General features: G+C 46.6%; 2 protein-coding genes across 2 annotated transcripts; one reads left to right on the plus strand and one right to left on the minus strand.

The window, feature by feature from the left end:
• Window positions 1–4,089: 4,089 nt before the first annotated feature.
• Window positions 4,090–20,016, minus strand: MFAP3 (microfibril associated protein 3). Its single transcript, XM_069763526.1, has 3 exons — window positions 19,924–20,016; window positions 10,077–10,497; window positions 4,090–9,015 (listed from the first exon to the last, which is right to left on the minus strand). Exons 2-3 carry the CDS (start codon window positions 10,372–10,374, stop codon window positions 8,258–8,260), a joined length of 1,056 nt encoding a protein of 351 aa, XP_069619627.1. The 5' UTR covers window positions 10,375–10,497; window positions 19,924–20,016; the 3' UTR covers window positions 4,090–8,257.
• FAM114A2 (family with sequence similarity 114 member A2) lies at window positions 20,005–54,620 on the plus strand. Its single transcript, XM_069763525.1, has 14 exons — window positions 20,005–20,142; window positions 22,603–22,817; window positions 27,869–27,962; window positions 28,543–28,641; window positions 29,420–29,526; window positions 30,816–30,950; window positions 31,225–31,383; window positions 33,231–33,351; window positions 42,494–42,573; window positions 43,551–43,652; window positions 44,885–45,021; window positions 45,188–45,260; window positions 47,147–47,200; window positions 51,827–54,620. Exons 2-14 carry the CDS (start codon window positions 22,614–22,616, stop codon window positions 51,926–51,928), a joined length of 1,467 nt encoding a protein of 488 aa, XP_069619626.1. The 5' UTR covers window positions 20,005–20,142; window positions 22,603–22,613; the 3' UTR covers window positions 51,929–54,620.
• The last annotated feature ends 2,396 nt before the right edge of the window (window positions 54,621–57,016 follow it).

Below are 57,016 nucleotides of genomic sequence, written 5' to 3' on the forward strand. Positions count from 1 at the left end.
TGGTCTTAATAGGCTGCGGAGGGCTCAATAACCATGGACCTTACCAGCCTAATAATATCAGCCCCCAGCTTAGCCTTTGCTGGTTACGGTATTTAGAATAGGGGTCCCCCCTTAATAACCAGTAAAGCCTATGCAGACAGCTGTGGCACGATTCTAACGCATCGGGTATTCTAGAATATGTATGTATATAGCAGCCACATAGTATATAGCACAGGCCACGACATATTCTTGAATACCCGATGCGTTAAATCAGGCCACACAGTATTTAACAGTGGCCACGCAATATATAACATTGCCCACATAGTATATAACACTGGCCATGTAGTATAGAGCAGCGACGTAGTATATAACGCAGCCCACACAGCATACAACACTGCCCACGTAGTATATAGCTGCCATTAACCCCGTGTGAGCGCTGACTGGAGGGGAGTATGGAGCGGGCACTGGCTGCGGGGAGGAAGGAGCGGCCATTTTGCCGCCGGACTATGCCCGTCGCTGATTGGTTGTGGCAATAGTCGTGGGCGCTTTGCCACGACCAATCAGCGACTTGGATTTCCATGACAGACAGAGGCCGCGACCAATGAATATCCGTGACAGACAGAAAGACGGAAGTGACCCTTAGACAATTATATAGTAGATAAGGGGGGCCTCACTATTTTAAAAAAAGTTATTTAGGTTTAATAAGGCTAAACACCTTTTAACCCCTATCTGACCTCGGACGGGATAGTACGTCCGAGGTCAGATCCCCTGCTTTGATGCAGGGCTCCGGCGGTGAGCCCGCACCAAAGCCGGGACATGTCAGCTGTTTTGAACAGCTGACATGTGCCCGTAATAGGCGCGGGCAGAATCGCGATCTGCCCGCACCTATTAACTAGTTAAATGCCGCTGTCAAACGCAGACAGCGGCATTTAACTACCGCATCCGGCCGAGCGGCCGGAAATGACGTCATCGCCGACCCCCATCACATGATCGGAGGTCGGCGATGCGTCTCCATTGTAACCATAGAGGTCCTTGAGACCTCTATGGTTACTGATCACCGGTGGCTGTGAGCGCCACCCTGTGGTTGGCGCTCACAGCACACCTGCATTTCTGCTACATAGCAGCGATCAGCAGATCGCTGCTATGTAGCAGAGCCGATCGCGTTGTGCCTGCTTCTAGCCTCCCATGGAGGCTATTGAAGCATGGCAAAAGTAAAAAAAAAAAGTTGAAAAAAAATGTTAAAAAAATAAAAAAAATATAAAAGTTTAAATCACCCCCCTTTCGCCCCAATCAAAATAAATCAATAAAAAAAATATAAAATCTACGCATATTTGGTATCGCCGCGCTCAGAATCGCCCGATCTATCAACTAACAAAAAGCATTAACCTGATCGCTAAACAGCGTAGCGGGAAAAAAATTCAAAACGCCAGAATTACGTTTTTTTGGGCGCCGCGACATTGCATTAAAATGCAATAACGGGCGATCAAAAGAACGTATCTGCACCGAAATGCTATCATTTAAAAGGTCATCTCGGCACGAAAAAAATAAGCCCTCAACCGACGCCAGATCACGAAAAATGGAGACGCTACGAGTATCGAAAAATGGCGCAATTTTTTTTTTTTTTTTTTTTTTAGCAAAGTTTGGAATTTTTTTTCACTACTTAGATAAAAAATAACCTAGTCATGTTAGGTGTCTATGAACTCGTACTGACCTGGAGAATCATAATGTCAAGTCAGTTTTAGCATTTAGTGAACCTAGCAAAAAAGCCAAACAAAAAACAAGTGTGGGATTGCACTTTTTTTGCAATTTCACCGCACTTGAAATTTTTTTCCCGTTTTCTAGTACACGACATGCTAAAACCAATGATGTCGTTCAAAAGTACAACTCGTCCCGCAAAAAATAAGCCCTCACATGGCCAATTTGACAGAAAAATAAAAAAGTTATGGCTCTGGGAAGGAGGGGAGTGAAAAACGAACACGGAAAAACGAAAAATCCCAAGGTCATGAAGGGGTTAATGCCAAGAGTGTGCAAAGCAGTCATCAAAGCAAAAGGTGGCTACTTTGAAGAACCTAGAATATAAGACGTAATTTCAGTTGTTTCACACTTTTTTGTTAAGTATATAATTCCACATGTGTTAATTCATAGTTTTGATGCCTTCAGTGTGAATGTACAATTTTCATAGTAATGAAAATACAGAAAAATCTTTAAATGAGGTGTGTCCAAACTTTTGGTCTGTACTATATATATATATATATATATAAATATATATATATATATATTTTTTTTTCATGGTCGATTTCTGGAGAATCCCATTAATTGAAGGCATGTCTGATTTTTTTTACTCATATAAAGAATAGCACCTTGCCCCCTATAGCGGCTTCATGCCCCTTAAATAGTCAGCATGAATCAGAGGACTGCTCCAGTTGATTGACAGGTCCGTAAAAGTGATGAGCGAACGTGATCGGATAAGGGGCAAACCGATTCCCCGCATGTCTCCCGGATGTTCGATAGTCGCAACACGTGCAGGGATTACCAAACAAACGGCCAATCCCTGCATGTATTTTGGCTGGAGAGTAGGAATCTAGTGAGTTTCCCTTTAAGGAGTGACATTCATATATTTGGTTAAATATCTCCAATATTATTACTGCACATGAGCCCAGAGATGGAGAACACATTTTCTGCTGTGATCTTCTATGAAAACAATCAAATTGTTGGCTGTCATCATAGACGGATAATTGTCGTGTGTTATGGAGATTAAGTATAATAATATATTACCATAGGAATAGTGCCCTCTAGTGGGAGAACTGGAGAACAGACCCTACATCTGTGGAATAGACATGATGCAATTAACTTAAAGGGGTAATTATAGTCTGCAAAAATTATCTTGTTTCTACAAGACTAGGGAGTCCACCACTCCTTATGGGTCATTTGCAACAAAGCTGTTCCATCCAGCATGTCCACATGGATATTCCCTCTCTGAACCCTGCTTATACAAGTACTATACAGATGATCAGGTTTTTAAATACATCAGATATGGATTATATACATTAGGTAGAACTGCTCTATATGGGTATACCTTGACGATTGGTGGAGCAGCTTCGTATACATTTTTTTGCAAAAAAACGTATCAACTAAATACCCTGTTTTTTCCATCTTTTGACTAGCACTTGCTTATTACTGTTATTTTATTTACAACAGAGTATTTTTGACCTCACTGTGCTCTTTTGTGTCTTCAAGTTTCTTGGTGGTGTGTGAACAGGTTCCTACAGACTTGTTCAAAGTGCAAGTAGCCCATGTGTTTCTGGTTCAAAAATTATCCGCTGGATAGATGATAATTTTTATATTTGTGTCCCTACTTCCAGCCCCATAGACCTGGAGCGGGGCTGCAGGGTCCATACGTTACAAGTCGCTCCTATTCAACTCCCTATGGTCAGGGATGGCCTGCGAACATCTTTCATTTTGCAGACCTCTTCAGCACCAATGGAAACAAAGTCCATTTAACATGAGGAACAAAACACAGGCTAAACGTAAGACCTGCGACTCACAGTATGTAAAGATCGCCTAACCCACCAACATGCAGAGACCGGAGCAGCGGGAAAAAAGCCAGGGTTGGACTAGATAAGACTTGCTCTGTTTATAAGAGCATTTGGGGTCCACTTTTTTTTAAATGGAAAACCCCTTTAAGAGAGATCTGTGGTGGTCAGATGATCATTGATGTGACTCCACCTTTGCATCCATTTATTATCCTGCTCCAATGCACTTTTTTTTTTTTTAGTGGCAAAATTTAAAAAAATCTCCTAGTGTTCTGTATTCTATGCAGGTGTGCGTCTCCACGGTAACAGACTACAAACCATTCCTGTGTAGTCAGATCTGGCTCCTAACTCCTTATGTTTGCAGACAAAACTTAGTGGACACATGGAAGGAAGAGAACGACTACAAAGGATTGTTTTGTAGTCTGTTACCATGGAGATAGATTAATATATTCTTTAATTAATAATAATAATTATATTAATCTATTCATTTTGACTTATAAAAGTGATTCTTAGGTCATATGGAGAAGTAATCTACACAAGCCTTTACGACGCCTAAAGAAAGATGAAACATCCAAACATTTTTGTTTTCTTTTAATCATTTCATTTCTACATTTCCCAAAAAAAAAACAACAACACAAGAATGATTCGATCAGAGATAATACAAGATTAATCAGGAATGGTGCGATACAAGATTGTTGGTCATCGGAACAGAATACAAGACATACATAGAAAATACATAGTAATACTGGAAAAAAAGAAAATCGACTGATTTAAAAAAACAAAAAAAACAAACCCTATAGGTGTAATAATGTGATCAGATACGAGGCACAAGCCTGAAAAATATATGAAATGTTAGGTTTTCATTTTTGCTCACCACAGTGACAGAAGAGTTCCCATCACATTGAGCTCACTGAAGGATTTCCAGTTAACTCATTAAAGAAGACAGCCGATAAAAGCCAAACGGTATAACGTCATTAATACGAACCAATTGCAAAAATAATTTGTAGACCCCAATTCGTGCATTTAATGGCAAATATAAGGGGAAAGGACAATAAAAGAAAAATGGATATTCAGCATGCCCAATGCTTTGTCGTCATGGATAAGCAGCCGCCATGAGTCTGGCAGTGCATTTCTCCCCAAAAACAGATTGTGGTTCCACCGGTGACAGTAACAGTGACAATCTGGGTACAACACTGCGGAATATGTTGGTGCTCTATAGGCTATGATAAAGTACGGTAAGGAAATTCCCGGTAAATGATCCGATTGCATGGTGGGCTGAGCATTCATTTATATATATTTCCCCCAGAGACATAGTAAGACCTCAGGGGGAGACGGTGGTGTTATCATTTTTTTCCCCTTGTATAACCCGATGGATATATGTAGGAAGTAAATATACCATGACAACAGAACTTCAAGGAAAATTGAAATTTTTCATGGAAAAAAAAAAAATGGTGAAAGTTATTTTATATTTCAGGATTATAAACATTTTTCCCACATGATGCCAATCAATGTTATGTCAGGGAATATACCTCTCATTAGTAAGTACCAGGGTGGATTTGATTTAAATCACGATTTAAATCACTAGTCAGTAAGGCTTGATTTAAATCAGTGATTTAAATCAAAGTTTCTACCTAACTGAATTTGACTCCGCAGAGGTCCCAGCCTCTTCTTCACGGCAAAAATGTTACAACATGAACAGAGTTGAGAAAAAGACCTTAATCCTATTGTTCTACAAACCTATGAATACAGAATCAACCCCTTCAGATGACTCATCTTCGTCACCGCACTTCTCATGATGACTCATCTTCATCACCGCACTTCTCATGATGTTGCCTCATTCGCGCCACCAGGCCTTGCATCTCTTTGTTGCATCGTTTGCATTTTGCACGCATGCCTGCCTTACCGATAGGCGAAGGAGCTTCATTAAAATATTCCCAAACTGGGTCTCTTTTACGGCCTGCTGCCATTATAAGGAAAGAATGTAATAAACCTCAGATCGTACACACAAACAGATCCAGACTTGTCTGTCTGTGGCTATGCTGCAGTATTGTGCTCAAAGTTTCACTTTCATTTTCTTGTCTGCTTGCCCTTCCTCCTCCTCACACTTAGATTCACATTCTTCTTGTGTTGTGCAGATCTATTCCACTCCAAACAATCAGAAACATATTGTCTAACTTCTTGGACTTGGCACTGAAGGGGTTGATTCTGTATTCATAGGTTTGTAGAACAATAGGATTAAGGTCTTTTTCTCAACTCTGTTCATGTTGTAACATTTTTGCCGTGAAGAAGAGGCTGGGACCTCTGCGGAGTCAAATTCAGTTTTGAGAACTGCGTAAGTAAAGCGAGCGTCTGGGATAATATAGGAGAGAAACTGCCCACTAATCCTACAGAAACCTCTGGAAGAGCATGGCATTGTGAATGTTACACATATACAGCCTTTATTCTACTGAGTTAAACAACTCAGCTTTATCTCATGATGGAAGAACCTTTGGATGGTAAAATATTTTACTCAAAAAGCAGTTTATTGAAAAAAATCCGATTTTTTTGATTTTAAAAAAAAAAAACATTGATTTTTATCCACCCTGGTAAGTATGGTGTGCTTCTCAGCCATGGAATCATATACTATAAATTTTGGACTAGAAGACACACTTTTAAGCAAGGTAAAAAATCTTGCTAGAGTGTTTGCATTTTATAGTCTGGAGGAAGAGAGAACACGGACACAATAGCCTACCTGATCACTACGAGAACTATGCAGCGACGCAGATCTCTCTACCCGCCTAACGCTGATCAGTGAAGGGTGAAAGACGAAGCCACAAGGATCTACGCATCGCTAAAGCTGGACCGCTCTTTATGCAAAGACTCCTTATTTTTTAGGACTTCTGCCCTTCGTCCTGGCAACTTGATATAAGCGCCTGGGCCTGATCGTGACTAATGACCGCCCATTCTTATCTAATCAGTGGTGATGAGCCAACGTGCTCGGATAAGACGTTATCGGAGAATGCTAGCGTGCCAACTGACACGCCAAAGACAATGTTCGAGTCCCCGCGGCTGCATGTCTCACAGCTGTTCAACAGTCACAACAGAAGCAAGGATATTGTCTTACAAACATGCAATCCCTGCATGTGTTGCGGTTGTCGGAAGAGCCGCGGGGACTCAAACATATTATTCGCGCACACCGAAGACACTGCGTTAGCACCCGAGCATGCTCAGATAACACCTTACTGGGGTACATTCGTTCAGCACTACTAATCAGAGTAAGACCACGCATGGAGTTTATGACAATTTCTGTGTTTTTGTTAGTCCACCCCCACTTTTTGAGGATTGACCACAGGGATCTCAATGGGAATGATTGTTGGGAGAAGTTGATCTTGGAGGACATTTAGATCCAATCGTTTACTCATAGTTACATTACTGACTGTGACGACTGTGTAACCCGTGTCTACTATAAGGAGCCAGTAAAATTTGCAGGCAGCTTGTGATGTGCGTGGACATTGGATGTAACTCAATCCACAACACGATCAATAAACAAAAGTATTTGCAAACTTGAACTAAAGATTGAATGTATCTTCTATATTCAGGACCGCGCTGCTCCCCTGCTTCTTGCTTGCCAGGAGCGGTGCGCTCCTGATGATTGACAGTGTGCTCTCCCATGCTGCAATCAGAGGCAGCACCTTGCCTAGATCAGCCACTGCTGATAAGAACATAGTGGCAGCTGGTAACCGTGGCAATGAGAAGTACTATAGATAGACAGGAGTCCCTCCATTCTTCATAATGGGAGAGGAATTTAATAAGAGGTAAATCATTTTAACAAGCACTTTGCAATTTTACCCATTTCAGAAAATGGAGAAACCCCTTTACCCATTTCCGCTGTAACAGGGGTTGTCCAGCCTTATTCTCCCTCTTGGTCTAACATCCGGTATGGAGAGAAACTGCTGCACGGTGAACGGCAACCACCTGGCAAGTCCTATTAAGGGGGCGGTTTACAGAATAGATGACAAGTTTATGATTTTTAGGGGTCCTGGCTGCAGAGACACCCAACGATCCTGAGAATAGGGAGCCCAAAGATCCCTGTGCAAGTAGAGAGCATGTGCGACAACCAATCCTATAGCCATTGATGGTCACGCATGCTCAGTACTCCTCCATTCATACCTCTCTCTAGTGATCAGTGGGGATCCCAGAGGTCAAACCCCCAGAAATAATACATTTATCCTCTATCCTGTTAATAGGTAGTTACTCTTTCTCTTCAGTTATATGGTCTGGTGTGCGGCTGCTTCTCTCCATGGCCAATGTCAAGTTGGGCAGGTGGAAACTCCTTTAAAAAAAAAAAAAAAAAAAAATTATTAAAAATAGAGTTCTACTATATCCAGGTGAGCACAATAACTGAGAAACCTCATGCGCAGAAAAAAAAAAAAAAAAAAACTACCAGACATAGCCGCCCATTTACTTACAGGCTTAGAAAAAAAATGGCTGCCTTCTTCTACAAACAGGTGGGTTGTATCCGTAGCTCAATCCCATTCACTTGAATGGGGATGAGGTGCAATACTAGAAACAGCCTTCAGACAAGAGTGGCGCTGTTTTGGAGAACAATATATAGTCAACGCTACAAGTAGGGATACCCTACTATAATAAAATCTGTAATGACGCGGCTTGGCACAGCTCCTTAATATACTGGAAGGAATGAGGTGGGATGGAAACGTTCACACTATCTGTAACAGGTCTTCGGGTTCATCACGGAGCTCGGGTGGTCACGCGGTGGCTTCGGGTGGAGGGTCCTCATCCACTACAGTAATAACCTCCTCCAGGGCGACCGATTGAGCGCCCTCCTGGGAGTGGTTGGTGTTAATGCTCTGAGTCTCGCACTGGGGATGAACCGACACGTTGACGGCTATCTCCTGCCCTTGCACGGAACTGTCCTCAGAGTCACCCGCAGGAGATCCACTCCGGTTCATCCCTGGACTGATGGTGTAGATCCCACCTACGTGATCTTTTTCAACCTGGTCCGGGTCATCCAGCCGTACGGCTTCGAACATTTCTTCCATGAAAGCCCTGCAGTTGAAGATGAGCGGTGGCAAGGGGATACTTCTAGCCAGTTCCTCTATGTAACGTGCAAACTCCATGGTCTTGAACTGGGTCACCTTGGCCAGCTCCAAGGTTTTAGCCGAGGTGATGATTGGGATCCGTTTTGCGATCTCGAAGGCTTTCTGAAGCTTCTCGGCCCCTTCTGTACGGAAGAACTCGTTGATGGCTTTCTCGGTCTTTCGGAGGTGGCTGCTCATCATGCAGAGTCGGGTGATGTTCAAGATGAGGGTGATGGTGAAGGTCACCAAGCAGACGATCACGTAATAAATGCCCATGTCTCCGGAGGTAAAAGTCACACGGAGGGTAACGGTATAATAGGACGTGGTGTTCCCAACCGGACACATACACGTGTACCTCCCTCGGTCAGCAAATGTGACGCTGGTGATATTAAGTGCTCCGGTGGAGGAGATCAACCATTTCCCCCCTGCAAGAAACAGAAAATCAGAAAACAAAAAGTTAAAAAGTCAGAAAATATTAATTAACTTAACTAAAATATCATAACTGAGGGGAAATAAAAACACAAACGATTATTCCCACTTTCATAAATCCTAAACTCTTGTTCCTTGGCCATAATGTTAACTAAGAGTCTGTGGTCTCCGGAGGACCCGTGGTCTCCGGAGGACCCGTGGTCTCCGGAGGACCCGTGGTCTCCGGAGGACCCGTGGTCTCCGGAGGACCCGTGGTCTCCGGAGGACCCGTGGTCTCCGGAGGACCCGTGGTCTCCGGAGGACCCGTGGTCTCCGGAGGACCCGTGGTCTCCGGAGGACCCGTGGTCTCCGGAGGACCCGTGGTCTCCGGAGGACCCGTGGTCTCCGGAGGACCCGTGGTCTCTGGAGGACCCGTGGTCTCCGGCATTGCACAGGCAGTCATTGATTTGAATAGGCCCTGTGCAATACTTGGTATCCCCTGTGGGGGCACTACAGGGAAACTACACACTTACTGCCAGGTTCTCCGACAGATCCCAGCTGATCGCTAAGGGTTCCAAAATATGGAAATATGCTTTCACCTTGAAGGGTAACTCTTGGAAATAACTGCAGATAGGAGGAGTTATGTCCTGTACTGCAGACCCCTGTGTGACTCCCGTAGGTATCAGCAGAGGGTCTCCTCATGTTCACGTTACTCATTAAAATCTGGGTTCAAAATTCATTCAAAAGATAAAAATTTCAGGGACGATTCATCAGTTTGTGAACGAAACTTGGCATGAGACTGTTTAAAAAGTCTTGCACAAAAACTTCGAGATTTTTGGAGTTTTTTTTACACCAGCTTCACCAACTTTTTCAAAAGTGGGCAGAGCACAGCTAAAGATGGGGCTGAGCGGGCCCTGACAAAATTTAGATTCATTTTGACCCTGGCACACAACAGCCCAAGGATAGAATTGGTGCATCTTCCTCCAGACCGAGACTGGAGTATAAAATGCCAGGCTTGATGAATCAGCCCTCAGTTTTTGCCACCAGCTGAGGCAACCTCTCGCCACGGCCATCTTACCTCCTTCCACCTCTCCCAGATGATGCCCTTTGGAATTAAACCACACCACGTCCCCATTCTGACTGGCATTGAGGTTGCACTCTATCACGGTGCTGCTGCCCTCTTTGGCGATCTGGTCTCGGTGGGCAGGAGCGTTGGCGGAGATCTGCAACTGGGCATGTACGGAGGCATTGTGGAGGCTCAGCTGGTGAGTGGTGTTGGGTAAGGTTTGGGCATTGGAAAGCAATCCTGCCTGGATGCTGCAGAGGATAAGGAAGAAGAGGGGCAGAGAAGAGAGAAAAGACTTGGGCCGTTCCATCTGATCATACAGCTGTATACTCCGGGGTAAGAGGTCCGGACATGGGAGACTCCAGCAGATCGGTCATCGGTGGCTACAAGCTGCAGCCTGGTCTCCACCACCTTCCCGTAGCAGAGATCATGCCTAAAAGAGACAAAACAAGACCGGTTTTTCTGTGACCTCAGGGGAGACACTGTACAGGGCACCGTACACACGTAGCTACAGCAAAAAAAAAAACAGGTTCAGCCTCATTCCACCCAACAGCCCACACTCAGCGCTCCCATTGTTATTCTCTGCAACCTGCTCAAATACCTCTCGAAATATAGAAATGAGAACGATCATTGCAAAAATGACAGGCTATAAGAGGATTACACCTAAAGACAATGTCTTCTTAAAGGGAGCGATTCCACTTCTCCCAACAAAAAGTGAAAGGGAATCTATCAGTAGGATCAACCCCCCTGAGCCTTCTATATAGGCATGTAGATCATAGGAAGCTGAATAAAATGATACCTTGATATCTGCGATCCGATGTCTTATTCCAGAGAAGTCCATGTTTTTCCTAATATGTAATAGGTAAGGACACCTGTAATGATTGCCATGTACCGGTACTAGAAAGCTCAGTGCATAAGAGCACCATTGGAGACACTGATCAGCTGACTAAGCGCTTCTGCCCAAGAAGGAAGACTGCCTACACTGTGCAGCTGAGCAGGTAAAAACAACTGCCCAGCTAGATAAGAGCTCCGGCACCACAGAGCTAAGTGGGCAAGAGCACTAGATGAGACAATGATTAGCTGAAGATTCTTGCCGAAATAGCCGAGGTCATGCAAGTAATGCAAGACAGTTGTAAAGACATTATACAGCTGGGTAACAGCACCTACATCGTGCAGCTGAGTAGGTAAGAGCACCTGTCTGATACAGGAGAGTTGTGGATATACTGTGTAGAAGGCAAGAGCACGTGTAATGTAGGACACGTGTAAAGACATTGGGCAGTGCGTAAAAGCACATAATGCAGGACACTGGTAAAGACACTGTACAGCTGGGTAAGAGCAACTTCACTGTGCTGCTGAGTAGGTAAGAGCACCTGTAACGCAGGACACTTGTGAAGACACTGTGCGGTAGGTAAGAGCACCTGTAACACAGGACACTTGTGAAGACACTGTGCGGTAGGTAAGAGCACCTGTAACACAGGACACTTGTGAAGACACTGTGCGGTAGGTAAGAGCACCTGTAACGCAGGACACTTGTGGAGACACTGTGCGGTAGGTGAGAGCACCTGTAACACAGGACACTTGTGGAGACACTGTGCGGTAGGTGAGAGCACCTGTAACACAGGACACTTGTGGAGACACTGTGCGGTAGGTAAGAGCACCTGTAACACAGGACACTTGTGGAGACACTGTGCGGTAGGTAAGAGCACCTGTAACGCAGGACACTTGTGGAGACACTGTGCGGTAGGTAAGAGCACCTGTAACACAGGACACTTGTGGAGACACTGTGCGTTAGGTAAGAGCACCTGTAACACAGGACACTTGTGGAGACACTGTGCGGTAGGTAAGAGCACCTGTAACGCAGGACACTTGTGGAGACACTGTGCGGTAGGTAAGAGCACCTGTAACGCAGGACACTTGTGGAGACACTGTGCGGTAGGTAAGAGCACCTGTAACGCAGGACACTTGTGGAGACACTGTGCGGTAGGTAAGAGCACCTGTAACGCAGGACACTTGTGGAGACACTGTGCGGTAGGTAAGAGCACCTGTAACGCAGGACACTTGTGGAGACACTGTGCGGTAGGTAAGAGCACCTGTAACACAGGACACTTGTGGAGACACTGTGCGGTAGGTAAGAGCACCTGTAACGCAGGACACTTGTGGAGACACTGCGGTAGGTAAGAGCACCTGTAACGCAGGACACTTGTGGAGACACTGTGCGGTAGGTAAGAGCACCTGTAACGCAGGACACTTGTGGAGACACTGTGCGGTAGGTAAGAGCACCTGTAACGCAGGACACTTGTGGAGACACTGCGGTAGGTAAGAGCACCTGTAACGCAGGACACTTGTGGAGACACTGTGCGGTAGGTAAGAGCACCTGTAACACAGGACACTTGTGGAGACACTGTGCGGTAGGTAAGAGCACCTGTAACACAGGACACTTGTGGAGACACTGTGCGGTAGGTGAGAGCACCTGTAACACAGGACACTTGTGGAGACACTGTGCGGTAGGTGAGAGCACCTGTAACACAGGACACTTGTGGAGACACTGTGCGGTAGGTAAGAGCACCTGTAACACAGGACACTTGTGGAGACACTGTGCGGTAGGTAAGAGCACCTGTAACACAGGACACTTGTGGAGACACTGTGCGGTAGGTAAGAGCACCTGTAACGCAGGACACTTGTGGAGACACTGTGCGGTAGGTAAGAGCACCTGTAACGCAGGACACTTGTGGAGACACTGTGCGGTAGGTAAGAGCACCTGTAACGCAGGACACTTGTGGAGACACTGTGCGGTAGGTAAGAGCACCTGTAACACAGGACACTTGTGGAGACACTGTGCGGTAGGTAAGAGCACCTGTAACGCAGGACACTTGTGGAGACACTGTGCGGTAGGTAAGAGCACCTGTAACGCAGGACACTTGTGGAGACACTGTGCGGTAGGTAAGAGCACCTGTAACACAGGACACTTGTGGAGACACTGTGCGGTAGGTAAGAGCACCTGTAACACAGGACACTTGTGGAGACACTGTGCGGTAGGTAAGAGCACCTGTAACACAGGACACTTGTGGAGACACTGTGCGGTAGGTAAGAGCACCTGTAACACAGGACACTTGTGGAGACACTGTGCGGTAGGTAAGAGCACCTGTAACGCAGGACACTTGTGGAGACACTGTGCGGTAGGTAAGAGCACCTGTAACGCAGGACACTTGTGGAGACACTGTGCGGTAGGTAAGAGCACCTGTAACACAGGACACTTGTGGAGACACTGTGCGGTAGGTAAGAGCACCTGTAACACAGGACACTTGTGGAGACACTGTGCGGTAGGTAAGAGCACCTGTAACGCAGGACACTTGTGGAGACACTGTGCGGTAGGTAAGAGCACCTGTAACACAGGACACCTGTGGAGACACTGTGCGGTAGGTAAGAGCACCTGTAACACAGGACACTTGTAGAGACACTGTGCGGTAGGTAAGAGCACCTGTAACACAGGACACTTGTGGAGACACTGTGCGGTAGGTAAGAGCACCTGTAACGCAGGACACTTGTGGAGACACTGTGCGGTAGGTAAGAGCACCTGTAACACAGGACACTTGTGGAGACACTGTGCGGTAGGTAAGAGCACCTGTAACACAGGACACCTGTGGAGACACTGTGCGGTAGGTAAGGGCACCTGTAACACAGGACACTTGTGGAGACACTGTGCGGTAGGTGAGAGCACCTGTAACACAGGACACTTGTGGAGACACTGTGCGGTAGGTGAGAGCACCTGTAACACAGGACACCTGTGGAGACACTGTGCGGTAGGTAAGAGCACCTGTAACGCAGGACACTTGTGGAGACACTGTGCGGTAGGTAAGAGCACCTGTAACACAGGACACTTGTGGAGACACTGTGCGGTAGGTAAGAGCACCTGTAACACAGGACACTTGTGGAGACACTGTGCGGTAGGTAAGAGCACCTGTAACGCAGGACACTTGTGGAGACACTGTGCGGTAGGTAAGAGCACCTGTAACGCAGGACACTTGTGAAGACACTGTGCGGTAGGTAAGAGCACCTGTAACACAGGACACTTGTGAAGACACTGTGCGGTAGGTAAGAGCACCTGTAACACAGGACACTTGTGAAGACACTGTGCGGTAGGTAAGAGCACCTGTAACGCAGGACACTTGTGGAGACACTGTGCGGTAGGTGAGAGCACCTGTAACACAGGACACTTGTGGAGACACTGTGCGGTAGGTAAGAGCACCTGTAACACAGGACACTTGTGGAGACACTGTGCGGTAGGTAAGAGCACCTGTAACGCAGGACACTTGTGGAGACACTGTGCGGTAGGTAAGAGCACCTGTAACACAGGACACTTGTGGAGACACTGTGCGGTAGGTAAGAGCACCTGTAACATAGGACACTTGTGGAGACACTGTGCGGTAGGTAAGAGCACCTGTAACGCAGGACACTTGTGGAGACACTGTGCGGTAGGTAAGAGCACCTGTAACACAGGACACTTGTGGAGACACTGTGCGGTAGGTAAGAGCACCTGTAACGCAGGACACTTGTGGAGACACTGTGCGGTAGGTAAGAGCACCTGTAACGCAGGACACTTGTGGAGACACTGTGCGGTAGGTGAGAGCACCTGTAACACAGGACACTTGTGGAGACACTGTGCGGTAGGTGAGAGCACCTGTAACACAGGACACTTGTGGAGACACTGTGCGGTAGGTAAGAGCACCTGTAACACAGGACACTTGTGGAGACACTGTGCGGTAGGTAAGAGCACCTGTAACACAGGACACTTGTGGAGACACTGTGCGGTAGGTAAGAGCACCTGTAACGCAGGACACTTGTGGAGACACTGCGGTAGGTAAGAGCACCTGTAACGCAGGACACTTGTGGAGACACTGTGCGGTAGGTAAGAGCACCTGTAACGCAGGACACTTGTGGAGACACTGTGCGGTAGGTAAGAGCACCTGTAACGCAGGACACTTGTGGAGACACTGCGGTAGGTAAGAGCACCTGTAACGCAGGACACTTGTGGAGACACTGTGCGGTAGGTAAGAGCACCTGTAACGCAGGACACTTGTGGAGACACTGTGCGGTAGGTAAGAGCACCTGTAACACAGGACACTTGTGGAGACACTGTGCGGTAGGTAAGAGCACCTGTAACACAGGACACTTGTGGAGACACTGTGCGGTAGGTGAGAGCACCTGTAACACAGGACACTTGTGGAGACACTGTGCGGTAGGTGAGAGCACCTGTAACACAGGACACTTGTGGAGACACTGTGCGGTAGGTAAGAGCACCTGTAACACAGGACACTTGTGGAGACACTGTGCGGTAGGTAAGAGCACCTGTAACACAGGACACTTGTGGAGACACTGTGCGGTAGGTAAGAGCACCTGTAACGCAGGACACTTGTGGAGACACTGTGCGGTAGGTAAGAGCACCTGTAACGCAGGACACTTGTGGAGACACTGTGCGGTAGGTAAGAGCACCTGTAACGCAGGACACTTGTGGAGACACTGTGCGGTAGGTAAGAGCACCTGTAACACAGGACACTTGTGGAGACACTGTGCGGTAGGTAAGAGCACCTGTAACACAGGACACTTGTGGAGACACTGTGCGGTAGGTAAGAGCACCTGTAACGCAGGACACTTGTGGAGACACTGTGCGGTAGGTAAGAGCACCTGTAACGCAGGACACTTGTGAAGACACTGTGCGGTAGGTAAGAGCACCTGTAACACAGGACACTTGTGAAGACACTGTGCGGTAGGTAAGAGCACCTGTAACACAGGACACTTGTGAAGACACTGTGCGGTAGGTAAGAGCACCTGTAACGCAGGACACTTGTGGAGACACTGTGCGGTAGGTGAGAGCACCTGTAACACAGGACACTTGTGGAGACACTGTGCGGTAGGTAAGAGCACCTGTAACACAGGACACTTGTGGAGACACTGTGCGGTAGGTAAGAGCACCTGTAACGCAGGACACTTGTGGAGACACTGTGCGGTAGGTAAGAGCACCTGTAACACAGGACACTTGTGGAGACACTGTGCGGTAGGTAAGAGCACCTGTAACATAGGACACTTGTGGAGACACTGTGCGGTAGGTAAGAGCACCTGTAACGCAGGACACTTGTGGAGACACTGTGCGGTAGGTAAGAGCACCTGTAACACAGGACACTTGTGGAGACACTGTGCGGTAGGTAAGAGCACCTGTAACGCAGGACACTTGTGGAGACACTGTGCGGTAGGTAAGAGCACCTGTAACGCAGGACACTTGTGGAGACACTGTGCGGTAGGTGAGAGCACCTGTAACACAGGACACTTGTGGAGACACTGTGCGGTAGGTGAGAGCACCTGTAACACAGGACACTTGTGGAGACACTGTGCGGTAGGTAAGAGCACCTGTAACACAGGACACTTGTGGAGACACTGTGCGGTAGGTAAGAGCACCTGTAACACAGGACACTTGTGGAGACACTGTGCGGTAGGTAAGAGCACCTGTAACGCAGGACACTTGTGGAGACACTGCGGTAGGTAAGAGCACCTGTAACGCAGGACACTTGTGGAGACACTGTGCGGTAGGTAAGAGCACCTGTAACGCAGGACACTTGTGGAGACACTGTGCGGTAGGTAAGAGCACCTGTAACGCAGGACACTTGTGGAGACACTGCGGTAGGTAAGAGCACCTGTAACGCAGGACACTTGTGGAGACACTGTGCGGTAGGTAAGAGCACCTGTAACGCAGGACACTTGTGGAGACACTGTGCGGTAGGTAAGAGCACCTGTAACACAGGACACTTGTGGAGACACTGTGCGGTAGGTAAGAGCACCTGTAACACAGGACACTTGTGGAGACACTGTGCGGTAGGTGAGAGCACCTGTAACACAGGACACTTGTGGAGACACTGTGCGGTAGGTGAGAGCACCTGTAACACAGGACACTTGTGGAGACACTGTGCGGTAGGTAAGAGCACCTGTAACACAGGACACTTGTGGAGACACTGTGCGGTAGGTAAGAGCACCTGTAACACAGGACACTTGTGGAGACACTGTGCGGTAGGTAAGAGCACCTGTAACGCAGGACACTTGTGGAGACACTGTGCGGTAGGTAAGAGCACCTGTAACGCAGGACACTTGTGGAGACACTGTGCGGTAGGTAAGAGCACCTGTAACGCAGGACACTTGTGGAGACACTGTGCGGTAGGTAAGAGCACCTGTAACACAGGACACTTGTGGAGACACTGTGCGGTAGGTAAGAGCACCTGTAACGCAGGACACTTGTGGAGACACTGTGCGGTAGGTAAGAGCACCTGTAACGCAGGACACTTGTGGAGACACTGTGCGGTAGGTAAGAGCACCTGTAACACAGGACACTTGTGGAGACACTGTGCGGTAGGTAAGAGCACCTGTAACACAGGACACTTGTGGAGACACTGTGCGGTAGGTAAGAGCACCTGTAACACAGGACACTTGTGGAGACACTGTGCGGTAGGTAAGAGCACCTGTAACACAGGACACTTGTGGAGACACTGTGCGGTAGGTAAGAGCACCTGTAACGCAGGACACTTGTGGAGACACTGTGCGGTAGGTAAGAGCACCTGTAACGCAGGACACTTGTGGAGACACTGTGCGGTAGGTAAGAGCACCTGTAACACAGGACACTTGTGGAGACACTGTGCGGTAGGTAAGAGCACCTGTAACACAGGACACTTGTGGAGACACTGTGCGGTAGGTAAGAGCACCTGTAACGCAGGACACTTGTGGAGACACTGTGCGGTAGGTAAGAGCACCTGTAACACAGGACACCTGTGGAGACACTGTGCGGTAGGTAAGAGCACCTGTAACACAGGACACTTGTAGAGACACTGTGCGGTAGGTAAGAGCACCTGTAACACAGGACACTTGTGGAGACACTGTGCGGTAGGTAAGAGCACCTGTAACGCAGGACACTTGTGGAGACACTGTGCGGTAGGTAAGAGCACCTGTAACACAGGACACTTGTGGAGACACTGTGCGGTAGGTAAGAGCACCTGTAACACAGGACACCTGTGGAGACACTGTGCGGTAGGTAAGGGCACCTGTAACACAGGACACTTGTGGAGACACTGTGCGGTAGGTGAGAGCACCTGTAACACAGGACACTTGTGGAGACACTGTGCGGTAGGTAAGAGCACCTGTAACACAGGACACCTGTGGAGACACTGTGCGGTAGGTAAGGGCACCTGTAACACAGGACACTTGTGGAGACACTGTGCGGTAGGTAAGAGCACCTGTAACACAGGACACTTGTGGAGACACTGTGCGGTAGGTAAGAGCACCTGTAACACAGGACACTTGTGGAGACACTGTGCGGTAGGTAAGAGCACCTGTAACACAGGACACTTGTGGAGACACTGTGCGGTAGGTAAGAGCACCTGTAACACAGGACACTTGTGGAGACACTGTGCGGTAGGTGAGAGCACCTGTAACACAGGACACTTGTGGAGACACTGTGCGGTAGGTAAGAGCACCTGTAACACAGGACACTTGTGGAGACACTGTGCGGTAGGTAAGAGCACCTGTAACACAGGACACTTGTGGAGACACTGTGCGGTAGGTGAGAGCACCTGTAACGCAGGACACTTGTGGAGACACTGTGCGGTAGGTAAGAGCACCTGTAACACAGGACACTTGTGGAGACACTGTGCGGTAGGTAAGAGCACCTGTAACACAGGACACTTGTGGAGACACTGTGCGGTAGGTAAGAGCACCTGTAACACAGGACACTTGTGGAGACACTGTGCGGTAGGTAAGAGCACCTGTAACACAGGACACTTGTGGAGACACTGTGCGGTAGGTTAGGGCACCTGTAACACAGGACACTTGTGGAGACACTGTGCGGTAGGTAAGAGCACCTGTAACACAGGACACTTGTGGAGACACTGTGCGGTAGGTGAGAGCACCTGTAACGCAGGACACTTGTGGAGACACTGTGCGGTAGGTGAGAGCACCTGTAACGCAGGACACTTGTGGAGACACTGTGCGGTAGGTAAGAGCACCTGTAACACAGGACACTTGTGGAGACACTGTGCGGTAGGTGAGAGCACCTGTAACGCAGGACACTTGTGGAGACACTGTGCGGTAGGTAAGAGCACCTGTAACACAGGACACTTGTGGAGACACTGTGCGGTAGGTAAGAGCACCTGTAACGCAGGACACTTGTGGAGACACTGTGCGGTAGGTAAGAGCACCTGTAACGCAGGACACTTGTAGAGACACTGTGCGGTAGGTAAGAGCACCTGTAACACAGGACACTTGTGGAGACACTGTGCGGTAGGTAAGAGCACCTGTAACGCAGGACACTTGTGGAGACACTGTGCGGTAGGTAAGAGCACCTGTAACACAGGACACTTGTGGAGACACTGTGCGGTAGGTAAGAGCACCTGTAACACAGGACACTTGTGGAGACACTGTGCGGTAGGTAAGAGCACCTGTAACACAGGACACTTGTGGAGACACTGTGCGGTAGGTAAGAGCACCTGTAACACAGGACACTTGTGGAGACACTGTGCGGTAGGTAAGAGCACCGACAGCCCCGCTGTGTAGGTACAAGCACCTGTAATGTAGGGCACGTATCCAGCTAGATAACAGGTCTTGTTGGAGCTCAGTGGGTAAGAGCACCATATAGGACAATGATCAGATAAAGGTTCCTGCTCAGTAGGTAAGAGCATCCGCAGTGCATTCCAGTAATGGCAATATGCCCCTAGAGCTGAGTGGTAAGAGCTTACTATATGAGCGGGCACAGCAGGGTGCTGCAGACACACGGCTCTCTCCGCCGCCATCTCCCCTGACACAGTGGGTAAGTACACGGAGCGCCTACCGGTCATTCCTGACTCTACGTCCCGTCCTCCCCGCGGCGACATCTGCAGCAGGCTCCCTCCTCCGCCCAGCTGACGGCACCCGGAAGTCCTCGCTGCCTGCTGACAGATCACTTCCGGGTCCCCGCTGCTTCCTTGACCCCAGCGGTGTCAGTGTGACGTGGCGGGAGAGCTGCGGGCAGCGGTGACGTCACACGCAGGGACTCCGCTCCTCCACACAGGTAACGTCACTCACCGCTGCTCGGGGGGGGGGGGACTCACTACAAGGCCCAGCATGCCTGCCGCTAGTTATAGCCCTTACGGCTGGTCGTTGTCTCCAGCGCCTCAAAACAATTAGTGATGTTCAACTACAACTCCCAGCATGTCCTGCTGTTTACACAGTGACGGAAGTTGTTTGTTTCCCCACTTCTGAGAGTTTTCTGGGCGAATAATGGCGGCGTCTGTCAGGGCTGAGCTGTCAATCACTCTGTACACATGCAGGGAGTGGCTGTTAGGTGATCCCAGTGTGTGTACCGAGACATGGAGCCGCGGGGACCCGAGCACACCGAAGACAGTCGGTCACACCGAAGACACTCGGCCACACCGAAGACACTCGGTCACACCGAAGACACTCGGCCACACCGAAGACACTCGGCCACACCGAAGACACTCGGCCACACCGAAGACACTCGGCCACACCGAAGACACTCGGCCACACCGAAGACACTCGGTCACACCGAAGACACTCGGTCACACCGAAGACACTCGGCCACACCGAAGACACTCGGCCACACCGAAGACACTCGGCCACACCGAAGACACTCGGTCACACCGAAGACACTCGGCCACACCGAAGACACTCGGTCACACCGAAGCCACTCGGTCACACCGAAGACACTCGGCCACACCGAAGACACTCGGTCACACCGAAGACACTCGGCCACACCGAAGACACTCGGCCACACCGAAGACACTCGGTCACACCGAAGACACTCGGCCACACCGAAGACACTCGGCCACACCGAAGACACTCGGCCACACCGAAGACACTCGGCCACACCGAAGACACTCGGTCACACCGAAGACACTCGGCCACACCGAAGACACTCGGCCACACCGAAGACACTCGGCCACACCGAAGACACTCGGCCACACCGAAGACACTCGGTCACACCGAAGACACTCGGTCACACCGAAGACACTCGGCCACACCGAAGACACTCGGCCACACCGAAGACACTCGGCCACACCGAAGACACTCGGCCACACCGAAGACACTCGGCCACACCGAAGACACTCGGCCACACCGAAGACACTCGGTCACACCGAAGACACTCGGTCACACCGAAGACACTCGGCCACACCGAAGACACTCGGCCACACCGAAGACACTCGGCCACACCGAAGACACTCGGTCACACCGAAGCCACTCGGTCACACCGAAGCCACTCGGTCACACCGAAGCCACTCGGTCACACCGAAGACACTCGGCCACACCGAAGACACTCGGCCACACCGAAGACACTCGGCCACACCGAAGACACTCGGCCACACCGAAGACACTCGGCCACACCGAAGACACTCGGCCACACCGAAGACACTCGGCCACACCGAAGACACTCGGCCACACCGAAGACACTCGGCCACACCGAAGACACTCGGCCACACCGAAGACACTCGGCCACACCGAAGACACTCGGCCACACCGAAGACACTCGGCCACACCGAAGACACTCGGCCACACCGAAGACACTCGGCCACACCGAAGACACTCGGCCACACCGAAGACACTCGGCCACACCGAAGACACTCGGCCACACCGAAGACACTCGGCCACACCGAAGACACTCGGCCACACCGAAGACACTCGGCCACACCGAAGACACTCGGCCACACCGAAGACACTCGGCCACACCGAAGACACTCGGCCACACCGAAGACACTCGGCCACACCGAAGACACTCGGCCACACCGAAGACACTCGAGCACACCGAAGACACTCGGCCACACCGAAGACACTCGGCCAGCACCGAAGACAGTCGGCCAGCACCGAAGACAGTCGGCCAGCACCGAAGACAGTCGGTCAGCACCGAAGACAGTCGGTCAGCACCGAAGACAGTCGGTCAGCACCGAAGACAGTCGGTCAGCACCGAAGACAGTCGGTCAGCACCGAAGACAGTCGGTCAGCACCGAAGACAGTCGGTCAGCACCGAAGACAGTCGGTCAGCACCGAAGACAGTCGGTCAGCACCGAAGACAGTCGGTCAGCACCGAAGACAGTCGGTCAGCACCGAAGACACTCGGTCAGCACCGAAGACACTCGGTCAGCACCCGAGCATGCTCAGATAACACCTAATCCGAGCAAGTCCGCTCATCACTGATCATAACCTTGCAGGAGAAGGCTAGCACTGGTGGCCTTACATGCCCAGTGCTTACAAGCTCTTCTGTATAGAGCTGGTCGGGATCGTTGGCGCTTCGGATCCTGGTCGGTGTCAGTGGAGCTCTGCTCCTACGATGCTGCGGAGGTAAATCTCAATCACGTCGATCCATCATGAGATCTGGGGGTTTTGTAGACAGGTCGTCACCTTGATACTGGGGTGTGATGGCGGCATTTTACTTGCACCTTAGTAGCGGGATGAGTCGGTGACCACCGCTCTCTGAGTATTTCTTATATTTGGACGTACATTTCTGTTTCTATTCTAGATGTTTTAACAATGTCTGAAAAAGAGAGCAGTGAGTGCCCAGGGGGAATGGAGCAGGAGCAGGAAGAAAGCGCAGCTCCTACGGAAAGTGATAGCCCTGAGGAAGGACGAGCCGTCTCCGAACCGGTGGCCATAACTCGCAAACGTCCCGAGGCCAAATCTAACAGTGTGTCCGCCGAGGAGGACGAGGGGCAGACCCCCGACAAGCCGGAGCAGGTGAGGAGTGGGCAAGATGGCGCCGGTGTATGGCCACATTCACACTCCCTATTTTAGCATGATATTCTATGAGGCTTTTCAAATTTCCGATTTTTTTTTTTTTTTTTTTTTTTTTCCCAGGACCAAGTGGTCCACAGAAAATATCGGAGACGTATCTGATTTTGATCTGGGATCAGGAATCTAATTAATGGGTCCGTGATTAAATCTGACCGCACTCAGATGACATCCACATCAGCTGTCAGAATAGGGAAGGTGGAGGCTTTTTTTTTCCTAACAATTTCTCCACGTACGAGAAAATCTGATGACAGTCATAGCACAGTCTGATCTGATCAGAATAATTGGTCCGATTATCTCGTACTCGAAAAAATCGTTTTTCTGAATGAGGCCTAGGCTTTTTTTTTTTGCAGAAGTTAATTTTTTTTTTTTAAATAAACTGTGCTCACCTTCCCCGGGTTCAGCTATGAGTCTCTGCCGCTGCTCACACACGCACACACAGCACTCTTTCATGCATGCACACACATCTTTTCTAAATACACACACACTGCTCTTCTACATACACACAGCACTCCTTCATGCATGCACGCACAGCTCTTCTATATACACACAGCACTCTTTCATGCATGCACACACTGCTCTACTATATGCACACAGCACTCTTTCATGCATGCACACACAGCTCTTCATACACACAGCACTCATGCATGCACACTGCTCTGCTATATGCACACACAACACTCATTCATACAAGCACACACAGCTCATCTACATGCACACGCACAGCCACAGCTCTTCTGCATACACACAGCACTCTTTCATACATGCACACACTGCTCTGCTATATCCACACACTGCACTTCTTCATGCATGCACGCACAGCTCTTCTACATACACACAGCACTCTTTCATGCATGCACACACTGCTCTGCTATATGCACACACAGCACTCATTCATGCAAGCACACACAGCTCTTCTACATGCACACGCACAGCCACAGCTCTTCTGCATACACACAGCACTCTTTCATGCATGCACACACTGCTCTGCTATATGCACACACAGCACTCATTCATGCATGCACACACAGCTCATCTACATACACACAGCACTCTTTCATGCATGCACACACTGCTCTGCTATATCCACACACAGCACTCCTTCATGCATGCACACACATCTCTTCTACATACACACAGCACTCTTTCATGCATGCACACACATCTCTTCTACATACACACAGCACTCTTTCATGCATGCACACACTGCTCTGCTATATCCACACACAGCACTCCTTCATGCATGCACACACATCTCTTCTACATACACACAGCACTCTTTCATGCATGCACACACATCTCTTCTACATACACACAGCACTCTTTCATGCATGCACACACATCTCTTCTACATACACACAGCACTCTTTCATGCATGCACACACTGGTCTGCTATATCCACACACAGCACTCCTTCATGCATGCACACACATCTCTTCTACATACACACAGCACTCTTTCATGCATGCACACACTGGTCTGCTATATCCACACACAGCACTCTTTCATGCATGCACACACATCTCTTCTACATACACACAGCACTCTTTCATGCATGCACACACTGCTCTGCTATATCCACACACAGCACTCTTTCATGCATGCACACACATCTCTTCTACATACACACAGCACTCTTTCATGCATGCACACACTGCTCTGCTATATGCACACACAGCACTCATTCATGCATGCACACACATCTCTTCTACATACACACAGCACTCTTTCATGCATGAACACACAGCTCTGCTATATTTATACACACACATAGCTCCTCACGATGAACAACCTCTGTACAGGTCCCGGTAGCTTTCTTTCCTGCCCTTCCTACATCAGTTTTGGGCAGGAGGAGGAAGAGCATTGGTCTCAGTGATCAGTAAAGGCACTGTCAGCCTTCTCCTCCAGGAAGCTGGACGTTTAGACACACACACTTTTTGGTAAGGTTTTTTTTTTTTTTTTTTTTTTTTTGCTAAAAAGCTGTCTTATAGTCCAAAAAAATACGATAATCTTTTTTTTTTTTCTTTGCAAAACTCTTTATTTAAACTTGATGCTGATAATCATTTATTTAGAAAAAAATAGGCAACTGCAAAAAAAAAAAAGTCCTCATTTTTTTTGCTTATTCGTTTTAGCTCCTTAATGACTGGTAATGTAGATTTTTGTCATAGGTCCCGAACTCTGGATTCCCTAGGCTATTATTGGGTTTGTATTCAAGAATTTTTTTTCTGCACTGCTGCTCTTTTGGTTACACAGCTGTGCAAAGAATTGCAGGCATTTGTCCAGTCTTCGGCTTCGTCATCTGCTTCCATGATAATGTCAGTATCACATGGCTGCACTGGGTGAAGGTCGCCATAATGGGCACAGAGTCATAAACCAGCCTTGTGATGAAATGATTGGGAGAGTTTAGTGTCCATAAAAAAGCTGATGACATAAACTCGCTACATCAAAAACTATATCAATAAACTTTTCTTGCACTTTATATTAGTAAGCTGTACTTTTCCATTATCCGGATTCCGCCAGGAGCCCTGTTAGCTTGTTGCTTGTGGTGGAGTTTCATCTCTATCCAGATACAACTAAAACACCTAAATTAATTTTTGGAGCGTATCGATGCCCCTGCCATTCCTCCGCCTGCAAGCGCCGCCTTCTTGAGGCTGTATGCTTGGCACCCGACCAACCTTCCAAGGCTTTCAGCTTTGCATCCTACCCTTAAGACCACTGAGATGACCCTCTGGCGAAAGGGCTTTTTTGGAGACATACGTGGCACCAAGACACCAGGTTCTTTGTTAATAGAGGGGGAGACCTCTTGGTATGATCCGTTCTCGGAGCAGGGACTTCTATTATAGTGGTGGTGCCCTGTCAGATAGAGGCGTGGACCTTCTTCTCTACTCCCTACACACAGCCTTGAGCTAGTCATGACCTGAAGGTCCTGGAGATGCCTCCTGGCCGCATTGGACAGCTCCATGTCCTATGGTACAATCGGTAAAACCTGCTTGCCCCAGGTATTATTCTTCCATCTAGTGGGTGACTCTGGCAGGGGTCTGAAAGATTGAAGCCTTGGAGAGTCAGTCCTCCATCTTGCTGTTCCAGGTAGATCCTTGAGATTGACCTCCTATGTCCTTGTCGGTTTGGTTTTGGTGTTCCTGATGCTGTCTGGAGAATGAAAAAGTTTCACATGCCCATTTTCTCAGTCCAAAATTCAGGACACTGATGCCCCTTGTAGACTTGGTCTTAGCTTCCACTGACATGATGGAAATCACGTCTGTCTTTCCAAACACTCCGACCCACAAAATATTCATCAAGCACACTTCTCCACCGATATCTCACTTTAGTTCGAAGTGCTGAAAAGACAAATGATCATCAGAAACGCATGGATATCTGCCCTCAAATCTCTTGTTTATGGCCAAGTTGTGAATAACCCTTTAAGGGCTTAAATTAAAGAACCAGCTGGATTACTATTATTATTAATTTTTTATATATATATATATATATATATATATATATATATATATATATATATATATATATATATATATATATATGTATGTATATTATTTATTTTATTTTTTTTTGTGCTGCCTCTCCTCAGACTTTGAATTTGGGGGAACACAAGAATCATGGATTATGCTGATGCTAAAAATACATCTTGGAAAAAAAAAAAGCTGTCTCTTCCCCTAACAGGCTAAACCTGTGCCACTAACACCAAGCTATTCTGTTTAGCTGGGCGCTCACTGGTTTCGATCTGCAAGTGTGGAAGATTGGGCAAAACTAAGGCGGCGTCTAACAAGGCACGGCCCACTCCTCCGTCTGATAGAAGCCTCCTGGGTCATTTGCCCGCAGGCATCTGTTCTTCAATTCCTATGGGCCACTACTTAGTCTTCAGCCCACATCTTAGGCTACTTTCACACTGGCGTTTTTTGCCAGACGTCGCAATGCGTCGTTTATGGCAAAAAACGCATCCTGCAAAGTTGTTTGCAGGATGCGTTTTTGCCTCATAGATTAACATTAGCGACGCTTTGCCACACGGCGCAACTGTCGCGCGACGGTTGCGCCGTGTTGTGGCGGACCGCCGGGAGCAAAAAACGTTAAATGTAACGTTTTTTGCTCCTGACGGACCGCTTTTTCCGACCGCGCATGCGTGGCCGGAACTCCGCCCCCACCTCCCCGCACCTCACAATGGGGCAGCGGATGCGCCGGAGAAATGCATCCGCTGCACCCGTTGTGCAGTGCGTCAAACGCTAGCGTCGGAATCTCTGCCCGACGCATTGCGACGGGGAGATTCCGACGCTAGTGTGAAAGTAGCCTTAGTGGAGTTCTTACCTTTTGCGTGTAGTGATACAACTCTTAGCAGAAGGTTACAAGGGTAAGTAACCTGAAGGATTGCTATTCTTCCTTCTGCGGTCTTAGTATTAGTTCTCCCACCCCAGGGACTGCCCATGGTTCTTGTATCCCCCAATGAAGATCTTTGGTGCTTGTTATAAGGCTACGTTCACATTGGCGTTCCGCCAATGTGCGTCGCTGTTGCGCCGGCGACGCAGCGGCGACGCAGCGGCGACGCGCCCCTATGTTTAACATAGGGGACGCGTGCGTTGTTTTGGTGGCGTTTTTCGCCACGTGCGTCGTTTCCGACGCTAGCGTCGGACGCAAGAAAACGCTACATTGTAGCATTTTCTGTGCGTCCGATTTTCGTCAAAAACGACGCACGCGTCGCAAAACGCGAGCGTTTTTGCTCGCGTTTGCGCGCGGTTTTACGTGCGTCGCGCGTTGCGTCGCCGACGCAGGGCGGCGCAACGCTAGTGTGAACCTAGCCTTAAATCTTTCTCATAGCCTTCATTGGGGGATACAGTTTCCTCCCTTATTCTTAGTGTCAGCCTCCAGGTTGCAGCGTATAATCTGTGGTTCCTGTGTCCTCCAATGAAGGCTACGAAAAAGAGATTTTACGGTGAGTGCCCAAAATCTTAATTTTTCCATGGAGCTCATTAGTCTTTATTTTCTTGCAGGAGTCTGTTGCCAAATCTCCTTCATCATGGGGCTATTGGGGTAACTGGGGCAAGTCCTTAATTTCCACAGCTACGGCCACAGTGGCTACTGTTGGTGAGTATAGATGGGTTCTTGATTAGGTCTATACGCCCTGAAAACCTATACTAATGTCTATAGAGTTGTATATGTGTGCCATTGACTACCATTGTAAGCGGGGCTTGAACTTTGCATTAAAAAAGTGTAGTCTACGAAATATAATGGCCAAACTTACACTAAAACATCATTCTTTTGGTTACATTTGGGCTTTAAAAGTCTACAGGAATGGGTTGGGAGCACTGACGTGACTACCGGTAGATTGTCCAACATTCGAAACCAACGTCCGTCAGCTGGAATGACTGGGAGATTGAAGAGTTTCTTCTGTAAAGATGACACTTCACCTCTAATTAGTACATTTTTTTAGCATAAGACAATGCAGGGTCTAGACCCAGTGTTGTCACACCTTTAAAGGTTTGCTCGTCTTCAGCCAAGGTACATCACTCCTTTGGCTTCCTACTTGCTAGCTGCTGCTCATGTTGCAAGCAGAGGCAGGGGCAATGAAACTGGCCGAGATTGGGAGTTAACAGTGCGCTGCAGCGATTCGGCCGTCCTCGGAGAAGGTCATGTAGAAGCTGACAGTACATGCTCCTCCTCACAGGTCAAGGCATCTCTTCTGCAATCGAGAAGGCGGAGAGCTCACTGGGAGTCCCAAGTCCTGTAGAGTTGTCATTTAGAGACCGCGCAGAATCCACAGAAGGCAAGTAACGGCCATAATTGGTTTATTTAATTGCTATAATATTTTATATGATTTAGTAGTATTTTTGCAATGTGCAAAGGGAAGGGAGCAGAATTAAAAGGAGTAACACACAAAAGACTGACAAGGGAAAACAGAAGCTCAGTCACACAGGAATAGACACAAGGGACAAGAGTAAGGAGGCTGCGAGTCACACTACGTGATACAACAAAGGGGAAGGAAAATGTTTGCACCCCACAACGCACACAACAATCACAGAGCAACCATTAGAAATGCCTGAACATCCCCCACCTCTCCAGACCAGGTTTAGACAAGCTATAGCTGACACTCCTGATGACAGTCCGATCACGGATCTCAATGCGCAGGCTGACCGTGGCTCTCCAGACCTATGAGGCTGTGACACTCGGGTTGGGAGAGCCGCGATCAGTCCCGGCTTTGCGGTCCAAGATCGGACCGATTGGCATGCGCCTTTATTGTTGTAAACATGCCCAATCGTTTCGCCATTGAGTATTAAAGGGACTTTACTCATCTCCTGGACTTACACATTGCCGAGTCCAGCAGCGGCGGGGATTCGACCTTTGCACTAATGAAGTGAAGGACATTAACCGCGCATTGAGGTGCATGATCCCCCGCTATGTCTACTCAATCCACTTTTTTCTCATTCTGATGGTCTCATTATCTGTCCTTTTACTGCTTAAAGCCAAAGTTTTGACATTCGCATTTTGTTCGAATACTAAACCCCAGCTGCATATCGACATAGCCATGCTATTCCTCTTGTCAGATGCTGGATCCGGAGAAAGCAGTGAACCCAAAGAAGCGGAGGGCTCTTCCCCTATTACAGGCGCGCTGGGATTCCTCTCCAGTATCTCTACGGCGGTGCAGAGCACAGTAAGTAAAACCTGAGTCTGCAAATGGTGGCAGAATTCCTCGCAAATCTTCTATGTGTTATGGATTCTCTACCATTGGCTGCTGATTTCATTCTCTGAATTCCAAAAGGTAAAATCCACAGCAGATTCATAACAGAATTGACATATTGTGGATTAGAAAATCCTCAGCGTGTCTACACGTTCACTACATGTGCATGAAGTTTCCAAAAATTCCTTCCACGTTTTTTTTTAACTTTTTTTTTCAGTGAGGAATCCGTAGTTTTTCCACGGCATATTATACTATCAGGATGGCCCTTATATGCTATTTTAGGACCACTAATCCATTATCCTCACTGCAGAAAGCAGCCCCCATTGTAGAGAACTTTCATTTTCTAGATTATAGTCGTTATGCAATACCAATGTAGAAAAAAAGCAGTGCTCTGTGGGGGTCCGACTGCTTCACTTTCACAGGTATGGAGACCCCCAAATACCATTGCGTTAGCCAGGATTTAGGATCTATTCACATCCGTACTGTGGTTTCCGTGTATAAAGTAAAGTGTGGCACCGTGCCACATCAACTAATTGTGTCCGACTAACCCCATTGATTTTAAAGGGGTCCATGAAATTTCTTCACGGTGTCCATCAGGAAAAATGACACTACATGCATTATTTTTTTTCAGTCAAATATGACGGAGTCTGCAGTGGTGTGAACAGGGAAGTGATCTGGTTTCATATCTCTTGTAGACTGGATCTTATGCAATCTGGATCTGATCTCCGGCTGTCAGACACAACTGGAGACCTTGGGGAGAAGACACAAGCGATTTATTACCACTTCTGTCTTTTCTTTTGTCGGTTACATAGTCCTCAGTGAGCAGTATGCAGTGAACAGAAGCATCGGTACGGCCCATGCTTTCGCAGAATCTAGTGAATACATGATCGCTGAATCTTTGCCAGTATAGCAATCCACAAATTGCCAGAGGCAAATAAATCCCTAACTGAAGATTCTAAAACATAACTTTTAATATAGAAATTAATAAGGGAAATGCCGGTATAGCAGAACTACTGGAATATTAGCAGACCTAACTCATCCCTACCAGTAATGACAGTTTTCCTGATTTTCCCCTGTAACTAGGATTCCTGTGATTTCCATATAGTTACAGTGGAGAAAAAATAACAATAAAAGGAAATAAAAATATGTAAAAAGTAAAAATGTGTATAAATCACCAGAAGAGGTTAAAAAAAAGTTAATATGATGTACGGTGTAATGAAAATCGTATTGTTAATGTTTAATCACCTTTCCCCAAATCTCAGGGGAAGACCGTGCTCACCGGAGGGCTCGATGCCTTGGAGTTTATTGGCAAAAAGACCATGGACGTTATCGCAGAAGGAGACCCAGGCTTCAAAAAAACGAAAGGACTGATGAACAGGAATGCTACTCTGTCCCACGTAGGTTAACGCCATTTACTATTCCAACCTCGTGTGGTTGAGCAGGTCAGAGATCTGCTGCAGCTTCCTGCACAGCCGGATGGTCGGAGCGCCGCTGTGGAGGGAAGAACAGTGAATGGAGCACAGTGCTAAAGTTCCTCCGTGACCTCTTCATTCACAGGATTTTTTGGGGACTCCAGATTATAAAGTGATCATGGCTGATCTGGAAAATGTCTTCTTAATTGAACACGATCCTGCCATTCTGGTGTCATTTCTGTTGTATCACTCCCTGTAGGTTTTACGAGAAGCGAAGGAACGTGAAGAACAGCGGGTCAGCGGCGAGGTCTCCGCAGAGAAGGAGCGACGAGCGCACTACGGACTATTATTTGATGAGTACCAGGGGCTGGCCCACCTCGAGGCGTTAGAGATGCTGTCCAAAGAGAGCGAAGGAAAGGTAGCTGTACTCTCTCTGCTGTCACTACTCACTATCTACAGATCATGTCCCATCATGGAATTACATCATCTGTCAATCTACAGAAGGCGATAATGTAAAACCGCGCCTGTCCCCAAAGAATGTAAGACTGGTTTTGGTTCACATACCAATCTAATATGTCCAGTAACTGTCCCAATTCTCATATTCTGTAACTTCACATCCACACTTTTTGAATGGGAGGTTTTTCTTCAGTAGCATTCTGCCAGTGCTATAGGTGCTGGACATTCATGTCTCTAACTTCCCAGCATACATTGCTCTGTCCATTTTTGCCTTTCTCCATTTGAAAGTGTGATCTTTGTTATGCCTGTATGAGGGATAAGGAGACACAGTAACAGAAAGAAAAAGACCATCCCTAACTTCCTGTAGTGAGAGAGGAAGACCCGCCCCAACTTCCTGTAGAGAGAGGAAAACCCGCCCCAACTTCCTTTAAAAAGGAAGACCCGCTCTTACTCTTTTTTTTTTTTTTTTTTTGGTGAGAGGAAGACCAGCTCCAACTTCCTGTAGAGAGGGAAAGATCTGCCCTCAGTTCCTGTAGAGGATTCCACTTCCTGTAGAGAAACAGACTCCCCCCTCCACTTCCTGTTGTAGACAAAGACTCGCCCTACTTTCTTTAGCGAGACAAAGACCCTCACCCACTTCCTGTAGAGAGTCAAAAGACCAATTGCTGCATAACACAAAGGCTCGCCTCCACTAACTGTAGAGACACACAGACCGGCCCGCAATTCCTGTAGAGAGACCAAGATCTCCACTTCCTGTAAAGACGCATGGCCAACCCCCACTTCCTGTAGAGAGACAAAGACCTGCCCCCACTTCCTGTAGCGAGAGACAGACCTGCCCCCACTTCCTGTAGCGAGAGACAGACCTGCCCCCATTTCCTGTAGTGAGAGACAGACCCACCCCCACTTCCTGTAGCGAGGCAGACCCGCCCCCACTTCCTGTAGCGAGGCAGACCCGCCCCCACTTCCTGTAGCGAGGCAGACCCGCCCCCACTTCCTGTAGCGAGGCAGACCCGCCCCCACTTCCTGTAGCGAGGCAGACCCGCCCCCACTTCCTGTAGCGAGGCAGACCCGCCCCCACTTCCTGTAGCGAGGCAGACCCGCCCCCACTTCCTGTAGCGAGGCAGACCCGCCCCCACTTCCTGTAGCGAGGCAGACCCGCCCCCACTTCCTGTAGCGAGGCAGACCCGCCCCCACTTCCTGTAGCGAGGCAGACCCGCCCCCACTTCCTGTAGCGAGGCAGACCCGCCCCCACTTCCTGTAGCGAGGCAGACCCGCCCCCACTTCCTGTAGCGAGGCAGACCCGCCCCCACTTCCTGTAGCGAGGCAGACCCGCCCCCACTTCCTGTAGCGAGGCAGACCCGCCCCCACTTCCTGTAGCGAGGCAGACCCGCCCCCACTTCCTATAGCGAGGCAGACCCACCCCCACTTCCTGTAGCGAGGCAGACCCGCCCCCACTTCCTGTAGCGAGGCAGACCCGCCCCCACTTCCTATAGCGAGGCAGACCCGCCCCCACTTCCTGTAGCGAGGCAGACCCGCCCCCACTTCCTGTAGCGAGACAAAGACCCTCACCCAATTATTGTAATCTTTCTTGTCACCTCTGCTATTAAAGGCAGATTGCTCTTAACAACAGGCAGTACACAGCAAGTTAGACAGAAGGGAGACACCTTTTGGACGGCACTTTGAAGGGATATGTAGGACTGAAAACATTAAAATAATCCTTGATGGCCCCTTTATTTTGTGTTGACTTCAAAGTAGCCGATCCTCTGAGACCCACACAGAAGAACTTAAATTTTTTATTCGCACCCTCAGGTGAAGTCTATTATTGGGGCGCTATCGGGAGAAGAGCTGGACGGTCTAAAGCAAGAGCTGGAGTCCTTGAAGGAAGTATTCTCAATGGAAGAGTTTGACGATGATGAAGAGGTGGAGAAAGGTAATATCCCTTTAAAATCTCCTAGTGTAAAACTTCCTAGCTAAAATTCCATCCTTAGGAGGACCTGTCACCTGGTCAGATGTGGCCAATCTTTGCTCTTATTTTATTTCCACTGCTCCCCAGATTATTCAATCTTTTTTTTTTTTAAACCCACCATAAGGTTCCTGAGATATGAGCCTTTTTATTATGTGCTAATTTTAAAAACCACAGATGTCCGTAAATTAATTTGAGAAATGGCTCAGGGGAAAAAGTATTGAACACGTTTACTGAAATGTATTTAATACTTCGTACAAAAGCCTTTGTCGTGATGACAACTGCAAGACTCATGCTGTATGGGGAAACTAGTCGCAGGCATTGCTCAGGAGTGATTTTGGCCCACTCTTCAACACAAACTCTCTTGATATCCTGAAGGCTCTGTGAGCTCCTTCTATGAAATCTCAGCTTTAGTTCCTTCCATACATTTTCTGTTGGATTCAGGTCCGGTGATCGGCTCGGCTATTCTGGCAGCTTTATTTAGTTTCTCTTAAAACAATTTATAGTTTCCTTGGCTGTGTGTTTGGGATCATTGTCTTGCTGAAATGTACATCCTCGTTTCATCTACATCATTCTGGTACATGGTAGCAGATTTTTATCAAGAATGTCTCCGTACATTTGTCCATTCATCATTTCTTCAATGATATGAAGTTTGCCAGTGCCGTCAGCCCCACGCCATGATGTTCCCACCTCCATACTTCACTGATGGTATGGTGTTTTGGGGGTAATATGTAGTGCCCTTTGACTTCCATACATGGTAATTATTATGGAATCCAAAGAGTTCAATTTTTGTCTCAACTGACTATATTCTCCCAGTATTTCACAGGCTTGTCTATATGTTGTTGAGCAAACTTTAAATGTGCCTGAACATGTTTTTTCTTCAGCAATGTAGTCTTGCGTGGTGAGCGTGCATACAGGCCATGGAGGTCGAGTGCATTGCTTATAGCTTTCTTTGAAACAATTGTACCTGCCGATTCCTGGTATTTCTGTAGTACTCCACAGATAGTTTTTGGCTCTTGGAAAACTCTTCTGATAATTCTTTTCACTCTTCTGTCTGAAACCTTAAGGGGAGCATCTGGCCGTGACCAGTTTATAGTGAAATTGTTTGTTCCACTTCCATATTATGGCCCCAACAGTGCTCACTGGGACTTTCTGTAACCAGTGCCATCAGTATGTTTTGCAACAATAAGGTTTCAAAGGTCTTGAAACAGCTCACTGGTATTACCCATCATGAGATGTATCTTGTGTGGCACCTTGGTAATGAGACGCCTTTTTATAGGCCATCAGTTGAACCAGCTGATATTATTTGTCACTAAGTGGCAGGATTGCTTTCTGACTGATAGATTTAAGCTGGTGTCATGACTTTCCATAGCTTTTTGCACATCTTTCTTCATGTGTTCAATACTTTTTCCTGTGTCATTTATTGTTATTGCGCATAACATAATTTATAGATATGTATGGTTTGATTTCTTTGTCTGTGTGGATTGGATGTGTTGTTACCGACATCTGGTGAAAATTTCATGTCAATAGCACCTTTAGAAATAGATTTACATAGGAAATCATATGTATACAGTGAGGAAAATAAGCATTTGATGCGCTACAAAGTTTGTAAATTTTACCATCTACAAAGAATGCAGAGGTCTGTAATTTTTATTGTAGGTACACTTCACCTGTGAGAGACAGAATGTAAAAATAAAAACCAGTTAATAACATTGTATGATTTTTACATACCGTATATACTCGAGTATAAGCCGACCCGAGTATAAGCCGACCCCCCTAATTTTGCCACAAAAAACTGGGAAAACTTATTGACTCGAGTATAAGCCTAGGGTGGAAAATGCAGCAACTACCGGTGAATTTCAAAAATAAAAATAGATGCTCCATACCGTTCATTATGGCCCCATAGCTGTGCCATATAGTGCTCTGCACCGTTCATTATTGCCCCATAGCTGCCATATAGTGCTCTGCACCGTTCATTATTGCCCCATAGCTGCCATATAGTGCTCTGCATCGTTCAATATTGCCCCATAGCTGTGCCATATAGTGCTCTGCGCCGTTCATTATTGCCCCATAGATGTGCCATATAGTGCTCTGCGCCGTTCATTATTGCCCCATAGCTGTGCCATATAGTGCACTGCGCCGTTCATTGTTGCCCCATAGCTGTGCCATATAGTGCTCTGCACCGTTCATTATTGCCCCATAGATGTGCCATATAGTGCTCTGCGCCGTTCATTATTGCCCCATAGCTGTGTCATATAGTGCTCTGCACCGTTCATTATTGCCCCATAGCTGTGCCATATAGTGCTCTGCACCGTTCATTATTGCCCCATAGCTGTGCCATATAGTGCTCTGCGCCGTTCATTATTGCCCCATAGCTGTGCCATATAGTGCTCTGCACCGTTCATTATTGCCCCATAGCTGTGCCATATAGTGCTCTGCACCGTTCATTATTGCCCCATAGCTGTGCCATATAGTGCTCTGCGCCGTTCATTGTTGCCCCATAGCTGTGCCATATAGTGCTCTGCGCCGTTCATTGTTGCCCCATAGCTGTGCCATATAGTGCTCTGCGCCGTTCATTATTGCCCCATAGCTGTGCCATATAGTGCTCTGCACCGTTCATTATTGCCCCATAGCTGTGCCATATAGTGCTCTGCACCGTTCATTATTGCCCCATAGCTGTGCCATATAGTGCTCTGCACCGTTCATTATTGCCCCATAGCTGTGCCATATAGTACTCTGCACCGTTCATTATTGCCCCATAGCTGTGCCATATAGTGCTCTGCACCGTTCATTATTGCCCCATAGCTGCCATATAGTGCTCTGCACCGTTCATTATCACCCTATAGTTGTGCCATATAGTGCTCTGCACCATTCATTATTGCCCCATAGCTGCCATATAGTGCTCTGCACCGTTCATTATTGCCCCATAGCTGTGCCATATAGTACTCTGCACCGTTCATTATTGCCCCATAGCTGCCATATAGTGCTCTGTGCAGTTCATTATTGCCCCATAGCTGTGCCATATAAGGCTCTGCACCGTTCATTATTGCCCCATAGCTGTCATATAGTACTCTGCACCGTTCATTATTGCCCCATAGCTGTGCCATATAGTGCTCTGCACCGTTCATTATTGCCCCATAGCTGTGCCATATAGTGCTCTGCACCGTTCATTATTGCCCCATAGCTGCCATATAGTGCTCTGCACCGTTCATTATTGCCCCATAGCTGTGCCATATAGTGCTCTGCACCGTTGATTATTGCCCCATAGCTGTGCCATATAGTACTCTGCACCGTTCATTATTGCCCCATAGCTGCCATATAGTGCTCTGCACCGTTCATTATCGCCCTATAGTTGTGCCATATAGTGCTCTGCACCATTCATTATTGCCCCATAGCTGCCATATAGTGCTCTGCACCGTTCATTATTGCCCCATAGCTGTGCCATATAGTACTCTGCACCGTTCATTATTGCCCCATAGCTGCCATATAGTGCTCTGTGCAGTTCATTATTGCCCCATAGCTGTGCCATATAAGGCTCTGCACCGTTCATTATTGCCCCATAGCTGTCATATAGTACTCTGCACCGTTCATTATTGCCCCATAGCTGTGCCATATAGTGCTCTGCACCGTTCATTATTGCCCCATAGCTGTGCCATATAGTGCTCTGCACCGTTCATTATTGCCCCATAGCTGCCATATAGTGCTCTGCACCGTTCATTATTGCCCCATAGCTGCCATATAGTGCTCTGCACCGTTCATTATTGCCCCATAGCTGCCATATAGTGCTCTGCACCGTTCATTATTGCCCCATAGCTGTGCCATATAGTGCTCTGCACCGTTGATTATTGCCCCATAGCTGTGCCATATAGTACTCTGCACCGTTCATTATTGCCCCATAGCTGCCATATAGTGCTCTGCACCGTTCATTATCGCCCTATAGTTGTGCCATATAGTGCTCTGCACCATTCATTATTGCCCCATAGCTGCCATATAGTGCTCTGCACCGTTCATTATTGCCCCATAGCTGTGCCATATAGTACTCTGCACCGTTCATTATTGCCCCATAGCTGCCATATAGTGCTCTGTGCAGTTCATTATTGCCCCATAGCTGTGCCATATAAGGCTCTGCACCGTTCATTATTGCCCCATAGCTGTCATATAGTGCTCTGCACTGTTCATTATTGCCCCATAGCTGTCATATAGTGCTATGCACCGTTCATTATTGCCCCATAGCTGCCATATAGTGCTCTGCACCGTTCATTATTGCCCCATAGCTGCCATATAGTGCTCTGCACCGTTCATTATTGCCCCATAGCTGCCATATAGTGCTTTGCACCGTTCATTATTGCCCCATAGCTGTGCCATATAAAGCTGTGCCATTGCTGCTGCAATAAAAAAAAAATGCCACACTCACCTCGCTGCTTGCAGCTCCCGGCGTCCGGTCCCAGCGTCTCTCCGCACTGACTGATCAGGCAGAGGGCGGCGCGCACACTATACCTCATCGCGCCCTCTGACCTGCACAGTCAGAGCAAGAGGACGGGAAGACAGAGCGGCGCCCGGCGTGTGGAACGCGGACAGGTGAATATTACATACTTACCTGCTCCCGGCGTCCCGCTCCCCCTGTCTGTCACACGGTCTTCGGTGCCGCAGCCTCTTTCTCTATTAGCGGTCACCGGCACCGCTGATTAGAGAAATGAATATGCGGCTCCACCCCTATGGGATGTGGAGCCGCATATTCATTTTTCTAATGAGCGGTCCCACGTGACTGCTGAACAGGGGAAGAGCTGCAGCACCGAAGACAGTGTGACAGGCAGGGGGAGCGTCAGGAGCGCCGGGACTAGGTGAGTATGCCTCAGCGCCCTCTCCCCCCTCACCCGCCGACCCTGCCGCCCACCGTGACTCGAGTATAAGCCGAGAGGGGCACTTTCAGCCCAAAATTTTGGGCTGAAAATCTTGGCTTATACTCGAGTATATACGGTAATTCATTTGTATTTTATTGCATGAAATAAGTATTTGATCACCGACAAACCAGCAAGAATTCTGTCTCTCACAGACCTGTTAGTTTTTCTTTAAGAAGCCCTCCTACTCTGCACTCATTACCTGGATTAATTGTACCTTTTGGATTCATTACCTGTATAAAAGACACCTGTCCACACACTCAATCAATCACATTCAACCTCTCCACCGTGGCCAAGACCAAAGAGCTGTCTAAGGACACCAGGGACAAAGTTGTAGCCCTGCAAAAGGCTGGGATGGGCTGCAGGACAATAGACAAGCAGTGTGGTAAGAAGGTAACAACTGTAGGCACAATTATTAGAAAATGGAAAAAGCACAAGATGACTGTTAATCTTCCTCGGTCTGAGTCTCCATGCAAGATCTCGCCTCGTGGGGTAAGGATGATTCTGAGAAAGGTCATAAAAGTTTGCCAGTGACCATCTGGATGATCTAGAGGAACCACAGGAGAAGGTCATTTGGTCAGATGAGTCCAAAATAGAAGTTTTTAGTATCCACTCCACTCGCCGTGTTTGGAGGAAGAAGAAGGATAAGTGCAACCCAAGAACACCATCCCAACTGTGAAGCATGGTGGGGGAAACATCATACTTTGGGGTGCTTTTCAGCAAAGGGGACAGGACGACTGCACCCCATATTGAAGGGAGGATTGATGGGGTCATATATCGCAAAATTTTGCCCAACAACCTTCCACCCTCAGAGCATTGAAAATGGAACGTGACTGGGTCTTGCACCATGAAAAAGGACCCTAAACACACAGCCAGGGCAACTAACAAGTGGCTCGGTAAGAAGCATTTCAAAGTCCTGGAGTGTCCAGACCTGAACCCAATAGAAAATATCTGGAGGCAGCTGTAACTCAATGTTCCCCCGAAACCTAAAAGATCTGGTGAATTTATGTATGGAGGAGGGGGCCAAAATCCCTGCTGCAGAGTGTGCAAACCTGGTCGTGGACTACAGGAAACGTCTGACCTCTGTAATTACAAACAAAAGTTTCTGTACCAAATATTAAGTCCTGTTCTTCTATTGTATCAAATGCTTATTTCATGCAATAAAATGCTAATTAATTATATAAAAATCCTACAATGTGATTTTCTGTATTTTGTTTTTAGATTCTGACTCTCACAGGTGAAGTGTACCTGCGATAAAAATTACAGACCTCTGTACTCTTTGTAGGTGGGAAAACTTGCAAAATCTGACCCATTTTCCCCACTATATACTGTGTGTGTATGTATGTATGTATGTATGTATGTGTGTGTATATATATATATATATATATATATATATATATATATATATATATATATATATATATATATATATATATATATATACATACACATATATATATATACAGTACAGACCAAAAGTTTGGACACACCTTCTCAGTTAAAGATTTTTCTGTATTTTCATAACTATGAAAATTGTACATTCACACTGAAGGCATCAAAACTATGAATTAACACATGTGGAATTATATACTTAACAAAAAAGTGTGAAACAACTGAAATTATGTCTTATATTCTAGGTTCTTCAAAGTAGCCACCTTTTGCTTTGATGACTGCTTTGCACACTCTTGGCATTCTCTTGATGAGCTTCAAGAGGTAGTCACCAGGAATGGTCTTCCAACAATCTTGAAGGAGTTCCCAGAGATGCTTAGCACTTGTTGGCCCTTTTGCCTTCACTCTGCGGTCCAGCTCACCCCAAACCATCTATAGAGGCCAGGTCATCTGGCGTAGCACCCCATCACTCTCGTTCTTGGTCAAATAGCCCTTACACAGCCTGGAGGTGTGTTTGGGGGCATTGTCCTGTTGAAATATAAATGATGGTCCAACTAAACGCAAACCGGATGGAATAGCATGCTGCTGCAAGATGCTGTGGTAGCCATGCTGGTTCAGTATGCCTTCAATTTTGAATAAATCCCTAACAGTGTCACCAGCAAAGCCCCCCCACACCATCACACCTCCTCCTCCATGCTTCACGGTGGGAACCAGGCATGTAGGGTCCATCCGTTCACCTTTTCTGCCTCGCACAAAGACACGGTGGTTGGAGCCAAAGATCTCAAATTTGGACTCATCAGACCAAAGCACAGATTTCCACTGGTCTAATGTCCATTCCTTGTGTTCTTTAGCCCAAACAAGTCTCTTCTGCTTGTTGCCTGTCCTTAGCAGTGGTTTCCTAGCAGCTATTTTACCATGAAGGCCTGCTGCACAAAGTCTCCTCTTAACAGTTGTTGTAGAGATGTGTCTGCTCCTAGAACTCTGTGTGGCATTGACCTGGTCTCTAATCTGAGCTGCTGTTAACCTGCGGTTTCTGAGGCTGGTGACTCGGATAAACTTATCCTCAGAAGCAGAGGTGACTCTTGGTCTTCCTTTCCTGGGGCGGTCCTCATGTGAGCCAGTTTCTTTGTAGCGCTTGATGGTTTTTGCCACTGCACTTGGGACACTTTCAAAGTTTTCCCAATTTTTCGGACTGACTGGCCTTCATTTCTTAAAGTAATGATAGCCACTGGTTTTTCTTTACTTAGCTGCTTTTTTCTTGCCATAATACAAATTCTAACAGTCTATTCAGTAGGACTACCAGCTGTGTATCCACCAGACTTCTGCACAACACAACTGATGGTCCCAACCCCATTTATAAGGCAAGAAATCCCACTTATTAAACCTGACAGGGCACACCTGTGAAGGGAAAACCATTCCCGGTGACTACCTCTTGAAGCTCATCAAGAGAATGCCAAGATTGTGCAAAGCAGTCATCAAAGCAAAAGGTGGCTACATTGAAGAACCTAGAATATAAGACATAATTTCAGTTGTTTCACACTTTTTTGTTAAGTATATAATTCCACATGTGTTAATTCATAGTTTTGATGCCTTCAGTGTGAATGTACAATTTTCATACTCATGAAAATACAGAAAAATCTTTAAATGAGAAGGTGTGTCCAAACTTTTGGTCTGTACTGTGTGTGTGTGTATATATATATATATATATATATATATATATATATATATATATATATATATATATATATATATATATATATATATATATATATATATATATATAATGTATGTATATATAGATGCATATTTGTATTTCTTTTGAAAAGCAGAGAAAATGTCAGTAAATGTTGAACACGTCTTCAGCTCACCGCTGAAGACGTGTTCAACATTTACTGCTGATCGCGTCTTGTTCCGGCGTCTTCTCTATATACATCGGAGCCTCTTAGGAAATCAGTTCTTCGGGCTCTAGTAGGAACAACCTTGCGGCTGCCTGTGAGGATCAGACGTACTCGGCCATGTTGTGGGATTTATCAGGCAGGGTAACGCCGTGTACAGACCGTGTGTGAGGTCTCTGTAGTTGGGATTTAATATTAGATCAAAGCCGGCAGCCGCACAGTAGGATTTGGCCGCTCCGTGCTTTTATTTTCCTCCTCGTCCACCTCTTGACCCACTGTGTGTATGAAAATGCATCGTTATTCGACACGTCGATATTTTCGCACGCCGTGAGCTCCCTTACTAGCAAGATGTAGAAAAAATATCAAAGGCTGCAGGATCAGACTACACCTTCTTTGTTTGTAGTCTGTTCCCATGGAGACACATAGGCTTAAAGTGGTTCTTCACCTTTTAGGGACATAAATACATCTATTTTTGTCTAAAAAATCATTTTTGTAATAGAGTTTCATTGAAAATTATGCATTATTTGCCTGCTCTAGCCTCTCTGTTTCACTGCCTTGCTGGCTGCAGAGTGAGTTAACTGAGGATCTGTCAGTGAGCTCATTCTGATGGTTCAGTGGGAGAGATTGTAACAGATTTACCTCTGTTTCAGCTGATTTATGGATCATAGATCACATCTAGGTTGGATAATAAAAAGCCAATCGGGGCAAAATTTTTAATGAAACCTAAGTGCAAAAATGATTTTATTTTTTTGGCCCAAAATACATGCATATAAGTGAAAATAATTGCCCCCAGACTAGACTGTACTACAACATTCGTTCACTTGTAACACTTCTTTTTACTCCCAGGAGGTTAAAACGCCCCCTTTAATAATTCTCAGGGGTCTGATCTGTCCATGCTGATCTCAAACTCCCTTTTTGTTTCCTTAGCGGATGAAGATTTTGTGGAGGACATATCTGCTTTGTTCAAGGAGCTGCAGATCTCTGTGCGGCCGGAGAAACTGACAAACGTGAGTGTATGAATGTGCACACAATGGCGGAAGGTCCAGCTTTCTATTAAGCAAAGTGTGAAAATTCCCACTGGTGATCGGCGAAACCATGATTGGGCATGTTGGATTTCCACATGCCTCATCCATATATTTTGCCTGGAGGTGAGATCTGCCAGACACTAACACCTATAAAGTACCATCCCTTTTTTTTTTTTCATCGCCATGGCCTGCAAACGAAAAACATAAACCCTCACGTGGCTGCGTTGTAGTTTTTAATGACGCCATTCACTTTACCATATAATATACCGAAAAAAAAATTTCAATTCCATAAATTACTACTTTTTTCCTACGATTGTTGCAGATTTTCCGTGCTAATTTCACATGTATTTTACAAGAGGATCTGCCTCAAAAATCCATCGTAAAAAGAAGAAATAAGTGCATGTAATAATGGCAATGTAATACAAATCTTACATTTTAGATATATTTACAAGTCCTTTTTCCAATCCTTTTTGTTTCTATCCCGAATTGGGCGCCAAAAAGGTAGCCCTGCCATTTTGATCATTGTACTTGTGCCGTGTGTCATTGTGCCTGATGAAGGCCCCTTCTGGGGTGGAAACGCATTGTACAACTGGATGAGTAACACATCCCTTATGTAGCGGTACCATTTGGGAGTTAGGAGCTGCGCCTATAGTGATTGATAGTAATTTTTACCCCAAAATACATACATTTAAGTTAAGAAAAATGGGAAAAAATAGTGTGTAACTGATTGTCCACATGACCGCTATGTGCTGGGAATCATTTTCTCTAGTTACCCGTCTGGCATTAGACATTGATCTTATGTGGACCCAGAACCGTCCTGGGACTCTTTTGCCGCCCCTGCGATGGTAATCTCTATCCAGGCTGACTTTGAGTCGTCGGCCCAGTTTCCTAATTTTGCTCCGTGTGGATTTTAGCTTCCTGTAATTTCTTTCGCTCGCTGACCTCTCTTGACATTTAAGGCTCGAAAAGCCACGTACAGCTGGATGATTAAAGCGGAGGAGGAGGAGAAAGTGATGGGAACGGAGGAGAACACCGATCCACAGAGGAAGCCCACCATCGAGGTAACTTCAGAGTAACCAGATCTTGGTACATTTTCTATGCCCTCTATAGGGGTTTAATTTTTTTTTTACAATGGGCCTAAGAACTACCTACCTGCCTGTTGTGCCGGCGTCGATCTCTGCCGCCACAGAACGGTCACAGACCACTCGTACCGGCGATTAAGCGGCTTCTCCTCCGCCCTGCTCTGTTGACAGGGTGGGACTGGCGACGTCATGCTGATTGATAGCTGGCTCCCCACTGCCTAACTGCGGGGAGTCGGCTGTCAATCAGCATGACGTCAGCAGTCACTCCCCATCGACAGAGCAGCCTGGAAGAGGAAGAGCTGCTCTGCTGTCGTGGAACAGCTGAATCACCAGCAGGATCGGTCGGTGACCGCTCTGTTCCAGTACAGGGTAGAACAGGCAGATAATTAGTAACAATCTGCCTGTTAGTGTTTTTTAAACCCTTAATAAAAAAATAGCCCTTGACAATCACTTTAAAGATACAATTTTCTCCATCGAAGTCCTACGTTATTCCGATGGCCGGAGCAGCGATAATCAGATTCCATTTATTTCTAGCTCTTAGATCTTGATGGTTAGGAACAAGAATTCGGTGTGGCCCATCCTGTGACATCCAGCTTTAGATTTTGGCTGACCTTTTTTATTTCTATTTTTTTTAAGTTCTCAATTTTACGCTGTTGATCAGGAGCTGAGCCGCAGTTTTCGGCAGCAGTCACCGCACAGCGATCGGAGCTGCGTTGCTTCTGCTCCATTCGCTGCTGGCGGAGCTGTAAATAACTGATCAGGTGTAGAACTCCCCCCCCCCCCGATATCGATGATGTAGCCTAAAGAATGGTTATTAGTAACATAAAGCTGGACAATCCCTTGAAGCCACGGCAGCACAGACCGGTGCTGTGGAAAAGCAAATTTCCCTAATAAGACGACTTGGGGAAAAAATGAATATATTGCAAAGTCCTACAGACTAATCATCTTTCTGGGAATTCGGAGGTACAACTTCATAAAGGGCTCCTCCAGCCAGAAATGATAATGTGGTTAGTGGATGCTGGAGCCCCCTACATTGCACAGATGTATAATAGGGTGACCACCCTGTCTATAACACTGACATATGGCATAACGGAGGGCGGCATTTCTCCTCCTTCTGTACCATATCAGTGGTATCTGCATGGAGCAGTGAGAAGCCCGATTGTAGGGCAGATCCAGGAATACACACTAATGTTCCTCTTCTCTTTTGTCAGGATATCCATGAATTTGCCATTCGTAGCCTCGCGGAGCAAACAGCCTGTGCCATAGAAGTCTTCCATAAGTCGGCCGCATTAATTCTGCACGGAGACGCCCAAGTGCCAGCAGTGACACGGGGCAAAGCACTATCGCAGTAAGGGTTTAATCCAGCCGTATATCCGTCATCAATGTTTGTTCAAGGCGGCCTGGAGGCTAAATTTATTGCTCGATCGACCCTAATAGAAATTGTGGGAAATAATTTTATTTGAAACCATCCCCTTTAACGGTTGCTTTAAATGTCTTAACTTTCTCACCACCAGAATGACTGTTGCACTGTGCAGGGAGCTGTCGCAGCTGTCAAAGAGGATGACCACCCTCCTGACAACCGCAGGGGTAAGCGTCGTGTCATCGCGTACATTACAGGCACCCATAGCATTAATATCGCTGCACAATATGGACGCCGTGTGGGAGCGCCGCTCCGAACAACATAAACGTTTCTGCGATTCAGATTTCGGCCGTCGAGAACAGAAGAAATACACAGGCTTGGAATGTCCAGCGATCTCCAGGGTCTTCCCGGAGTGTTCTTTTCTTTTTTTTTTTCTTTTTTTATAGCTATTATGAATATAGGCGATCCGTACATACTGAGGTATGTAAAAGTTTGGGCACCAAGGTTAAAATGAAATGATCTCTTAAAGGCTTAAAATTAAAGATGACACATTTCCTTTCTATTTTAGGCAAAAAAATGTCATCTTTTACATTTTAAAAATTACTTTTGAAAGTATCTCCGCTTGTAAATGCTTTTTGTAGCCAGCCAAGAGGCTCTCAGCTCTTGTTTGAGGGATTTGTTGAAATTTCATTGAATCCATTCTTCCCTCTACCTGTGAAATGTTCACTGTGCCATTGGCTGCAACACAACCCCAAAGCATGAGTGATCCACCCCCATGCTAAATGGTTGGCGAGATGTTCTTTTCCTGAAATTCTGTGTCCTTTTTTCTCCACACATACCTTTCATCATTGTGGCGAGAGTCCTATTTTAACTTCATCAGTCCACAGGACTTGTTTCCAAAATGCATCAGGCTTGTTTAGATGTTCTTTTGCATAATTCTGTCACTGATTTTAATGGTGAAGACGCAGGAGAAGTTTTCTTCTGATGACTCTTCCATAAAGGCCATATTTGTCCACTTGTCTCTGAACAGTAGAACAATGTACCACAACGCCAGAGTCTGCAAAATCTTTCTGAAGGTCTTTTGCAGTCAAGTGGATGTTCTGATTTGCCTCTTGAGCAATCCTACTAGCAGCTCTCACTGAAATTTAGCTTGATCTTCCAGATGTTATCTTGACCTCCACTGCTCCTAATATATGGCATTTCTTAATTACATTTCAAACTCAAGAAAGAGCAACTTTTAAATGCTTTGCTGTTACCTTACAGCCTTCTCCTGCTTTGTGGGCCTCCACCAATTTCAGAGTGCTAGTCAGCTGCTTAGAAGAACCCATGGCTGCTGTTTTTTGCAGAAGGTTAGAGGAGACTGGGTTTTTATAAAGCCGGGAAATTTGCATCATCTGGCCTTTCCTAACGATGATGGTGAACAAATCATTACCCTAGCAGGCTAATTAAGGTCTGAAACTTTGGTCAAAGTTATATGGGCACACAAAACTCCAAACTTTTGCATGTGCCCATTTTCCTTTTTGCATTTTTTAAAATACTAAAGATGGAAATATATGAATTTTGCCTTAAATACAAAGGCAATGTGTCATCTTCAACTTTAGGCCTTTTAGAGATCATTTCATCTTCAACTTATAACAGCGGTTTTGACCAGGGGTGCCCAAACTTTTACATGCCACTGTACATTTAGGTGGTTCATACATAATTAGCAGAATTTATACCTTCATGTTTACTCCATCTACGTCATTTCAATCATCTTCCATACTGTAGATTGACCACTAGGTGGCAGTGTCTTTACCTGTAAGTTTTGTTAGTTTGCAGACATGTGGCCTCTACGAGGGTCCGCTCCTGCAGACCTTCACTGCTATCCGTCTACAGAGATTATCAGTGGCAGGATTAATATAGTAGTCCAGGAGCTCGTGTCCTAGGGGTCAGTAATCTCTGCAGTTACACCAAAAAGGTTCATTTATTACCCGTCTCATCACAGATCTGGCGGGGGTTCATACCGACCTTTTCTTTCCCCCATGTGCTGTGAAGCCCTTTAATAGGGGCATTAGGACAGACCTTTTTATTCTGCACATAAAGGATAATCGGCTAATATTTATATTATTTCCAGGCATCTGAAAAATCGGACATCCTGAACCCTTTAATCACAGGAGTATTCCTAGAGGTGAGTCTGTTCCTTGCATTAATTTTCTTATTTATTGCTACATTGAGTTGGGCGCCTTCCATAGATGCAGGCTGGAATCCTACAATGGGAGGGAATACAGGACTATGGTCTGCACTGCCTGTAACCACCACCAGGGGGCAGATGGACCCCGCAGTACCCGAGAACAGCCACTACACTGCGCACTTCCACTTGCCATCTGACCTGGGGGTGTCAGTTGTCTGCTCCGCCCCTGATCTGATACTGGTAAAATCATGAGTAGCACCGTCCTGGATCACCCCTTTAATATTAAAGAGGATATCCACAACACAAGCTAAACACGTGTGATCAGTGAGGGGCCCGACCCATCATCAGAAAAGGGATGTTACCCGTGTGAATAGAGTGCATTTGTGTTTTCTCCACTTCATTCACTGTTTATAGGAATGGTGGTCACTGGTCAGACATGATCACTACGCCACCCATAGAAGTGAATGAAATGGTGGTCACACATGATCACTACGCCACCCATAGAAGTGAATGAAATGGTGGTCACACATGATCACTACACCACCCATAGAAGTGAATGAAATGGTGGTCACACATGATCACTACACCACCCATAGAAGTGAATGAAATGGTGGTCACACATGATCGCTATGCTGCCCATAGAAGTGAATGAAATGGTGGTAACACATGATCGCTACCCTACCCATAGAAGTGAATGAAATGGTGGTCACACATGATCACTACACCACCCATAGAAGTGAATGAAATGGTGGTCACACATGATCACTACGCCACCCATAGAAGTGAATGAAATGGTGGTCACACATGATCGCTATGCTGCCCATAGAAGTGAATGAAATGGTGGTCACACATGATCGCTACCCTACCCATAGAAGTGAATGAAATGGTGGTCACACATGATCACTACACCACCCATAGAAGTGAATGAAATGGTGGTCACACATGATCACTACGCCACCCATAGAAGTGAATGAAATGGTGGTCACACATGATCGCTACCCTACCCATAGAAGTGAATGAAATGGTGGTCACACATGATCACTACACCACCCATAGAAGTGAATGAAATGGTGGTCACACATGATCGCTATGCTGCCCATAGAAGTGAATGAAATGGTGGTAACACATGATCGCTACCCTACCCATAGAAGTGAATGACATGGTAGTAACACATGATCGCTACGCCACCCATAGAAGTGAATGAAATGATGGTCACACATGATCGCTACGCTACCCATAGAAGTGAATGAAATGGTGGTCACACATGATCGCTACGCTACCCATAGAAGTGAATGAAATGGTGGTCACACATGATCGCTACACTACCCATAGAAGTGAATGAAACGATGGTCACACATGATCGCTACACTACCCATAGAAGTGAATGAAACGATGGTCACACATGATCGCTATGCCACTCATAGAAGTGAATGAAATGGTGGTCACACATGATCGCTACACTACCCATAGAAGTGAATGACATGGTGGTCGCAAATGATCGCTACGCTACCCATAGAAGTGAATGAAATGGTGGTCACACATGATCGCTACGCTACCCATAGAAGTGAATGAAATGGTGGTCACACATGATCGCTACACTACCCATAGAAGTGAATGAAACGATGGTCACACATGATCGCTACACTACCCATAGAAGTGAATGAAACGATGGTCACACATGATCGCTACACTACCCATAGAAGTGAATGAAACGATGGTCACACATGATCGCTACACTACCCATAGAAGTGAATGAAATGGTAGTAACACATGATCGCTATGCCACTCATAGAAGTGAATGAAACGATGGTCACACATGATCGCTACGCTACCCATAGAAGTGAATGAAATGGTAGTAACACATGATCGCTATGCCACTCATAGAAGTGAATGACATGGTGGTAACACATGATCGCTATGCCACTCATAGAAGTGAATGACATGGTGGTAACACATGATCGCTATGCCACTCATAGAAGTGAATGAAACGATGGTCACACATGATCGCTACGCTACCCATAGAAGTGAATGAAATGGTAGTAACACATGATCACTACGCCACCCATAGAAGTGAATGAAATGATGGTCACACATGATCGCTTCTCCACCCATAGAAGTGAATGAAATGGTGGTAACACATGATCGCCGCCCTACCCATAGAAGTGAATGAAATGGTAGTAACACATGATCACTACACCACCCATAGGAGTGAATGAAATGATGGTCACACATGATCGCTTCTCCACCCATAGAAGTGAATGAAATGGTGGTCACACATGATCGCTATGCTGCCCATAGAAGTGAATGAAATGGTGGTAACACATGATCGCTACCCTACCCATAGAAGTGAATGAAATGGTGGTCACACATGATCACTACACCACCCATAGAAGTGAATGAAATGGTGGTCACACATGATCACTACGCCACCCATAGAAGTGAATGAAATGGTGGTCACACATGATCGCTATGCTGCCCATAGAAGTGAATGAAATGGTGGTCACACATGATCGCTACCCTACCCATAGAAGTGAATGAAATGGTGGTCACACATGATCACTACACCACCCATAGAAGTGAATGAAATGGTGGTCACACATGATCACTACGCCACCCATAGAAGTGAATGAAATGGTGGTCACACATGATCGCTACCCTACCCATAGAAGTGAATGAAATGGTGGTCACACATGATCACTACACCACCCATAGAAGTGAATGAAATGGTGGTCACACATGATCGCTATGCTGCCCATAGAAGTGAATGAAATGGTGGTAACACATGATCGCTACCCTACCCATAGAAGTGAATGACATGGTAGTAACACATGATCGCTACGCCACCCATAGAAGTGAATGAAATGATGGTCACACATGATCGCTACGCTACCCATAGAAGTGAATGAAATGGTGGTCACACATGATCGCTACGCTACCCATAGAAGTGAATGAAATGGTGGTCACACATGATCGCTACACTACCCATAGAAGTGAATGAAACGATGGTCACACATGATCGCTACACTACCCATAGAAGTGAATGAAACGATGGTCACACATGATCGCTATGCCACTCATAGAAGTGAATGAAATGGTGGTCACACATGATCGCTACACTACCCATAGAAGTGAATGACATGGTGGTCGCAAATGATCGCTACGCTACCCATAGAAGTGAATGAAATGGTGGTCACACATGATCGCTACGCTACCCATAGAAGTGAATGAAATGGTGGTCACACATGATCGCTACACTACCCATAGAAGTGAATGAAACGATGGTCACACATGATCGCTACACTACCCATAGAAGTGAATGAAACGATGGTCACACATGATCGCTACACTACCCATAGAAGTGAATGAAACGATGGTCACACATGATCGCTACACTACCCATAGAAGTGAATGAAATGGTAGTAACACATGATCGCTATGCCACTCATAGAAGTGAATGAAACGATGGTCACACATGATCGCTACGCTACCCATAGAAGTGAATGAAATGGTAGTAACACATGATCGCTATGCCACTCATAGAAGTGAATGACATGGTGGTAACACATGATCGCTATGCCACTCATAGAAGTGAATGACATGGTGGTAACACATGATCGCTATGCCACTCATAGAAGTGAATGAAACGATGGTCACACATGATCGCTACGCTACCCATAGAAGTGAATGAAATGGTAGTAACACATGATCACTACGCCACCCATAGAAGTGAATGAAATGATGGTCACACATGATCGCTTCTCCACCCATAGAAGTGAATGAAATGGTGGTAACACATGATCGCCGCCCTACCCATAGAAGTGAATGAAATGGTAGTAACACATGATCACTACACCACCCATAGGAGTGAATGAAATGATGGTCACACATGATCGCTTCTCCACCCATAGAAGTGAATGAAATGGTGGTAACACATGATCGCTATGCCACTCATAGAAGTGAATGAAACGATGGTCACACATGATCGCTACGCTACCCATAGAAGTGAATGAAATGGTAGTAACACATGATCGCTATGCCACTCATAGAAGTGAATGACATGGTGGTAACACATGATCGCTATGCCACTCATAGAAGTGAATGACATGGTGGTAACACATGATCGCTATGCCACTCATAGAAGTGAATGACATGGTGGTAACACATGATCGCTATGCCACTCATAGAAGTGAATGAAACGATGGTCACACATGATCGCTACGCTACCCATAGAAGTGAATGAAATGGTAGTAACACATGATCGCTACCCTACCCATAGAAGTGAATGAAATGGTGGTCACACATGATCGCTACCCTACCCATAGAAGTGAATGAAATGGTGGTCACACATGATCGCTTTACTAAAAAGTATTTATTATGACCAGTATCACAACGTGTTTCGCCTGTATCCAGCCTTCATCTGGGGCATCGCCTTGGTGCTTTCTCCTGATGAAGGCTGGACACAGCTGAAACGCTTTGTGATACTGTTCTTAATAAATATCTTTCATGATCAAGGACCCCCACGGATCATAGATTAATTTCTTGGTGCCGGGTCATCTATGGTGCCCCCTCCGGCAGACCCGGCACAGCCATTGCTGACCTCATTCCTTCCTTATTCCTCCGCAGGCATCGAACAGCGCTTCCTACATCCAAGATGCATTCCAGCTTCTGCTTCCTGTGCTTGAGATCTCCCACATCCAGAGCAGGACGGCGTCTAAGGGGGTCTAGGACGAGACCCTCGCCCTCCAGTCTGGGACACGCGGCAGGTTTAGAAGAAACCAGGAAGCGAAAAAACAAAATTTTGAGTGAAGATTTCTACTTTTGACTTGTATCACTAAAATAAGTGTCGTGTGTCCGCGAGCTCTACACTTTATGGTTTACCGTTCTGACGTTAAAGGGGTGATAAGACGACCGACCGGGGGTGGGGGTAATCGAGAATCGCATCTGTCGCTAACATTTTCCTTTTTCCGCACTGAAATCTGCGGCCCCTTCGGAACTGGAACTGGAAGGGTCCTCTTAGTTGATAAATGAACTTTCACAAGCAATATGGGGCTATCCTGCTGTTATGGAGCTCTTAAGCCATTGTGTGACTTGTAGTGCCTCCTGCAGACAGTCCTGAGTGTGGCAGGGACGATTGAACTTGCGCACCACATTTGCACTAGTTTGCATGAAGCCGCGGTAAAACTGCACTGTATAATGTACGACAGCAATGAGGCTGACATATACCGTCACACAGTCACATAAAGGAATGTTTTCATGGTCGCTTCTATGGTCGTTCAGTGTAATCAGATGATTATGGAGGAGGTTAGAGAATGGTTCCCTGGTGGTCCAGAGTAGTGGAGGGGTTATTGGCTGACCAGGGTGGTCCATGAGTTAGCGATTAGTGTAGACATACTGCCTCCATCTGCGCCAGGCTGGGGTAGAAGATTGGGGTCCGTATTTGGTGGTCTAGTGGCTCACTCAGCTCCCCAGGCTTCATTAATGTGTCCCCCCACTCATGGTGTCCTGCTTCCCTGCCTACCCTGCACATATACAAGCGCCAGGCGGCCATATACAGGACCGTGCGGCGGTTCTCTCTGCGATCAAGCTGAGCGCTTAGTGAGCGATCAGCCCAGTCATTAGGGAGAAGACTCCGGGCGATCCGACAAGACTTTTTCATACACAAATACATCATTTTTTTTTTTTTTTTCTAGATTTGCAAATGGTTGATTTTATTCCTCCATTAATCGATTTTTTTTTCCATTTGATCTACAGAAGAAGACGGCATCTCGTGGTCTTAAAGGAGCTCTCTGGGATGGTTCAAAAACGAACTATGGGCAGGAAACTATACATACATGCATGATATAGGTATATATACTACACATAATAAGAAATACTCGCATATAAAGTCCATCTAGTGGACCCTGATGGTCCTGCAGCAAAGAAACCACGTGACCGCTGCAGTCAATCACTGGCCTCAGTGGTCACGTGCAGCCAATCTCCGGCCTCAGTGGTAATATTTGATATCATTGATGCCAGTAATTGACTGGATCTGTCCCATGAATGATGGACGTGATGTCATCGCGGTAGGGAATGACATACACAAGTGTCTTTTTTTTTTTTTTAAAGGGATACATGTTTAATCCAGAAATAAGAAATGTATCATCCGACTAAAAGTCTGTTGCTTTATTTAGTAATTTATTTTTAATATGCCATTATAATATATACATTTTCTGTGGATGTGAATAAAGAAAGCAATATTATAAAATCGGTGCAGAAAACGGACGCTGAAATCTTCATCCAGTACAGTTACATCCGTTCAGCATCTGTTATCACACATGAAAACCCATGAAACCATATGAAACAGACAGCGCTCGGCTGCCACATGGACGGCATACGCGTGCCGCCCGTTTTTTTTTTTTCCATTGATTTGAATGGGCGAGTTTGAACCGTATTTTTTTTACTTTTGTGAAAAAAATCGGTCCTCAAAAAAACAGACGTGTGAACAGCTCCAGGGACTATAATGGGTTTTGGCTAGGACACGTATGTCGAAAACTGACGTCTGAGGCTTTCCTCCAGGTTGTGTGAGCACTCGAGGTTCTCATCCTAATATCATTTCACCAGGAAAACTCAGTAAAAACCACTATTGGATTGTAAGCTCGCTGCGGATTTATCTGTTGCGTAAATGAGACCGATTTATCGCTTTGCAATGCAAAGAGTGAAATCTGCAGCGAAATCAACGTCAAAATCTGCATGTAACACGCTGATTTTGGTGCAGATTTGAAAACCGGATTAAGCCAATGTTCAGTTTGCCGCTTTTTTATGCTGCTTTTTACAGAAAAAGGTAAAGCTATGAGATTTCAGATATTTCCTGCACACGCTGCAGCCGCGGAGACTCGGAACATGTTTTTTGAGCACGCCGAAGACACTCTGTTAGTACCCGAGCATGCTCAGATAACACCTCATTCGAGCACGTTCGCTCATCACTTCTCACAACAAGGGTCTAAAACTAACTTTATTAAACATTTCCCGTGCACAAAGCACACAAGTAATTTGCACCTTCTAAAGCAAATATTGTAGACAAAAATGATGAAGATGCCGCACTTCGGGCTTTTGGAATGCAGCAGTTTTACTATCAAGAGAGCAAGTTTTGGCTGCAGAGAAAAAATATGTGTGAAGGTCATATGGATGATGCCCGCAATATGCTATCCTGAAATGCGTGGGCAGGACCGCCGGCTGTAGATGACTGACTCCATCTCATCTTTCACACACCATGGAGCCACAGACTGTGCGTTGAGCCCACTACGACTATGCCATACGTCACCCCTGCTGCCTCATCCTCTACAAATCAGCCGCTCAGGAGCCAAATCTGTATTTTTCTGTCTGTATATTTATATTTGTGTGGCTACAAAACCTGAAATAAAAGCCTATTAACGTTTAACCTTTGTGACTGATGTGATGGGGGACTGGGGACATCCCATTGGACCTGTCGGGGCGCAGAATTTTGGAGTCTTGGAATGATTCGTTTCTCAGCTTAGGCCTATATTATGGGAAGGGACACCTTTTGGGGACAATTTTAATATTTTTTTTTCTTAAAGGGGTTGACAACTACTAGGACAACCCCTTGAATTCAATGTTTGGCCACGATCAAATAAAAATGGCTTATACATATCTTCCATGCCGGCGCCGTTCTGACAGTGTCGGCACTCGCGGTCCCGGGACTCTCGTGGGGTGGAACGACACGTGGTGCCCGGCGCCCAATCAGAGCTGGCATCGCTGTACCCTCTTTCATAAGACTTGAACATGAAGAAGAAGTCTAAGATCAGCGGCAGCCCTGACTTGATCGTCATTTTGTACATAGGTGGGGACAGTCACACCACCGCTGATTGGGCGCCGGGAATCACGTGTCGCGCAACCGCACGAGAGTCCCAGGACCGCGTGTGCCGACAATGCTGGAACGGCGCCGGCATGGTAGGTGGATATAGGCTTTTTTATTTTATCGGGGGCCAAACCTTTAGATCAGGAAAGGGTTGTCCTAGTAGTGGATAAACCCTTCAACTACATGTATTCTTGGCTAAAAAATCGTTTTTAACATTGAGTTTCATTAAATATGTATCATCGCTTGCGTTCTGTAGCTCGTGTGCTGCACCGACTATTTCTGGCCGTATGTACAATGAGCGAACTCATTTCTAACTCACTTATCTGTAATTTTCTGAGCTCCTCTAAGCTGATTTATGACCACATCAAAGCTGATCTGCAAAGAAACAAAGAAGTTGTAAAAGCAAAATGGTGCAAATTTTTTTTATGAAACCCAATAGCAAAAATGATTTTTATACAATGAACGTACGAGGTATTCCAAAGAAATGTTTCCTTGATCTCGCCCCCTGGAGCATAGACCCTATAAAAGTTAATGGATTTATCCAATTTGGTTCGCCCATTATTTGGTAACAGAATCCCAGTGCCTGACGCAGGATCTTGCAGCCGCAGGCAGTCTCTGATATAGGGGCCCCAGGCATCCCAGAATCTCCCTTCTACGTCATCCCGAAGGTGTTGGATGGGCATGAGGTCCAGGCTCAGTGTGGCTGGTCAAGTTCTTTACACTAAAATACCCCAACCATGACCAACCATGGACCTTGCTTTGTCCACTGGGGCACAGTCATGAGGAACAGAAAAGGGCCTTCCCCAAATTGTTCACATAAAACGAGGCTGCAATCATCCGACCGCCCATAGTATTATTCCACCAAATGTTACAGCGGGCACAATGCAGTCAGGCGGGTAATGTTCTCTTGGCATTCACCAAACCTAGACTCGTCCATCAGATGCCGGTTAGAGAAGTGTGATCCATCACTGCACAGAACACATCTCTAAAGTCCAGAGATGGCAGCTTTACACCACTCCATCTGACGCTCTGCATTGTGCTCGGCCATAAAGCTCTTGACAGGGTCACAGTCTCTAGGAAAGTTCCCCTGCCGCTTGATGCCCAACCGTATGACTTGACACAAATCCCTCTTGGATATGTTTTGTGTACCTGGAGAGATTTGGTTTCAGGTTTCCTCACAGTTTGCAGTGGCGTCCAGCATTACGTATCACTTGGAGTAACTGCACAACCTGTTTTACGTCATGTAGTCATTATGCCCTGGGCGTAAAAATAACCTAATCCCCAACATGTCCAAGCATGGGAGAAAATCCCAAACTCCCCACTACGGTTACGTTATTACTTCACAGTGGGCGATGAGTCTACCCGTCACCACCTGGAAGGTTGGGTCATAAGACACTGGGTGGATTCACCCTGGCCTTCATTTTCTCCTCCAATTTGCATATCTTAAATTTGCTATAGAAATACCCTGGAAGAATTAACATATTTTAGAGAAATCCAAGAAGTATTTTCTCTGGAATCGGCTGGTTTTCAGGTTTACAAATGGCTAAGTCTAATTCATGCAGTTAATCCATGTGCCCACCTTTAAAAAGTTGTACCGGCACAAAAAAATGTGCAAATTTTGGCAAAAAGTGGCGTTTGTGACCTTTTCACATCAAGAAGACAAAGGCGTTGATTCAAACTTTCACCTTTTATGTTTGGGGCTTTATATTTACAAAGCTTGAAATTCCCCCTGTCTTACTTCCTAAAGCCATTGTGGTTCACGGAGGCCCCCAGGAGGGAGACTCAAGATTACTTGGTTACACTCCTTCTTTGCAGTTTCCTATTTAACAGTGAAAAAAGGCAACACGCAGCACTTTTCCTCCATGCACAGACCACCGCTATAAGGCAACGAGGTCCATCAGTGCTCGTCATGATAAGGTGGCAGAACATGGTCTGCTCTCGTAATGAAACACAAAGGA

This window comes from Ranitomeya imitator, chromosome 4, assembly GCF_032444005.1.
Source record: "Ranitomeya imitator isolate aRanImi1 chromosome 4, aRanImi1.pri, whole genome shotgun sequence".
Taxonomy (NCBI): Eukaryota; Metazoa; Chordata; class Amphibia; order Anura; family Dendrobatidae; genus Ranitomeya; species Ranitomeya imitator.

Coding starts and splice junctions, on each gene's coding strand:
- FAM114A2 (XM_069763525.1), top strand. CDS start 22,614: ATGTCTGAAAAAGAGAGCAGTGAGTGCCCAGGGGGAATGGAGCAGGAG. Junction 30,951..31,224: donor GGAATGCTACTCTGTCCCAC/GTAGGTTAACGC, acceptor CACTCCCTGTAG/GTTTTACGAGAAGCGAAGGA. Junction 45,022..45,187: donor CGGGGCAAAGCACTATCGCA/GTAAGGGTTTAA, acceptor TCTCACCACCAG/AATGACTGTTGCACTGTGCA.
- MFAP3 (XM_069763526.1), bottom strand. CDS start 10,374: ATGGAACGGCCCAAGTCTTTTCTCTCTTCTCTGCCCCTCTTCTTCCTT. Junction 9,016..10,076: donor TCTGGGAGAGGTGGAAGGAG/GTAAGATGGCCG, acceptor TGTTTCTTGCAG/GGGGGAAATGGTTGATCTCC.